The sequence below is a fragment of the Elaeis guineensis genome, chromosome 8, assembly GCF_000442705.2.
Source record: "Elaeis guineensis isolate ETL-2024a chromosome 8, EG11, whole genome shotgun sequence".
Classification (NCBI taxonomy): domain Eukaryota; kingdom Viridiplantae; phylum Streptophyta; class Magnoliopsida; order Arecales; family Arecaceae; genus Elaeis; species Elaeis guineensis.
Window position 1 is genome coordinate 62,348,595 of NC_026000.2, and position 72,089 is coordinate 62,420,683.

At 36.5% G+C, this 72,089-nt stretch overlaps 1 long non-coding RNA gene across 2 annotated transcripts; it reads right to left on the reverse strand.

Moving 5' to 3' along the window:
- Positions 1–16,095: 16,095 nt before the first annotated feature.
- Positions 16,096–18,516, reverse strand: LOC140851075 (uncharacterized). Of its 2 annotated transcripts, none has more exons than XR_012133871.1 (3): positions 18,343–18,516; positions 17,894–18,199; positions 16,096–17,674 (listed from the first exon to the last, which is right to left on the reverse strand). It is a non-coding gene; the product is annotated as an uncharacterized lncRNA (long non-coding RNA). The 2 variants fall into 2 exon arrangements; XR_012133872.1 differs by having other exon boundaries at positions 16,096–17,662; positions 18,343–18,514.
- Positions 18,517–72,089: the final 53,573 nt, after the last annotated feature.

A 72,089-nucleotide genomic window follows, 5' to 3' on the forward strand; every position in this document is an offset into this window, starting at 1 on the left:
ATTGAAGTGTCATGCTAACTAGTTATAAGTGCCCAATACAACCCATGTCCCACCAATTTTGTGTGCCACTTTTCCCCTCTTTTTGGTGTGTAAGAAAGTAGGAATATTTCCCTTCTTTGTTGTGGAAACCTGGGCATACAATATGTTATGGCGGCGTCAAAAATAATGGATGAGTCCTAGTAGTTTTGGACTCTATCTCCTACTCATCTTAGGACATCCCTTGAGCCTTTAAATACCCCACATACGGGACGGTTTTAGAAAGAGGACCAATAGGTTTTGAAGCCCAAAAGAAGGCTATTGTGTGTGGAGAAAAATAAGGGAGAAGGGGCGGTGTGCATGCTTCATGGTGCAAGGTTTGGTTGCAAACTATATCTTCTTTCTTGCAACAACTAATAGTTAGTTGTTAGGACACCTCCTTCTCTTCCTCTTGTTCATGTTTAGATATAGATGTCCCTTCCTTATTTTATCCAAAAGTTGGACAAAATTATTACATCTCTATTGTAGAGATTTAGTACATGAATTTTAGGAAAAAAAGAGAAGAAATAGGTCTTCTCATGATCTCTAGCGTAGAGATCAAGATTCTCCTAAATCTTCTTGTTCTCTAAGAGTATCTTAAGAGAAAAGAAGATTTTCAACCATCAAGATATGATCTCTGCAAGGGAGCTAGCACTCCAGTGAGATCAAAAGGCTTCCGATCAGATCAGAGTCTCGTATGGATTCCATAGAGATCGGACGCTTGTACGGCTATAAGAGACCTTCGAAAGACATCCATGATCATCTGTTCGCATTGAAAATTGATCCATATCCAGGTATATTTAATTTTTTTTTTATTTTTATATCTAAATCTTATCTCATATATGATGATTTTGGTTATGATTTGAAGAATGATCTTATGCATGCTTAGATTAAATTAAATTTAATCTGAAAAATTTTTAAATTCTGCTGCATACTCTTTTTGCAAAATCATACATGTATAAAACTATAAAACTCCAACAACTGCCTCCTTTACAACATCCGATGCAGCAACATATTCTACTTCACATACAAAATCGATCACAGTATGTTGCTTGAAACTCTTTCAGCAAATAGCTCCTCTATTCAGAGTAAATACGTAGTCCGACATACTTCTGCTATCATCACAATCTGACTGAAAACTAAAATCAGTATATCCCACAAGTTTCAGATCAGTGTCTCCATAGATAAACCATTAGTCTTTGTATTTCTCAAATACTTAAGAATTACTTTTGCAATCTTCCAATGCTTCTCACCTGGATCAGACTAGTACCTACTCACTACCCTTAGTAAATAGACCATATCCGACCCGTACATGTCATAGCGTACATGATAGATTCTACTGCCGAAGCATATGATATTCTACTCATGCACTCTCTCTCCTTAGGAGTTATTGAATAATCCTTCTTGAAAAGAGTAATTTCATGACCTATCGAAAGATAGCTTTTCTGAAAATTATCCATATTGAACTGTTTCAACAGGATGTCGATGTACATGGTTTGGGACAATCCAAGCAACCTTCTAGATCTATCCCTATAGATTTTTATCTCAAAGATATAGGATGCTTCTCCCAAGTCCTTCATAGAGAACTATGATGATAACCACAGCTTCATACTCTGCAAAGTCAGGATGTCATTTTCTAGTAACAGTATGTCATCCTCATACAATACAAAAAAGATGACTACAGAATCGGAAGTCCACTTGTAGATGCAAGGCTCTTCTCCATTCCTAATGAAGTCATACATTTTGATCACCTTATGAAAATGCATGTTCTAACTCCTAGATGCCTGCTTTAGTCCATAAATTGATCTTTTCAGCTTGCACACTTTTGACTCATCTGTGGATGTGAATCCTTCAGATTGTACATATACATCTTTTCTTCCAGCTCTCCATTAAGAAAAGCAGTTTTGACATCCATCTGTCAGATCTCATAATTTAAGTGTGCAGTGATAGCAAGCATAATCTGAATGGACTTAAGCATTGCCACAGGAGAGAACATCTCGTCATAGTCATTATCATAATGCTGATGGTAACCCTTGGCAACTAAATGGGCTTTATAGGTCTCTACCTTTCCATTCGCTCCTCTTTTTCTCTTAAAAATTTATTTACACCCTATGAATTTTATCCCTTCAGGCGGATCAATTAGTGTCCATACACCATTGATCTCTATGGACTCCATCTCAAATTTTATGGTCTCAAGCCATTTCTGAGAGTCGAGCCTTTACATGACCTCCATATAAGTGATCAGATCCTCATCGTTCTCATCAAGGTTGATGGGGTCACCATCCCGGATCAGAAAATCATAGTATCTGTCCAACTGATGTGGTACTCTACTGAATCTCCTTAATGGCGCCTCTACTGGCTCTGATTTCGATTCACTAATCAAATCCAATTCTGTGTGTGTTCATCCTTTAATCTCATAAACTTCATCAAGTTTAATTTTATAGGCATTAGCTCCTTTACCAAGAAACTCTTTTTCCAAAAAGACTGTCCGACTGCTGACAAACACCTTTTATTCTGCAGCGAGGTAGAAGTAGTACTCTTTAGTTTTCTTTGGGTACCCTACGAACAAACATCTATTGGACTTCGCTCCAAGCTTATCTATCTTTAAATGCTTGACATAAGCTGGACATCCCCAGATCCTAAGGTGTGAGAGTACCGGCTTACGCCCAATCTATATCTCATATGAAGTTTTATTGACAGACTTGCTGGGCACCTTTTGTAGATTGTAGCAGGCAGTTTCTAGAGCATATCCCTAAAAGGAGATTAGCAGACTCGTAAAATCTATCATGGATCAGATCATGTCTAATAAGATTCGATTTCTCCTCTCTGACACTCCGTTATGTTGTGATGTTCCAGAAGAGGTCCACTATGAGAGAATTTCATTCTCTTACAAATATGTCAGAAACTCACTGGTGAGGTATTCACCTCCTTGGTCTGACTGAAGAATCTTAATACTCTTCCTAGTTTGTTTCTTTACTTCAGTACAGAATCATTTAAATATTTCAAATGATTCTGACTTATGCTTCATAACATAGACATCCCCATACATCGATAGGTCATCTGTAAACGTAATGATGTAGTAGTATCTTCCTCTGGCACTTATGTTCATAGGCCTGCATACATCAGTATGTATTAGAGCTAGGACATCACTAGCTCTTTCATCTTTTCTTTTAAAAGGTGACTTAGTTATCTTACCAAGTAGATAGGACTCGCAGGTAGGTAATGATTCACAATCATCTATCTCAAGAATACGGTCCTTGATCAACCTGTCAATTCTATTCTCTAAAGGTAGGATTCACTGACATTATCTTATTTAGGATGTTTACTGGGTGTGTACATTACACTAGCAGGCCATGATATTATGTATATGTCATGTTTTAATTATCCACACATAATTGTAGTATCATTCATAATGATATTACAAAAATTATCTTTTATTATAAACTTGTAACCAAGTTTGGTCAAAAAACCTACAGATATGACATTCATCAAAAAAGAGGGACAATAATGACAATTATTTAACATGACAATACTGGACTCAAAGACAAGCTGCAAAGTTTTCAAGACTAGAACTGGAACAAGACTTCCATCTCCAATGTTAAGTAACCGCTCGTCCTCTCGTAACTTCCTACTTACCTGCAGTCCCTACAATAAATTATATATATTAATAGGACTTTCAGTATTCAATACCCAGATCGTAGTATCACAAACAGAAAAATTATAAGGTGTTACCATATAAGTACCTTGTGAAGTAACTGCTTGTTTCTTTCTCTTATTTTTAGACTTATTTGGGTCAAGGGTGGCTATGTAAGCAAGATAATTTCTTTTTCAGTGCCCCAGCTTCTTATAGAAGAAGCACTCTACCTGGCTCTTATCAATTTTTGATGGTTTTCTCTGTTTGGGATCAGTGGCATAGGATTTTTGTACCTTTTTCTTCTTTTCTCTCCTATAGAATCGACATCCTATAGATGAACCTCCCACTAAATTCACTGGCTCCTTCTGGAGCTGGTAATCTTTCTCAAAAATCTACAGTAACTCTAACAAACCATGATAGTTTATTACAGACTTCATCATTCTATAATGACTGAGAAAAGGTAGGTAGAATTTTGGTAGCAAATTGAGGATAACATCCTTGCCTAACTGTTCATTCAACGAAAAGTCAAGTTTGCTAAGGTGTTCAATCTACTCAATCATGTACAATACATGATCGATAATTGAAGCTTCCTCTCGCATACGGTCATTGAACACTACACAGGAGATTTTATGCCTCTCTACATCCTCAGGGGTGCTGAAGGACTTATTCAATATTTGAATGATCTCCTCTGGCTGTGCATCCTTGAACTTATGACTAAGTTTGTTATTCATGGCTGCCCTCATCACACAACGCATAGTTGTGCAGTCATTAAGCCACTTCATGAATATCTCTCATGGCATGAGGAGCATTGGCTATAGATTTTTTAGGTGCCTTATCCATAAGGATATATAAAATCTTTTCATGCTCCAAAATGATCTTCAACTTTCGATACCAGCTATCGAAGTTGGGTCCGGTGAGCCTGTCGCTGTCCAACAGCGTATAGAGGGATACTGTATTGGTCATAACTGAAAGAAAAAATATTAATCTATTAGTATATGAATTATTTTTTATCCTGAAGATATGGACTTGAGTCTAAAGGTCCTCTCACTATTTTTATGAATTGGTAGCCTCTACCTCTAACTCAAGGAATTACATTAATTCTTTAGTGGGTACTAGAATCCACACGGACTGCATTCAGGCCCGAGTGTAGCTCGACCAATCCTAGTGCATCTATAGGTAGGTTCATAACTAATTATTTTTTCAAACAACTTCTAGTAATAAGTTTTGCCCCAAGCTTCCCTTCAGCAGGCGTGTGGTGCCTCCACTAAAAATCTCGATTAGGTCCAACCATTAACATGACACACCAAGTGCATCCAACAAATAGATGTCTAGGTCCGAGTGTGGCTTGACCAACCTGAGCATTGATCTGAATGTAATCATGATGGTCATATGATGAATAACAATTCCAATATGTAATAGATACCAGGTGTGTGGCACCTCCAATATCTATTTGGAATATTGGACTCATTATCATGTACCTTAACAGGAGGTAATGACTAAGCTATCTCATAACTTTATCACTTTATGGACCTAATAATTTAGAAAATTTGATTTTATTGATCTGAGCATGAAAGAAGAAGTCAACCTACAAGTTGCAAATCTTTCCACTGATTTCACCAAGTTATATAAAAGATTAGACACAAGCTGGTCTAAAGGCACCTAAATCAGTCACACTGATTCACCTTAATGGCATGGGTCTACACGAATCAACTAGTGACCTAACCAAAATATAATCTACCATATTGATCAGATAAGTAAGATCAGTGGGAGGGATATGCCCTTAACTCACTATAGATGCATCTAGGTGAATAGCTCTCAATTAAAAACCATTTGATCAAATCTACCAAACTTATCTTAGATATCAACTGGTTAATTAGTTTCAATTTGATTCACTAGAAAATTCGAGCTCAACCATGGAGCCATGATCATGGTCCATTTATTAGGGTCAAATACATAGACTTGATCAAACTACAACTATTGAGATTGATTTAGAGAAATATTGACCTGATCTAATTCAACACTTAATTAGATTTAATCAATTTTTCTATATGATCCATATGTATTTCTAACCCTAGGTCTAACTCGCTAGAAGGACCTGATTCATGCTAACTCTTTGCCCATCATTTTATGTGGTGTCTTAATGATCTTCAATTCTCAAATCTAAATCATTCAAAACTTAATTCATAATTAAGTGTGTGAAATGTGTATTTCAGTCTGTAAAATTATTCTACAAGGATTTCAGGTAAAACATACTATATATTTTAATACATAAAAATAAATTTTTATAATATTTTAACAATTAAACATACATAGATATGATCTAAACTTCATACATACATCTCACGTATCATGATAACCTTTAGATCAATACCGATTACATCACATGTAATATGTAATTTAGATCTAAAATAATTTTATATCTGAATTTTATCCTATTGTAATGACTCATAAATTATTTTAGATCTGATTTAAACATATTTATGATCAAAATAATTTATAAAAATTTATTCACTTTTTTTCTTCATAAAATTAGATCACAATGACACCCCTATGCATCATAAAGGAACCCATCGAATAGACAAAAGAAAGATTAATCTCTTCAATCTCCTATAATCAGATGGTCTGGTGATCTCATCAATCTGAGTACTAAGCTACTATGATCTGAAATCTAATTTTATATATAATTATATCAACATATAATTATTGATAAAACTATTTTATGTCATGAACATATCCTTGATCTTATCAATTATGTTCTTCATCTAATCTAATTAGATTTATGTATCATATACATCATATCAAATTTGAAATATATCTTATACTAATTATAAAATATCAATTTTAAATTTATATCATATAAAAGATTAATTAGATACAAATATAAATGCATCAAGAATAAATTTTTGGTAAAATTTTTTTTTGCACAGTGCTGAATTTTGATAGGATTCTAATTAAATATCCATTAAAATATATCTAATTCAGATCTAAAATAAATTTCACTTTATAAGAAAAATAATAATATTAAAATTTTATTAAAATAAATTTTAATTCACATTGTTATTCTATCAGAAATTCAGTAGCAGCAGAATTCTATTATAACAAACTTATAACAACCTCAATCAATCATTGATTAGGCACCTCTAATCCAATCAAAATTAGATCAAAAATTTTATCTAAATAGATTTAAATTATATTTAATATTTTATAAAAAATCTCAATTATATCTTATATAATTAATCTCAAAAAATTTTATTATTCATGCATATATTTCAAGCCTGCTCTGATACCAATTGAAGGAAAAAAAACTGTTTTTCCTCGGAAGGCCCAGGTTGCATCTAAAAATTTTTTTATTCATCTAAATGATTAAAGATCAAATTCTTACCTAATTAGTAGTGGAACAAGAGATCAAATCTCAAATTATCTAATAAAATCTTCACAGAAGCCTGGATATGCTAGCCCTCTACTTCGTATGCATGTCAGATGCCGCAAAAAAATAGGATGAACTACAATCCAATTACCTTCGCAACTCAATCAATCGAGGGATAAGATGTGCTAGTGTGATACCTTATACCAGTAGGTGGGATGCCCAAGATGGATCCACGCCCAAGGGAAGAGGGGCGGTAACAAGGGGAGAGGCCAAAAGAGAAGAAGGGACCTCTCTCTCTCTCTTCTCACACCTCTCTTTTTCTTTCTCTTTTCTCTCAATCTGATTTATTTGCTATGCATCTATAGGTAGAGATCCTCTCTATTTATAAATAATTTTTATGACTCAATAAGAATAAGAGTCTTAACTCAAATCGGATTTGAATCAGTCCAATACTCATAAAAGAACGATTCCTACATGAGATAGAATTGCCATCACATATGACAACCAATTTGCACCCACCCCCTCACCCTCATGGGATGCCCCAAATGAGCAAAGCTCTAAATGTTGGTTGGCCCATAATAAGGAGAATCCCAATGCAAGTGGGAGTACTTATATCTCATCAAAAATAGATTCGATTCAAATCTAATTCGAAGCTGGTTCGAAATAATTTCGAAAGGCTGTCAATCCCAAACTCTTTAAGATTTTTATACCAAGTCTAACTTAAATTTTAGACCAATTAAGATTAATTAATTCAGATATAATCTAAAATTAATTAGTACTTAAATCTAATCTTTTATATGCTCCATGGATCATAGATCAGAAACTGTTCATCCCTAGGATCGAACCTGAATCTCATATATAGTGCTAGCTAGACATAGTCAACTCTTCAAGAGGGATCAATCCTATCTTGATTCACACATAGACTTCACAAGTACTTGACTATACCCAATAGCCTTTCGTCACTACATTAAAAATCTAGATAGTCTAACACCAAAGCACAGTGAGTTGCTTGCAAGTCACTATAATGATCTCAAGTCTGAAGGACACTTATACCTATCTATTTCGCAAGCAGCTCTTCATAGCAGAATGCTCAGCAGGTGAGTCACTTGTTCAGTGATGATGTACCCCTACATCTCACCTGTATGCCATACTAATGTCACCACACTCCTTGATTAAGAGGACAACCAATCCATATGACACATAACGACCTTTACTTGATAAACGTCATCATCCTATAATGACGTATATTTGATCACGAATATGTTTAAGAACTATACGATAAATCTTTTTTTATTGCATACTACCATAGTTCTAAAGACTTCATCACAACATAAGAGTTCAAAGAAGATATCACTTTGTAATGAAAAATATCAGAATAATTTTATTCAATAATCAATAATTCATATACAAAGATGAACTCAATCGTCACATGATTGATTTTAGGATATAATTTTCAATAGTAAAAAAACTAATTAAATAACTAAATATTAAATTAGATTAAATCAAAATTTTTCTAATATAATAGTTATAGATGGTCAAGTTTATATCTTTGATTAGACTAAATGGATCTTGATTGTGGCTCAGTGGTTGTACCCAAATCATTAAGTTGATCAAATCGAAATTGATTAACCAATTGGTGTCTAAAATAAGTTTGACATTTCTATCGATGGTTTTTAATTGGGAGTGTCTTACCTAACCATTTTGATGGTGTCTAAGGCAAGCTTAGCAGACCCTCCTACTGATCTCACTTACCTGACCAATTTGATGAATTAGGTTTTGATTAAATCACTAAGTGATTCGAATTAACCCATGTCATTAAGGTTGATCAGTGTGACTAATCTAGGTGCCAATTCGATTAGCATGACCCTAATCCGATTCAATGACTTAGTGAAGTCAGTGGGAGGATTGCGGTTTGCTGATTGATCCCTTCTCTTTTTTTTCTTAATTCATAATTAAATTTTTTAAATTATTAGGTCCCTTAAATGAGATAGCTATGGTGATAACTAAATCATAGCCTCCTATTAAGTTAGGTGATAATAGATCCATTACTATGATGATCATTGGAAGTCCAAAGACCTGGTGTTCATCTGCTATTAGAATTATCATTCATAATATGATGACTTAGTCGACTCTCTCTATCAAGTGGTCAGGTTAGCTGGTCAAAGTTTGGCTTGATCATTTGATAGTTGGATTTGTAAGTATGATCATGTTAATGGTTGGACCTAACCAAGACTTGCAGAGAAGACCAAAGTCAATTAAAAAGTTACCTGGGGCTAAATCAATTACTAAAAATTATTTGATGAAACAATTGGTTAATGAATCTACCCATGGATGCACATGAGTGAGCCAGCCAAAGTCAAGCTTGTGTGCAGTCTGTGTGGATTCTAGTATCCGCTAAAAAATTAAAGTAATTTCTCAAGTTGGAGGTAGAGGCTACCAATTCGTATAAGATAGTGAGAGAACCTTTAGACTAAAGTCTATGTCTTTAGGATTAATTAATTTATATACTGATTAGATTTTAATTTTTTTTTTTATGTAGATATAGCCTCAAACTTGTCGCTTCGATCATATTAGACAGTGAAAAGTTGATGGAATCCAATTTTGATAACTAGTATCGAAAACTTAAAATTATTCTACAACACAAGCGAATTTTGTATGTTATTACAGATCCAACACCTGAGGAGCCTGCTCCCAACACCCATGGCATAGTTCAAGACACTTATTTGAACTAGCTCAATGATCGCACCATGGCTCGTTGTATAATGCAGACTTCAATGAATGATGAGTTCAGCCGAAAGTTCGAAGAGGCTCAGCCAGAGGACATGCTCAAAGTGTTGAGAGTCCTTTGGTACTCTCGATGATGTTGAGCGATACAAGACTAGTTGTACCATTTTCAATGCTAGGATAAGAGAGGGAGTATTGATTATCGATCATGTATTTTATATGATCGAACAGATTGAGCAACTGATCAAGCTCAGCTTCCCTTTGCATGAACAATTGGGGAAGGATGCGATCCTGAACTCTCTGCTCAAATCCTACCTGTCGTTTCTCAGTCATTTTAGAATGACAAAGCCTGTAGTCAACTACCACAGTTTGTTGGAGTTGCTACAGACTTTTGAGAAGGATCACCAACTCCACAAGGAGATGATGAATGTAGTAGAAGGATCTTCTTCGGATGGACGTCATCCCTTTAAGAAAGAAAAGAAGAAGAAAAATAAGAAGGTGCAAAGTGTTGAAAATCAGACCCAAAAGCCCAAGTTCAAGGTCAATCAGAGTGCTTTTATTACAAGAAGTAGGGCCATTGGAAAAATACTATTCTCAATATTTAGCTTTCCTTGATCTGAACAAGCCAAGGAAGAAAAAGCAATTGGTTACTGATCAAGGTACTTATATGATAATATCTTGTAACCTTTTAGTTTTTGATACAATGATCTGAGTATTGGATATCGATAGCCCTATTAACATTTATAATTTATTGCAGGATCTTCACATCAGTCAAAGATTTGGAGATAGTGAGAGATTCCTAAATATTGGAGATGGAAGATCAGTTTCAGTTCTAGCTTTAGGAATTATCAAGCTTGTATTCGAGTCTCATTTTATTGTTCTTAATAAATATCATTACTGTCTCAATTTTTTTTAAAATATTATTTTTGTAGGTCTTTTGGCCAAATAAAATTATAAAATTTCAATAAAGAAAAGCTTTTATGATATCATTTTGAATGGTGTTACTATAATGCATGGACAGTTGAATAATGAGATTTATGTTATATCGTGGCCTAATGTAATGTACACTTCTAATAAATACCCTAGAATAGTCGATATCACGGATGCCTACCTTTGACATTATAGGCTAGATCATATCAATAAGAACAAGATGAACAGGTTAGCTCAAGAAAAAATTTTTGTTAACAATGATTATAAATCATAGCCTACCTATGAGTCTTGCTTACTTAGAAAGATGACCAAGTCACCTTTTACTAGAAAAGATGAACGAGCCAATGATGTTTTGGTTCTGGTATATACTGATATATGTGGATCCATGAGCACTAATACCAAAAGAGGATACCACTATTTCATTACGTTCATAGATGACCTATCTAGGTATGGATACGTCTACTTGATGAAATACAAGTCTGAATCATTTGAAATATTCAAATAGTTTTATAATGAAATAGAAAAATAAACTGAAAAAAAATATTAAAACTCTTCGATCAAATCAAGGAGGTGAATATCTTTTTGATAAATTTTTTATATATTTTAAGGAGAATGGGATTCTCTCTCAATGGACACCTCTTGGAATGCCACAACATCATGTTGTGTTGGAAAGGAGAAATCGAATTATGTTAGACATGATTTGATCCATGATGGGTTTCTCTAGTCTACCAATATCTTTTTGAGAATATCTTTTTGAGGATATACACTTTAGTCAGCTTGTTATATGCTTAATAGGGTTTCTAATAAATTTATAAGTAAAACACTATATGAGATATGGATGGAACATAAGCCAAGGCTCTCTCACCTTAAGGTTTGCGGATGTCTGGCTTATGTCAAATATTTGAAAATAGATAAACTCGAAGCCAAGTCTGACAAATATAATTTTATAGGGTATCCCAAAAAAACTAAGGGGTATTACTTCTATCTTGCTGATGAGCAAAAGGTATTTGTCAGTCTTAGGGCAGTTTTCTTAGGAAAAAAAATTTCTTGAGGAAGAGATTAATACCTCTAAGATTGAACTTGATGAAGTTTAACAAGTAGAACTGATACAGTCTAGTGAACCCATAGAATCAGATTTAACGATGTCAAATCTAAAACCTATTGTAGAGGCACCGTTAAGGAGATTCGATAGAGTATTGCATTAATCGAACAGATACTATATTTTCTTGATTCGGGATGGAGATACTATTGAACTCGATGAGAACAATGAGGACCCAATCACCTATATGGATGCAATGCAGAGGCCCAACTCTGATAAATGGCTTGAAGCCATGAAATATGAGATGAAGTCCATGAAGGTCAATGATGTATGGATATTAGTTGACCCACCTGAAGAGGTTAAACCCATAGGATTTAAGTGGATCTTCAAAAGGAAGAGGGGCACAGACAGAAAGGTGAAAACCTATAAAGCATATTTGGTTATTAAGGATTATCGTTAGCATTATGGTATTGACTATGATGAGATATTTTTTTCTATAGCAATGCTCAAATCTATTTAGATTATACTTGCGATAGCGGCATACATGGACTATGAAATCTGATAAATGGATATGAAAGTAGTTTTTCTAAATGAAAAGCTAGAAGAAGAGGTGTATATGATACAGTCTGAGGGTTTCACATCCACAGATGAGTTCAAGATATGCAAGCTTCAGAGATCCATCGATGGATTGAAGCAGACATCTAGGAGTTGGAACATGCATTTTGATAAGGTTATCAGAATGTATGGCTTCATTAGGAATGGAGAAGAATCCTACATTTATAAATGGATAAATGACTCATTAGTTGTATTCCTCATTCTGTATGTAAATGATATTTTCTTAATCGAGAATGACATCCGTACATTACAAAGAATAAAAGTCTGGTTATCATCTTAGTTCTCTATGAAGGACTTGGAAGAAGCATCCTACATCCTTAGGATGAAGATCTATAGGGACAGATTGAAAAGATTGCTTGGATTATCCCAATCCACATACATAGACATTGTGCTGAAGCAATTCAGCATGAAAAATTTTAGAAAAGGCTATCTCTCGATAGGCCATAAAATTTCTCTCTCAAAGAGGGATTGTCCAATAACTTCTTAAGAGAGAGAGTGTATTAGTAGAGTTTCATATGCTTCGACAGTGGGTTCTATAATACATGTCATAATATGTATAAGATCAAACATGACATACTCACTAGGGGTTGTGAGTAGATACCAATCTAATCAAGGAGAGAACCACTGGAAGGTCGTAAAGACCATCCTTAAGTATTTGAGAAATACTAAGGATTAGTGGCTTGTTTATGGTGAGACTGACTTGAAACTAGTGGAGTTTATCAACTCTAGCTTTCAGTCAGATCATGATGATAGCAAGAGTGTATCAGATTATATTTTTTTCCTAAATGATGGAGCAATCTGCTGAAAAAGTTTCAAGCAGCACACCATGACTGACTCTGTTTGCGAAGTAGAGTATATCGCGGCATCCGATGCTGCGAAGGAAGCTGTGTGGCTGTGAAAATTCATCAATAAACTCAGAGTGGCATCCTCTGTCGATGGCCCAGTCCTGCTATATTGTGACAGCATTGGAGATATTGCTCAAGCCAAGAAGCCCAAGTCCTATTAGTGCACCAAACATATTCTGCACTGGTACCACCTTATCTGGGAGATCGTGCATCGAGGTGACATCAATCTTTAGAAGATTGATGGAAAGAAGAATCTAACTGACCCATTTACTAAATCACTCAAAATCAAAGTGTTCGATGATCACAAGTCAAAGATGGATATACGATACTTATCGATTGACTTTTGTCCAAGTAGAAGTTGTTGAAAAATATGTCCCAAAGTCAATCATCAGTCTATTAATGATTGTGCTTACAAATTATAAATTATATATAAATTTTTATTAATAAAAATTATTTAGCTTTTTCATCATAATTTTGTCTATCTTATTTGAACTCTTGTGATTGTGATGAAGTCTTTTAGACTATAATTAATTGATAAAGAAGGATTTATCATCTAGTCCTTAAATTAGGATAATAGTAATAACAAGTATAGGTCGTTGTGTGCCATATGAGTTGATTTTTCTCTTAATCAAGGAATATGGAGACACTGGTATGACATGTAGGTGGAGTGTAGGTGTATATTTACATCAAATGTGACCATTTGTCGAGCACTCTACTATCAAGAGTAGCTCGTGAAGGATATGATTATAAGTGTCTCTCAAACTTGAGATCACCATGATGACTTGTAGGCAACTTACTGTACTTTAGTATCGGACCATCTAAATTTCTAAGTCAGTGATGGAAGGTTACTGGATGTAGTCAAGTATTTATCAAATCAGTGTGTGAGTCAAGATGAAATTAACCCCTCTGAATTAGTCGGAGATATGCATCAATATATTTTAATTTAGTAAAATTTTGGTCAGGATAATCTATGTAATGGATTTGAAAGACTGAAATATAATATGGTTGACTATATTAGGATTGACAGTCAAATCTTAAGTTACCTTGAGCATTAAGGTCAAAGGGATGAATTATACGGTAACTATACGTCAGTAGGTTCTAGAATGTTGCTTTGCAATGTTTCGACCTATCTGGATATTGGGTCTCATTACTAGATGGCTACATTGATTAGTATAAAAAATTATTCTCATACTATCAGCTTAGGTTCGAACCTATGGGGTCATACATATTAGAAGATTCGATCAGATTTGATGGCTGAAGAGTCTAATTGGATTGAGACTCTGGTGAGGAGTCTCACTAAGACTGAAACTCTGAAGGAGAGTCCCACTAGACTAAGACTCTACTATTAATAGAGAATTAATTAGTAATTAGATTGCTATTTAACTCAATTTGATTGAGCAAAGAGCTTTGGATCAAATCTAATTGAATTAGATTCAGTTTGACTTAGATTGGGTTTGATTTGAACAAGCCTGACTACAAAGAAAATTTAATCCTTATCAGGATAGAAATTTATTGAGATAATTGGGCTCCTAATTAGATTAGGATCATTTCTATCATTGGGTTCAAACTAAATTTAATTTGATTTAGAATTAATTTAAAAATGAAGAGTTCAAGCCAACAGGGACTCTATCTCTTTATCCTTGCGCTGAAAGAAGAGTGCCCTATAAGTCAATTGCAAGTATGTTGTGATGAGACTTTTCTTTATAATTTTTTAACTCATATAATGATATTTATTATTTGATAATAAAATAAGATATTGATTCATCATTTTAGCTACATCTTATTATAATTAAGATAATGATGAATCCCAAAGATTAGGATAATGATTTTGAGAGACATGAATGGGTCATGCTAGTGAGATCTAAAATCTTAAAAACTTAATCTTAAGTATTCTTGATCATAGGAGCATTAAGTCAAGGATCAATATTTCAAATAGACTGGTACATTTTATGTATGCTCGATGGAGAGGATGGTAGATCTCACTAGCCACTTATGATGGGATACTAATACAAGGATGTGAGTACTCATTTAAAAAATGAGTCTACTAAATTGACTCGATGAAAGAGAACATCTTATGAAAGTCTTACTTGAATGTCAAAGATAATTCTCTAAGCGAGAGTTGTGCAAGTGATCCTTAGACCTGAGATCATCATAGAATCTTGTGCACATAAACCCATATTTTGGTTCATACCCAGACATGGCATTAAGATATGTACGGGATGTTTTGAATATGGTGGAGTGTATATGAAGATTATGAGTAGGTCAACATAGAATCGATCACTCCTAGTAAGAGGAGATTGCATCCTATGTATTCTCAATCTTAGATGACTCAAAAAAAATCTTTTGCCCAAAAGCAGGAAGAAGATTAGAAAGAGTTTCTAATGCTTCTTCATTGGAGTCATCATTGGTTAATTAAGAATCAATATGAATATGTGTTTGAGTTTGACATAATTTTATACTCATGAATATATTCAGAATGCAGGAATGCTTGAAGGATTGAATTGTACGGTAACTTACCACTAAAGATATATTTAATATTTCTACTAAATTTCATATCTTCTGAGTAGTCATGATACGTTGCTAAATATCAATCTTAACTTGTAGATTTTTGATCGAATTAAAGAATTTTATTTGATCGTCAATTAGAAAAGATTCTAATTGTTGAGCTCAGATTAGCTCGATTGGATCTTCAATCGATTAGATTAGAATCTGATCAAATTAGATTGAACGTTAAATCGATTAGATTAGAATCTGATCAAATTGGCATGAGCAGAAGAAAAAAATCCTTCTGGCATGGGATTAAGATGTATGTGATAGTCCATATCACCATCCATCCTCTGATGCACATCTCAAAGCATGAGATGGATTTTTTCTAGAATTTTTGAGATGGAAAAAAATTACAAACAAGAAGGGTCTCTCAAATGCACATGCAAAAGTGTCGCATCTCTTTGCATTTTGGAGAGTCTTTCTCCTAATCAAATACTTTTAACTTAGAATAATTTTTGTGATAATATTTTATATTTGATAAGCTATTTTTGGTGATTTTTTTAGAATTTTTCTAGACTTATCTGATGGCCAAACAGATACCAAAACTTCTCTCGCATGCGCATGCGCGTGGTGATCAGCACTCGCTTGAAGAGGTGTGAGGATCACTTCTTTTTATAGATTTTTTGATCTCTTTATCAGGTGATCTAAGATCAAGATTGAAACCCCTATCGATTTAGATTTTTGTGAATTTTTTTGATTTAAGAAGGGATGCGAAAATATACCTGAAAGAACTCTTATTTCTGATAATCTGATCATATAAGACTTTTCTGTGGGGCATGTCCCTTTAGTGGCTATAAAAAGGCCTGGGCATTGGGTGTCTGAGGCATTCAGATCAAGTTTCTAATTTCTCTTTATTGCTCTCCTTTCTTTCTTACAACCTATCTTAGTTTTAGGACAAGGCTGTAAGATTTAAGACAAAGTATTATCTGGTCCAAAAAAGGGTTATGAGGGTCCTAAAGAAGAAAAATCAGAAGTCCAAAGGAAAGTCTAAGAGGGTCGAGTCAGGTTCTTGAAGAAACCTGATCAGTACAGGGCTAGTCGAGTTTTAGAGATTGAAACTCTTGAAGCAAGGTAAAAAAGGAGTGCTATCTTTGGTTCAATTTTTGTGTGGATCACCGTTAAAGGACGGACATATAGATGCCTTGTGAAAATTGGGATTAGCGCTACAGATATACTTCTTATCCAAGTTTAATTTATTATACTTTGATTATTATAGTTAAGAATTTTTGGGCATTAGGATTTTTGGTACATCAAGTATTTTGAATAAAAATTTTAAACACCTAACCCTTCTATTGTGCCATCGGAACCCAACGTGCACCACCCCTGGACCCATGCCCTATTCTCAACACCAAATTAGATTTGGCTTGAGATTTTGGGTGTGATAAAAGAGGGCTCAATGAGAGTGGGCAGCAATACATGATGAGTTATGATCCTATCTCCTGTCCAGTTTGAATGCGATCCAAATTAGAGATAAAGAGATAAGAAAGAAAGAGATTTTTTAAGTTCGAAAACAAGGGTGGCGTAAATTGATTTTTTTCTTATTTTCTTTGAAGAGTTTTTGGATGTGTGAGAGATCAAATTTTTCTCATCTCACCATCAGCCATTTTTGAAAAATTTGGGATGCCAAATTGGTGGTTGGCGTGGTAGATATTAGCACCCTCCCTTTGACCCAAACCCTAATCCCTTGTCTATATAAAGGGGGCTCCAATAGTGGATGCCCCATCTTGAATCATTTGCTGATTTTATTTTTCTCTAGAGCTCTCCCACATCCTCTCTTCCTCCTCCAGATCCTCTCTTCTTTTGCAACATCCAAAAATTTTAAAGAAGAAGAAAGAAATCAACCTTGAAGATCCTTGCAAGCTAGCACTTCCAAGGAGCCTAATCTGCGTCGATCTTCGTGTGGACGTTCTATAGAGGCTGGATGTTTTCATGCGACTGTAAGCAACCTGAAGGAGTATCTATCCAAGTGTTGGATCAGCAGAGTGTTGGAGTTTTATAGTTTCATGCACGTATGATTTTAAAAATAAGTATGCAGCAGAATTTTAAAAATTTTCAGATTAAATCTAATTTAACCTAAGCATACATAAGATTAAATCTTCAAATCATAAATAGGATCATCATATGTGAGATAAGATTTAAATATAAAAATTTAATAAAAAAATAAATATAAAACATACCTGAACATGGATCAATCTTCAATACGAACTGATGATCATGGATGTCTTTCGAATGTCCTTTGTAGCCGCACAAGCGTCCGACCTTTACGGATATCCACACGAGACTCTGATCTGATCAGAAATCTTTTGATCTTATCAGAGTGCTAGTTTTCTTATAGAGATCGCATCTTGATAGTTGAAAATCTTTTTTTCTCTCAAGACACTCTTAGAGAATAAGAAGATGTAGGAAGATCTTGATCTTTACGCTAGAGATCATGAGAAGAATCCTTTCTTCTCTTTTCTTTCTAAAATTCATGCACCAAATCTCTATAATAAAGATGTAAAAATTTTGTCCAACTTTTAGACAAAGAAAAGAGGAGACATCCATATCTAAACATGGACAAGAGGGAGAGAAGGAGATGTCTAAACAACCAACAATTGGTTGTGTAAGAAAGAAGAGATCAACATACCTCACGCCAAGCATCTACAAGCCATCCACTTTCCACGATTTTTCTCCACACACAATCCTCTCCTTTTGGATGTCCCAACCAGATCTCTATCTCACCTAAAACCATCCAAGGAGTGGTGTTTAAATAGGCTAAAAAAGAGTCCTAGATTGGGTAGGAGATGGAGTCCAAAACAAGTAGGACTCTATCAAACATTGGATGCCGTCCATCAAGAAATTTTGCCCAAATTTTTCATGGAACAGAGGTGATTTGTTTTCTTTCTTACACACTAATAAGGAGAGAAAATATGGCATCAAAAGCTTGTGGGCGTGGGTTGGTTTTGGGCGCACAAATCAGGTTGGTGTGGGATCCTTTTATGGCGCATGGAAAGAAGGTGGTTTAATCTTATGGGACTCTTCATTAGTTAGCTGTTTTAAATCAAATAAAACACTAATGAATCTTAATCAAATTAAGACCAGATTAGACTCAAAAAGATGAAAAACCAAATCTAATTTAGAATCTAATTTATTTAGACTAGATGTCTCCTAATTGGAGGAGGAGTCCTAGTCCAATTGGACTCTTTCTTGATGCTTGAGTCAAACTCAATTTTTAATCCTAATCCAATTAAGATTTGGTGCACCACAAAAATGAGGATTTCTAATCTAATTATAAATTTATACATCCTAGTCTAATTTAGAATTGGATCAAATTCAAATCATAATTCAACAAGGACTAATCATCCAATCCTTTTGAGATTATCCTATAATCCAATTGGGGTTGATCAAATCAAACCCATAATGAGTCAAATTAAATCCAATCAAATTGAACTTGATGCAAGTTTCATTGCTCAATCAAATTGAATCAATTAGTAATTCTATTACTAATTAATCTTCCTATAACTTACTAACTCTTTAGTAAGTTTCATAATGCAATATTTGTATTGGATCAATTATCAATCAAATTGATAATCAAATCCTGTTACGATCCATTATCGTAATTCAACCATCTAATCAGTCAAAAGTCTCTTTTATGTGTGATGTCATAGGTTCTATTCTGTCTGGAAGTGAGATATATTGTGATCCCTATCACAATATCATTGAAACTCTTTTTAATGTATTGAAACAATTCCAACTCTTCCCACCAAGGATTATTGATCATCAAGATGATCCTTATGAGTCTCACAATCCACCAGTGACACCAAGCAGTATGTAATGACAATCCAGTAAAATAAAAGATGAACATCTAGGTGCAGTTAATGTTGGAAAATATATCCCAAAAGCCAATCGTCAAGTTGTTGACGGTTGAGCAATCAAATATTGTAATTGATTTATTAATAAATAAAATATATTTTTGATATTTTCATCATAAGTCTTCATCTTCTAATGAACTCTGTTGTTATGATGAAGTTCTTAGGGCTATTTAAGTTTGATAAAGAGAGGATTTATCAATTAGTCCTTAAAATTATTCACGACCAAATGATAAGCTGTTAATAAGAACGACAGCTTCTATCAAGCATAGGTCGCTGTAGGCCATATGGGTTGGTTGTCCTCTTAATCAAAGAGTGTGGAGATACTGGTATGACATACAGGTGAGATATAAAGGTACATCATCATTGAACGTGATCAACTCCAGAGCATTCTGCTGTCGAGAATGTCTCTGATGGGATATAGGTATAAGTGTCCCTTAGACCTAAGATCGCCTCAGTGACTTGCAAGCAACTCACTGTGCTTTGGTACTGGACTAACTAAATTTTTAATTTAAAAATGGAAGGCTTCTAGGCACAGTCAAGTACTTGCAATGTCAGAGTGTAATCGAGATGGGATTGACCACTCTAAGAGTTGGAGAAGATGAGTCGTTGTATTTTAATTTAGCAAAACCTTGACCAGGGTAATCCATCAGATGGATTTGATATTTTGAAATACAATGTGGACAACCTGATCAGAGTTGACAGTTGAACTCTGAGATATCCTATGATCATTTTGGTCAAGGGGATGAATTATATAGAATCTATATCCGCATGGGTTCTAAGGATGTTGTTCTACACATTCGACCTATCCGATCGTCGGGTACCATTGCTAGATGATCACTTCAATTGATACAAAAATTTATTTCTATATTACTGACTTAGATTCAGACCTATGAGGTCACACACATTAGAGTTCATGATTCGATCGGATGATTGATCAACGATTAAGAATCGTTCTAGGGTTAAATGATCAATACGATTGACATTTAACCTAGTGCAAGTGTTGCAGGAGGATTGATTAGCAATTTGATTGCTAATTGGTTTAATTTGATTAAGCCAATGGGCTGAGATTAAGTCTAATTGAATATAATTTAATTAGATTTAGTTTGGGCTTGATTGGATCAAGTCCAATTAGTTTATTGGATAAGCCAATTGCAAGGAAAAACTAGTCCTAGTTCAATTAGGATTGGGTCAACCTAATTTCTAATTTGATTAAAAAATTAAATCTAATTTAAATCTAATTTAATCTGATTAAATTAGATTTTTAGTTGGGTTAAAAAATATTTTAATTGGGTCGATCTAATTTTGGTTTGATTTGGTTTGAGAAACCAAATTAAAACAAGTCATAAGATAGAATCCTAGTAAGACTAGGATTCCACCTTGCACCACATAAGCCCCCCCCCACTCCCTCTCTCTTATTCCATGCCAATCCCCACTTATTTTGTGCGACAAAAGCCCTCTCCCAAGTCTCTACCACATCCATAAAATGTTTTCTCTCTTCTTTCTTACATGGAAGGTGGTTTGGATCAAATCAAAAAGGAATAAGTTTGGATTTCGAATTCTATGAGATAGAGTTTTAAAAATCCAAAACTCTTTCAATTTTGCACTGAATTTATCTAATTTTTTTATAAAATTTTTATGACTTTTAGGATACACATTATGTATCCTTTTCTGATCATCCATGCATGAAAATAAGGATTTGGTGCTCAAGAGTTGGGCACCCCTTATCTTGCCATGTTTGGATAAGCCTTGACTAGGTATTTGACCTAGATAAGGACTCTATCATATCTCTCTCTATAAAATGAGTTTCTTCTTAAAATTTTTGAAAAAGATAGATATTTGAGATATCTTTGGGTCATCCAAAAATCAGAGAGAAAAACCTTTGGGTCGTAGAGATATAATAGACAAAAGATAGGGTGTTTAGAGAGAGAAATGAGAAGAAGAAGAGAGTCTTCTTCTAGGGTTGTTTGTTTTCATCTCTTCCCTTCCTCCATCTTGAGTTTTCTGAGAGTTCTCAGATCTAAAACTCCTCCTCCTACTTCTCATCTTTGGAAGAGCCCAAATCAAGAAGAAGGAGGCACCTGATCAACCATCAAAGAAGGATCAGCGCAGTACTAGCATACTGTGCTGATTTTCTGAAGCAGGACTTCTGATCGAGATTCGTGGGCTTGTGTAGATGACTCCTAGAGGCTGGACACGTGTGTGGCTTACAACATCATTCTTAAGCCCGGATCAATGAGGTTAGAACATCTAGCTTGCAAGGTAATAGATCTGATCTATTGTTTAATACATACATTAGATGTAGTATAGAAACATGTTGATATGATCAACATATAGTTCGTGCTCTATATATTTTAATTTTAGATTTAATGCTATATAATAATCATGTAATAGGATCTTAGATTTAGAAACTTTTTGATTTTATAAAATAAATTTTGATTTATTTTAGTCTTCCGCTGCATGATCTTGAAAAAGTTTCAAGATCTAACCCTGAAATCCTAGATCTGGTTCCTTCAATTGGTATCAGAGCCTAGGTTTTTCATTACATGATTATTTATACATGCTTAGATTATTTTTTAGATTATATCTAATTTATAATCTAATTATTAAATCTAAAATTAAAATTTTATATCAATCACGAACTGCAAGGTTGTCCTGCTGTAAGGTTTACCCCTTATAGTGCAAAGGTTGTCCTAGTTCGTATAGATCTGTCTTTAATCATAAATTTATTAGATATGATCTAGATTAAATTTATAATTTATTAGATTTAAAAATATTTAAATCTAAAATAAAATCTCTTTGTTAATAATTTTTGTGCAAAGAAATTGTTTACAGTTGAAATTGTTTCAATTACATGAACCTGTTTAGATTAGATCTAAAGTAGTTTCATGTTTATTTCACTTGCATCTTAATTATGAATCAAACATGCAATATGATTGGTAGAATCATATTGTAAAATTATTTTACAAATATGAAAATTATTTTTAAAAATCGAACCCAACCCTCAGCCCAAAACTTAATTAAGAATTAAGAAGTTGTTTTGATTAGGTTCTAGGATTGTGAATTGAAGAACCTAAGACACAAACCATAATACATTGGGTTAATGGGTTAGTGGAAATTAGGTCCATTAATTGGGTTAGACCTATGGTTAGATTAAAGATGGACTTAATTAGAGAATTGACTAAATCTAATCAATTGTTGTCTTAGATTAGGTCAAAGATTTTCTAGATCAATTACAATAGTTGTAGTTGGTCAAGTCCATGTCTTTAACGAGAACCAAATGGACTTGATTCTTGGCTAAGCGGTCTAGCACGAACTGTTAGGTTGATCTAATCGAAACTAACTAAACCAGTTGGTGTCTAAGATAAACCAGACTGATGGTTTTTAATTGGGAGCCCGCTTATCTGACCATTTCTGATGGTGTCTAAGATAAGCTTTGGCCGACCCTCTCACTGATCGAACTTACCTGACCTCTTGGTGAAATTATATTTTGATCGGATCACTTGACTATTCGAGTTGACCCATGTCAGTTAGGTAAATCAGTGTGACTGATTTAGGTGCTCTTAGACCAGCCCTTTTAATGGTCTCCCTTAAACTGACTTGGTGAAGCCAGTGGGAGGATCATGATACGTTGGTTCATCTGACCTCATCCTCTAAATCATTTAAATCCTCTAAAATTATTAGATCCTTAAAATGATAAAGTTATGGAGATAACTGAGTCATAGCCTCCCATTAAGGTGTTTTGATAATGAGTCCATTAACTCAATAATTATTGCAGACCCAAAGGCCTGGTGATTGTTGACTAATGAAATTATCACTCATCATATGACGACTTGGAAGGATCTCTTTAATGGTGGTTAGGTGAGCCAACCAAAGTTGGGCTTAATCATTTGTTGGTTAGATGTATCAAGTATGGTCATGTTAATGGTTGGACCTAATCAGATCCTTACAGTGGAGGCCAAAGCCTACTGATTAGGTTTCTGGGGCAAAATTAAAATTACTAGAAATTATTTAAAGAAACAATTGGTTATGAACCTATCCTTAGATGTACATGGGTTGGCCAACCAAAATTGGGCTTGTGTGCAGTCTAAGTGGATTCTAGTACCCACTAAGGAATTAGGATAATTCCTCGAATTGGAGGTAGAGGCTACCAATTCGAATAAAATAGTGAAAGAAATCTTTTGATTAAAGTCCAAATCTTTAGGTTTAATGAATCAATTACTAATTAGGTTATAGTTTTCCTTTGTGCAATAAGGCCACTTCCCTATCGCTCCGATCATTGTTGGACAATGATAAGTTGGTGGGACCCAACTTCAATAGTTGGTATCAAAAGTTGAAGATAGTCCTAGAGTATGAACGAATCCTATATGTGATAATGGATCCTGCACTTGAAGAGCCAGCTACCAATGCATGTGGAACAGTCAGAGACACTTACCAAAAGTGGCTCAATGATCGGACCACGGTGCGCTGTATGATGACTGGCTGCCATGAGCAACGAGTTCAGTCGCAGATTCAAGACGGCTCAGCCAAAGGACATGCTTCAAGTGTTGGAGGATGCCTTTGGCACACCCGATGATGTGGAGAGGCACAAGACTAGTTGTGCCATCTTCAATGCCAAAATGCGGGATGGTGCCTCTATCACTGATCATGTATTGTACATGATCGAGCTGATGGAATGATTGAGCAAGCTCGGCTTTCCCTTGCATGAGCAGCTTGGGAAAGATGCAATACTGAACTCGCTGCCCTAGTCTTATCTCCCATTCCTCACTCATTATAGAATGACAAAGCCTGAAGTAAACTACCACGGGTTACTGGGGTTACTTCAGAACTTTGAGAAGGATCACCAACTTCACAAGGAGTTGGTGAACATAGTGGGAGGTTCGTCTTCTGGTTCTCGACCTTTTAAGAAAGGAAAGAAGAACAAGAAGAAGAAAGTAAGAAGGTACAAGTTCAGGCTGGAACATCAGTGCAGAGCCAGACCAGAAAGATCAAGCCTGATAAGAGTCTATTCTACTAGCAAGCATCCTAGATTAGATAGTGTGTCAGATATCTACTTATGGCACTGTAGGCTAGGTCATATAAACAAGAACAGAATAAATAGGTTGACTCAAGAGGGAATCCTCGAAGTCAGTGATTGTGAATCACTTCCAACCTGTGAGTCCTGTTTTCTTGGTAAAATGACCAAGTCACCTTTTACTGGAAAAGGTGAGAGAGCTACTGAGCTCTTGAGCCTAGTACATACTGATGTATGCGGGCCCATGAGCACAAGTTCTAGAGATAAATATTTCTACTTCATAACTTTCACGGATGACCTATCCAGATATGGATATGTCTATCTGATGAAACATAAGTCGGATTCATTTGAAATGTTCAAACGATTCCGAAGTGAAGTAGAAAAACAAACTGAGAAGAGTATTAAAACTCTTCGATTTGATCGAGGAGGAGAATACCTTTCTAGTGAGTTTCTCACATATCTAAAGAGAATGGGATTCTCTCCCAATTGACTCCTCTAGGAACACCACAGCATAATGGTGTGTCTGAAAGGAGGAATCGAACTCTGTTAGACATGGTCCGATCCATGATGGATTTTGCTAGCTTGTTGATATCCTTATGGGGATATGCACTCGAATCCGCCTGTTATCTGTTAAATAGGGTTCCAAGTAAGTCTATAATTAAGACTTCATATGAGATATAGATAGGGCGTAAGCCAGCACTTTCACACCTTAGGATCTGGGGGTGCCCGGCCTATGTCAAACGATTAGTCACAGACAAACTTAGACCTAGGTCTGACAAATGCACATTCATTGGATACCCCAAAGAGACGAAAGGATATTTTTTCTACCATGTTGATGAACAAAAGGTGTTCGTCAGCCTTAAGGCAATCTTTTTAGAAAAAGAGTTCCTTGGTGAAGGAACCATTGCCTCTAAGGTTGAACTTGATGAAGTTCAACAGGTAGAAGGACCGACACCAATAGCTGAACCTGAGTCGGATTTGATTGGATCAGATCCGGAGCCTAATGTACCTGCACTATTAAGATGATTCGATAGAGTACCGCATCAGCCAGACAGATACTAAGTTTCTTGATCCGGGATGGTGATCCCATCGAACTAGATGAGAACGATGAGGATCCGATCACCTATATGGATGCAATACAGAGACCTGATTTCGAGAAATGGCTTGGAGCCATGAAATCCGAAATAGAGTCCATGAAGGTCAACGATGTATGGACATTGGTTGACCCACCTGAAGGGGTTAAACCCATTGGGTATAAATGGGTCTTCAAAAGGAAGAGGGGCGCAGACGGAAAGGTGGAGACCTATAAAGTCCGTCTGGTTGCCAAGGGATATCGTCAACGTTATGGTATTGACTATAATGAGATATTTTCTCCTGTGACAATGCTCAAATCCATTCGAATAATGCTTGCAATAGCTGCCCATCTGAATTATGAGATCTGGCAGATGGATGTAAAGACAGCCTTCCTGAATGGAGAGCTGACCGAAGAGGTGTATATGATACAACCTGAGGGGTTTACATCCACAGATGAGTCCAAGGTGTGCAAGCTTCAGAGATCCATTTATGGATTGAAGCAAGCTTCTCGGAGTTGGAACATGCATTTTGATAAGGTGATCAAAACATATGACTTCATTAAGAATGGAGAAGAGCCCTGCATCTATAAATGGGCAAATGGTCCAGTTGTGGTATTTCTTGTCTTGTACGTGGATGACATTCTCTTAATCGAAAATGACGTCCCTGCACTACAGGGAATAAAAGTTTGGTTGTCATCACAGTTCTCCATGAAGGACTTAGGTGAAGCATCTTACATCCTAGGATGAAGATCTATAGAGATAGATCTAAAAAGATGCTTGGGTTATCCCAATCCACGTACATAGATACCGTGCTGAAGAGGTTCAGCATGGAGAATTCCAAAAAGGGCTATCTACCGATAGGTCATGGAATTTTTCTCTCTAAGAAGGATTATCCGACAAGTCCTGAAGAGAGAGAGCGTATGAGTAGAGTCCCATATGCTTCAGCCGTGGGATCTATCATATACGCCATGACATGTACAAGACCAGATGTGGCATACTCACTAGGAGTAGTGAGTAGATACCAATCTGATCCTGGAGAAAACCATTGGAAAGTGGTTAAAGCCATCCTTAAGTATTTGAGAAATACTAAGGACCAATGGTTGGTTTATGGCGAGTCAGATCTGAAACTTGTAGGGTTCACAGACTCCAGCTTTCAATCTGACCATGATGATAGTAGAAGCGTGTTGGGTTATATCTTTACTCTGAATAGTAGAGCTATCTACTGGAAGAGTTTCAAGTAGCATAATGTGGCAGACTCTGTTTGTGAAGCGGAGTACATTGCAGCATCGGATGCCACAAAGGAAGCTGTGTAGCTGAGAAAATTCATCAACGAGCTCGGAGTAGCACCCTCCCTCGATGGTCCGGTCCTGCTCTACTGCGACAGCATTGGTGCCATAGCTCAGGCGAAGGAACCCAAAGCACACCAGTGGACGAAGCATATCTTGCACTGCTTCCACCTGGTCCGGGGGATCATGGATTGAGGTGACGTCAACCTTCAGAAGATCGACGGAAAGGAGAACCTGACTGACCCCTTCACTAAAGCCCTGGCAATAAAGGAGTTCGACAACCACAAGTCGAAGATGGGTATTAGATACTGTGCTGAGTGGCTTTAGGATAAGTGAGAGTTGTTGGAAAATATGTCCCAAAAGCCAATTGTCAAGTTGTTGATGGTTGAGCAACCAAGTATTGTAATTGATTTGTTAATAAATAAAATATATTTTTGGTATTTTCATCATAAGTCTTCATCTTCTAATGAACTCCGTTGTTATGATGAAGTCCTTCGGGCTATTTAAGTTCGATAAAGAGAGGATTTATCGATTAGTCCTTAAAACTGTTCACGACCAAATGATAAGTTGTTAATAAGGACGACAGCTTCTATCAAGCATAGGTCGCTGTAGGCCATATGGGTTGGTTGTCCTCTTAACCAAGGAGTGTAGAGACACTGGTATGGCATATAGGTGAGATGTAAAGGTACATCATCATGGAACGTGACCAACTCCAAAGCATTTTACTGTCGAGAATGTCTCTGATGGGATATAGGTATAAGTGTCCCTTAGACCTGAGATCACCTCAGTGACTTGCAAGCAACTCACTGTGCTTTGGAACTGGACTAACTGAATTTTTAATTCAGGGATTAAAGGCTTCTTGGCACAGTCAAACACTTGCGAAGTCAGAGTGTGATCGAGATGGGATTGACCACTCCAAGAGTTGGAGAAGAATGAGTCGCTGTATTTCAATTTAGCAAAACCTTGGCCAGGGTAATCCATCAGATGGATTTGAATTTTGAAATACAATGTGGACAACCTGATCAAAGTTGATAGTTGAACTCTGAGATGTCCTATGATCATTTTGGTTAAAGGGATGAATTATATAGAAACTATATCCGCATGGGTTCTAAGGATGTTGTTCTACACATTCGACCTATCCGATCATCGGGTACCATTGCTAGATGGTCACTTCGATTGGTACAAAAATTTATTTTTATACTATCGACTTAAGTTCGGACCTATGAGGTCACACACATTATAGTTCATGATCCAATCGGATGGTTGATCAACGATTAAAAATCGTTCTAGGGTTAAATGATCAATACGATTGACATTTAACCTAGTGCAAGTATTGCAGGAGGATCGATTAGCAATTTGATTGCTAATTAGCTTAATTTGATTAAACCAATGGCCTAAAATTAAGTCTAATTGAATATGATTTAATTAGATTTAGTTTGGGCTTGATTGGATCAAGTCCAATTGGTTTATTGGATAAGCCAATTGCAAGGAAAAACTAGTCCTAGTTCAATTAAGATTGGGTCAACCTAATTCTAATTTGATTAAAAAATTAAATAAGATTTAAATCTAATTTAATCTGATTAAATTAGTTTTTAATTGGGTTAAGACCTATTTTAATTGGGTTTATCTAATTTTGATTTGATTTGGTTTGAGAAACCAAATTAAAACAAGTCATAAGATAGAATCCTAGTAAGACTAGGATTCCACCTTGCGCCACATAAGCCCCCCCCCATGCCCTCTCTCTTATTCCATGCCAATTCCCTCTTATTTTGTGCAACAAAAGCCCTCTCCCAGGTCTCTCCCATGTCCACAAAAGGTTTTCTCTCTTTTTTCTTACATGGAAGGTGATTTGGATCAAATCAAAGAAGAATAAGTTTGGATTTCGAATTCTATGAGATATAATTTTAAAAATCCAAAACTCTTTCAATTTTGCACCGAATTTATTCAATTTTTTTTTGGAATTTTTATGGCTTTTAGGGTATACATTGTGCACCTTTTTTTGATAGTCCATGCATGAAAATAAGGATTGGTGCTCCAGAGTTGGGCACCCCTTATCTTGCCATGTTTGGATAAGCCTTGACTAGGTATTTGACCTAGAGAAGGACTCTATCATATCTCTCTCTATAAAGTGAGTTTCTTTATGAAATTTTCGAAAAAGATAGAGATTTGAGATACCTTTTGGTCATCCAAAAATCAAGAGAAAGACCTTTGGGTCATAAATATATAATAGACACAAGATAGGATATTTAGAGAGAGAAATGAGAAGAAGAAGAGGGTCTTCTTCTAGGGTTGTTTGTTTTCATCTCTTCCCTTCTCCATCTTGAGTTTTCTAAGAGTGTCTCAGATCTGAAACTCCTTCTACTACTTCTCATCTTTAGAAGAGCCCAAATCAAGAAGAAGGAGGCACCTGATCAACCATCAAAGAAGGATCAGTGCAGTACTAGCACACTGTGCTGATTTCCTGAAGCAGAACTTCTGGTCGAGATTCGTGAGCTCGTGTGGATGACTCTTAGAGGCCGGACGCATATGCGGCTTGCAACATCATCCTTAAGCCCGGATCAGTAAGGTTAGAACGTCTAACTTGCAAGGTAATAGATCTGATCTATTGTTTAATACATACATTAGATGTAGTATAGAAACATGTTGAAATGATCAACATGTAGTTCATACTCTATATATTTTAATTTTTGATTTAATGCTATATAATAATCATATAATAAAATCTTAGATCTAAAAATTTTCTGATTTTATAAAATAAATTTTGATTTATTTTAATCTTCCACTGCATGATCTTGAAAAAGTTTCTAGATCTAACCCTGAAACTCTAGATCTGGTTCCTTCAGTTAACATATGATACAGTCCCTCTATTGTAAGTCCCGACCAGATGGAAGGTCATGGATGAATCATCAAATCTCAACATCAGTCATATGATAGATTCAATCAGCTCAAGTCTACATGTGATTCTATAAAGACTTTTTTCCATCAATCACACTACTATGGCCATAGACTTAAGGACTCAGCCTCTTAAATTTAATAAGACTACTCCCTTCTACTCGAGTCGATAGATCTCATCTTGATGCACATCCTACTCCTATAGTGGACCAACTATCACCAACATCCACTACAAAGGCTCATTGAAATCCATGTTGATGTGTCAGTCAAACTCTAACAGCCTTACTGCGAGCAATAGTGCCATCTCAGGTTAAAGGACTAGTCATACAACTGCAACATTGAGAAAGTCACTAATGAATAAGCAGACATCTATGTGACTTCTCATGTTAATCATGCTCAGTGCTAGTTGTTCTCTAAAAACCATCTGCACTCTCGCTCCAATGTCTCTACACTGCAAACTCGAGACCCATCTGCTCGAAGAAAGTGATCCATGCACTAATCTATCCGAATCAATTACCATCCCCATGATGATCCTATGATCAGGAGTAATTTAGGAGCTAATCATCAATGACACATGTCTCAAATTCTCAACTCTTTGAGAATATATGTCATTATCTTGTTAATTCCTTGAATGATTCATGGATATATAAACATGAATGATAATATAAATATCCAATAAGTACAAAATTATATCCTAAAAATATAATATATGTCATTCAAGATTGACTTCTAGGACATACATCCAACAATCTCCTACTTGCACTAAAGCCAATCTGTCATGTATCAAGCCTTATCTTCAGAAGATGGGCTTTAGTCTTAGACTAGCTAAGTGACTTACCAGTGAGTCATCCACATCACATATGAAGTTTGCTCTCTACACCTCTATGTATTTCTACTTGTGGCAGTCACGTATTCTACTGCTCTATATACTTGGATATCTGGTGAGATCTAGGCTCCTTAGCACGAGCTACGATGCCATTATCTTTGTAGTATAGTGTCATGGCATCTGATGACATGATAACTAGTTCTGTAACTAACATTAAAATCAGAATGCATCCTACACATCTACATTGTATTCAGCTTTTATTGATCGATTATTTAGAATGCTTTCAAGATATCGACATAGGAACACACCTCATGATGTAGATATTCTACCATCAATATCAGACATAAAATTTAAATTAGTATATCCTCCCACTCCTAGCTTTGATCTTTCTCTAAATTAAGAACATATCCTCAGTTCTTCTTAAAAGCTTAAGAATATTTTTACAGTAATCCAGCACTCACAGCCTGGATATAACTAATATCTACTTGTGACATTCATAGTATAATCAGTTTAAGTACTATATGGCATACGACTATATCCAAGAGGGTAGCAGACCCCTCTTCGAGATTTTTATGCGAAACCCTTTCAACATCTACTCTCTGTACTTTATCTGTGAAAACATAAGCATCCAATTGCATCTATCTCTATAGATTTTTAGGACACTCACTTTATATCTTTTATGAAGAAATCTATATACAACCATATTTTAACCAATATAAGTATTGGACACTCCCACTGACCCTTTTAAAATATATAATTTTTCATATCTGATCAAATAATTTGATCATATCATTGAAATGAATATTCTAATTCCAAGGAGATTACAATCTTTGTGATCACCTATCACAAGAAGTAAAATCCATAGGCTATTCCATATAAAAATCTTCAAAAGATTTCTTCTCAAAAAGCTATTTCACATCTTTTTCTTGGAGTCGATATCTCACATTGCCTCGTTGTAGGCTTTGAAATCATCTCTATGCTCCCATCTCCCATGAAAAATGATTTTCTCTACATCCTCTGTCAAGCATACCCGATTACCTTTCAAGAGGATTGGAGATCCTACCATGTGTATGAGATGGAGGAGAAATTTACGTCTACTGGTTCATCATGATAAATAGATTCTTAAGGTTCCAAAGCTCGCTGCTCTTCAGAGACGTTCTCTTTGAGCATAACTTTCCTCCCACTGCTTCATCCTAGTCAAATATTTTTTCAAGAAGATAGCATGTCAGATCATAATCATATTGTAATCCCATCAGAAAGTAGTATCTCAAACTCTTTTAAGATGAGCTTTATAGACCTATCCTCTAACATATCCACCTGCTGTTCTAGACACAGGCTGGACATCTTTGTATCTCAGAATAATCAAGATTCAGTTCTCACCATACCATATCTCATATGGTGTGGTAGGAATAGGTTTAGAGAGAATCCAATTTCATAGAAATAAAGCATGCCCCTAAAGAAATAAAATAAATTAGTGAATTTCATTATGGACTAGACCATATCTCATATAGTCCCATGACTCTTCTTATCTCGTTGAGCTGAGATGTTCTAAGAGCAGTCCAATATGAAACTATGTCATTTTATGAGATAATCAAAAAAAAATTATTAGTATTGCATCCTCGATCCGATCGAAGTACCTTTAAAAATTTTTGATTTATTTCTCTACTTACATCTGAATTTTTTGAACTTTTAAAAAATTTTAGATTTGTATCTCATATACAAAGTAGAGACAACTCCTTGGTTAGCACATCATATGGGCTACACACATCAAATATATACAAAGATAAGTATCTCAATGATCCTTTTCTTCTTATCCCATGAGAGTAGCTTGGTCATATTTCTTCAAAGAGATCATGCACAAACTAGATTTGACTCAACAGTCAATGAGCCCAAGCCCATATTTCTCTAGTTTGTTAATCATTTCTTCTCCAATATGACTTAGCCATAGGTTCCACATATACTTTAAATTTTATCTCTATTCTGGATCTCTCAGATCTGATGGCATTTGCTGCTTGCTCAATTAAGTTCATATATGCAACACCATACAAATGATAGAGACCGTCTCTAAGAACTAAATCCATATGATAATCGCGAAGGATAGATACCCATGGCTGCAGCGGCAACTATTGCCCTATAGCCAATTCAAGGGTAACTTCCTTAGCCCTCTATCTTTCCATCGACTCTACACTAGAGTCCACGACTCAACTAAGAGAAGAAGAAATCGTAAGGATAACATTAAGTAATTTTGACATACCTACTCTAGATGTGTTTTTATTTTTTTAAGCTCTTTAGGTATTTTCCTCTGAATTCTTTCAAGATTTCTTTATTATTAACACTTTGATTAATTTAGATAAGGTGGCATGATGGTCTTTTATATGATAGTTTTATTAGATGTGTGCCCTAGATGCCAGATTGGTTGACACATTCCTGTACAAATATAAGGGCAAATTTATAATTTTGACTATAAATGAATAAAAGGGTTATTCTACTATCACATTGTGTACATTATGTCTGTGATAGATCTTTTGAGTTAGTAGAAATGTTAATTTATATTTTTAAGAGTTAAAAATTTAAGGCATGAATTTACATAACTAACTCATAAACAACTCCTGACCATAGATCATCATGAGGATGGTGATCGATCCGAAAGGTTAGTGTATGATCGCTTCCTTAGGATAGATGAGTCTTGAGTCTACGGTGTGGAGACACGAGAGTGAGAGTACAGGTATTCATTGAGAATGAGAGTACTGAGTGTGACCACCTCGAGCAGTCATAAAGAAGTCTACCTTCCCGTCGATGACTAGCTCGATGCTGCAGCTGTGTGTCTAGTTCTTTGACCTGAGGTACATCGACAGTTCACCATGAGTGTGTTATAGTTTGACCACACCATAACTTGATCTCCTAGCCATTCAGAATTCTGACGTGTATGTTGGCTGTAGCATATTCATTGTAGGAACTAGATTGCACCAAGATGAAATCTATCAACCTCGGTAGATAAGAGGAGTAGTCCCATGATGATCGAAAGATCGAGTTCTTAAGCCCATGGCCATGGTAGAGTGAAATAATAGAAAAGAGTTTTTCATTGAGGTTTCACATCAGACTTGGATTGATCGATTGATTCATATGACTGATGTTGAGTTTGACGAGTTCACCTTAACCCTAATTCAGTCAGACTCATGATAGAAGAACTCAATCACACAGATAGCTGCACCAAGAGGTTCATCTTTATTTTTGAAGGGTTACCACCATATACTGTTAGGTGTCACTGGTAAATTTTGGAAGCAATTAGAATGATCTTGATGATCGATCATTCTAATTGTCTGAATCAGAAGAGTTCTAGTCCATCGAAAGGAGTTTTGATGATGTCGATGATGAGATCACGACATGTCTCATTACCATATGAAAATGAACTTAACTGGATCATACAAATAAGAGTTAGGGTCTAGATGTCATCAATTGAGCTAGCCCAGTTTGATTGATTTGGATTAGATCCAATTAGGTTCAAGGAAATCATGCTAGCACACGATTGAGCCTAACTTTCTCTTCGTACAATCTTTTTCATCTCGACTGAGCCACATGTGATTTGACTCACCCAGAGAACTTTGAGAAAGTTTCTCATAGTCTGACTAGAGCTAGTCCAGCCCAAAAAATACTTGTCTTAATTCATGAGATGAATTTAAGACAACACCTGCCAATTTCTGTCACCTGCCATTTCCATTTTAGGACATCGGTCAAACGTTGACTTATGGATCTTGAACTGAAGGTCACTTGGCAAGAGGTCATTGGAGAGTTTTTGTAGAGTGTCCACCTGCTAAATTAGGCCTCAAAGTGGGTGCCAAGATCAGATTAGGCGTGCACCCCAAGTGGATAAGGATAGAGTCCCATGAGATGAAGACTCTATGCCTTGATCGACTCAAACTATTGGGCGCCAATCTCACTATGTTTATCCAGTGTTGGCACCAACAGTAGGAGGGTTTGGTGGAGTTTTTATTTGATACGATCAGATAATATCACTCCATCAATCAAAATTTTTTCAGAATTAATTAAAATTTTTTGATTGGTCGAATGATGTGGCACTGCATGGTGCAGCAGGGTCTATTTAAACCCTATCTGCGCCTAAGGTTAAAAGAATCTGCTCAATACCCAGCAAAAATATGAAATCCCTCCACTTCTCTATGCCTCCTCTGCTCCTCTCCCTCCCCTCTTCATGTCCAAGAGGTTGGGCATCCATCTAGTGCTTGTCCAAGGTGTGGTAGCTCCCTGATCAGAAGGCTGCAGGGATTTGTCGAGAAGCTGCTGCTCCAGCTTCAGAAGATCTTGTAGATCAGATCTAGATCTGATTTTTGGATCAAAAATTTATGAGGAGAAGATGATCTAGATCCTACTCAAGTAGATACAGGTAGAGGCCAGATGACTGTGTGGCTATTTTTGAACCTCGGGCATTGCTGCGATCATCTACAGGGTAATTTAGTTACCCTAGAGGTATTTCTCTAATCCTCCAGTTTTAGATTTAATTTTTGATTAAATATTAGATAATAAGAATTAAATTTAATAGATCTTAGATCTAAAATAAAGTAAGATAATTTTTTTTAAAAAAATATTCCACTCCAGATCTCATTAAATCTGGAAGATCCTACAAGGAAAAAGATAATTTTTCCTTCAACTTGTATCAGAGCCAGGTTGATGGCTCTATTTCAGATCTAATTTAGATCTAATTTTTATTTTTATTTATCTAATATTAATATATTTTAGATATCACATCAGATATGATTGAATCTGAAATAAAAAAATTTAAAATTAAATATAAGTAAATCTAACATGTATGAGATGCATGACTAGACTAGGAATAGTTTAAACTATGAATAGTCTTGAAGCTTTATGTTTTAATGTGATTAAAATATAAATTAGATCTAATTTATTCTCTGAATTTTTGATATTATAAATATTATATTCAGATCAAAAAATAAAAAATAAAATTTAATTAATTCATAAGATTGATCTGCTGCATGCCTAAACTAGTTGTAGAATTATTCTAGTAACTGTCTAGAATAGATTTTATATTGAATAGTTTAATTTAAATCTTATTTTTTAGATATTACATGTGATGTATCATATCTGAAAGTATACTAATTAGATCATATTTTAATACATGAGATGTATGCAAAGCATGTATAAGTTAGATCTGAAATTATATATGTGATATGTAACTTAGATCTAACTAGTTTTGTAGTTAAATTAATATTTCTGATTAAGGTGTTCCTCATGGCCATCCGGTCATAAGAATAAAGTAGGATTTAAGACCCTCTCTTCCCATTCAATGGGATGTTCTTATGGCATGTAGGGGTGCTGCGCGTTCATCCTTAATCAGAAATCAAACTTACTTTTCTGTAAAACTCTAGATCCTGAAATCCTAGAATTTATTTTACATATTCTGTTTATGAACCCAAGACTTAATTAATGAATTAAGCTTATAAAATTAAATTAGATATAAAATTGAGAATTTCAGATCTAAGTTATTTTCATAAAATTGGGTTCGGACTTGGGTAGCTCAATTAGGTCTAGCGATTGATCAAATCGAATCAAAAGTTGGTTAGGTGGGATCATAAAAGCTAATAATTGACCAGCCTAATAGGATTAAGTCTAGATCAAGGTCGAATCACATTTAGATGTGACTCGAACAAGTTAAGACCTAATTTGGCTCAGTGGTTAGAGCTTGGATTGTAGACTAACCCAATTGGTTCTGGTTCGACAATTTGGTGTCTAAGGTAAGTTGGGCAGATGCGACCGATTGATTTTTAATTGAGAGCTACTCGACTCGAATGCGTTCTTGTCAAGTTAATGGCATATCCCTCCCACCGATTTCACTTACCTGGCCATATGTGTCGACCCAGTTCTGATTTGAGGTGGCTAACAATTCGAGCTAACCCATGCCTCGAGGTTAGTCATAATTGTTATGACTATGTCAAGTCAAATTTAATGAGACCTAAATCAAATCTTCTTAAGAAAATATTAAGTCCAAGGTCTTCCACCATTGTGGATGTGCGGCCCTTCCCGGGGTTGATTATTCTCGACTGGTTACAGTGGCTCAATTGCATCGAAAAGATGCAACCATGTCCATTAGGCATTAGATGCTACGGATTAGAGGATCGGTTGTACTCAATATTTTGGATACGGTGAGGGACTCAATCAGGAATCTAGTTCATGCAAATGGTGGGTCTGACTTAACTAAGGATTGGAGCAATATTTCGGGCACGATGAGCTTCATAAATTAGAGACCAAATTTTAGGTGCACCATGATTAAAAAATCATTGGACAAGAGTTGTCCACTCATCGATTGATCCATCACCAATAACTGTTAGGTGAGGTGGTGAGCCAGTCGGTGAGACCGCACCACCCACTAGAAATCACTAATCACAGAGATTTTCACATCTCTATCTAGGGAGTGTAGGGATCTGAGAAAATAGTGGGAGCCTAATTTGTTTAAAAATGAAACTTTTAAACAAATTGATTAAGTCTGATTACAAAATCTAACTAGAAACTTTTGACTCTCTACAGGAAACATGTCTACATCCAACCCTCTGACCAAAATACTAGACATCCACAGATTGACTGGACCTAATTTCAAAGACTGGTTGAGAAACTATAGAATTATTCTAGATTTCAAGAAACTGACTCATGTCTTGGACTAGGACCCACCTGCCATACCAGCACGTCCGACTGCTGAACAGAGAGCATCTCTGAAAAAGTAGATGGATGACGATAACAAAGCCAGGTACTACATGTTGGGTGCCATGTCTGATGACTTGCAGTGCCAATATAAGAATATTATGACTACCCGCCAAATATTGGCTCACCTACAAGAGTTGTTTGGTGAACAAAATCGCGCAGCCAAGTATCAAGTCTGCCAAAGGCTTTTTAAGGCTAAAATGCATGATTGGCAGTCAGTCCAAGATCATTGTTTGGCAATGATCAAGGACCTTGAGGAGCTTGAGAAGCTCGATGTCATCTTAAACAGAGATTTTCAGATTGATCCTTCAGTCCTTGTCTGATGCATATGGTCAGTTCATCATGAACTTCCATATGCATAAGATGCAGTGTACCTTGGCTGAGTTAATGAACATGTTGGTTATGACTGAGCTTTTTTTGAAGGGTTCAAAAGGCTCAGTCCTTACTGTGGAGCGGACTTCTTCTAAGAGAAAGTCTTTTGGAAAAAAGAAAAAGTCTGCAAAGAAGTAGAAGGTGGATGGGAAAAGGAAGAAGACGGAACCGAAGAAGAAGGCTGCTGAAAAAGAAAAATGTTTCCACTGCAATTTAGATGGCTATTGAAAATGGAACTATCCTTAGTACCTGGCCACCCTAAAGAACAAGAAGGATGGTCCTTCTGGAGGTATGCTCGTTATAGAATCTAATCTTATGATTTTCTCTGCATCCAGTTGGGTACTTGACTTAATTTTAGTGCTTATTTGTGCACTTCTATGCAGGATCTTGAGGAGAGCAGGAGGCTGAGGATGGAGATATGATCCTACGCATCAGGAACAGAGCAAGAGTTGCTGCTGTGGCCGTGAAAACCTATCCTCTGCGATTACTATTAGGATTAGATTTAGTTCTTAGAGACTGTTATTATGTGCCTGCAGTAAGCAGAAATTTGATTTTGTTTCATGTTTAACACAAGAAGGCTATGTGATTAGCTTTCATAAAAACCATTGTAACATATTTTATGCAAATAATAAAATTAAAAATTGTTTTCTTATTAATGGTCTCTATCAGCTACATATTGTTGTATCTGTGTTTAATATCGAGCAAAATATGAATGCCATAAGAATTAAAAGGCCTAGAGATAGTCTAAATGATAGGTATCTGTGGCACCTAAGACTAGGTCATATAGCGGAAGACAGGGTTAACAAATTGGAGAAATTCGGACTATTGAGTCCGTTGACTTTTGAGTCATATCCAGTTTGTGAATCATACTTTCAAGGCAAAATGACCAAGCTCCCTTTTACATGACATGGGGAAAGGGCCATAGACCTACTTGCCCTAGTACATACGGATGTGTGCGGTCCATTTGATGTGCCGGCTAAAGGCAACTATGTCTACTTCATTACCTTTACCGATGATATGTCTAGGTATGAGTATGTGTTTCTAATGAAACACAAGTCTGAAGTCTTTGAAAAGTTCAAAGAATTCAGGCATGAGGTAGAAAAACAAACAGGAAAGCCCATTAAGGTTCTTCGATCATATCAAGGAGGTGAATATCTTAGTCGGGAGTTTCTAGACTATCTTAAGGACAAAGGCATAGTCTCTCAATGGACTCCACTTGGAACGCCACAACTCAATGGGGTTTCAGAACGGAGGAACCAGACCCTATTAGATATGGTCCATTCCATGATGAGCTTCATGGACCTCCCTGAGTTTCTTTGGGGATATTGTCTCATGACAGCAATATATGTATTGAATAGGGTTCTCTTTAAAACCGTTCCTACCACACCGTATAAGATATGGCATGATAAAAAGCCAAGTCTGAGTCATCTCAGAATTTAGGGTTATCCGGCTCATATCAAGAGATAGCAGGCGGATAAGTTAGAGTTCAGGTCTTTTAGAGCTCGATTCATAGGATATCCTAAAGAGTCATTGGGATACTATTTCTATATTCTGGAAGATCACAATGTGATTATGAATCGATATGCTATTTTTCTTAAAAAATAGTTTATTCAAGATAGTGGTATCGGAAGAATAATTAAGCTCAAGGAGAATATCTCCCAAGAGCAACGAGCTAAGGAACCTGAGGAATCCAATCAAGTAGAACCAATCCTAACACAACCTCTTCCACCTCGTAGATCGACTAAATTTTTTGTCCTCCTGAAAGGTACTTAGGTACTATACAAGAGGAAGTAGAGAAAATATTTCTCATGAGAAATGGGGCTCATGGTGATGACCCCAAGATCTATGATGAGACGATATCAGATATCGACTCTGAGAAATGGTTAGAGGCAATGAGATCAGAAATTGACTCGATGCACTCAAACCAAGTCTGGACCTTGGTAGATCCACTTGAAGGTATTGTACCTATTAGGTGTAAATGGATCTTCAAGAGAAAGATAGGTATAGATGGGAATGTGGAGACATTCAAGGCTAGGCTCGTAGCGAAAGATTATAGTCAGTGCGAAGGCATTGACTATCAGGATACCTTCTCGCCCGTAGCCATGCTAAAATCCATCTGCATATTGCTTGCTGTTGCAGCCTATTTTGATTATGAAATATGGCAGATGGATGTGAAAACGGCGTTCTTAAACGGATATCTTGAGGAAGATATCTATATGGAACAACCACTTGATTTCACATCCAGTGATGATGATCACAAGATCTGCAAGCTGCAAAGGTCCATTTATAGACTTAAGCAAGCATCTCGGAGTTGGAATACTCATTTCAATGATGTGATCAAAATATCTGGTTTCATCAAGAACGAGGAGGAACCATGTGTATTCAAGATGATCAGTGGGAGCGTAGTTGTCTTCCTCGTACTGTAGGTAGATGACATCCTCCTAATTGAGAATGATATTTTCATATTGACCTCAGTCAAAATATGGTTGTCTAAAAAGTTCTCTATGAAATATCTAGGAGAGGCATCCTTTATACTGGGTATTAAGATCTATAGAGATAGACCAAATAGGATGCTAGGACTTTCACAGAAGATATACATAGAGGAGGTGTGTTGCCCAGCTATGCAACCCAAGAGGGGGGGGTGAATTGGGTTTCTAAAAAATTTAAGCTTAACTAATTACTTATGAAAAGTATTTGTTAAAAGCTTGATGAATGAGGAGAAAGACTTTAGTTCAAGATTAATTACCTAAAGCAAGAATGCAAGGATATAATAAAGAAATAAAGAGAAACAATAAAGCACACCACAAACACAAGGATTTATAGTGGTTCGGTCCAACCTTGCACCTACATCCACTCCCCAAGCTCCTACTTGAGAATTTCAATCCACTATACTTGTATTCAACCTGAATACAAACGTCGAACCTCCGACACTAGCTATCCCAAGCTAGTCCACTTGTTTCTCGGGTACAAGCCAACACAATACACTCCGATTTCAGGTTCGGATCAACCTTCCCTTATTTTGAAAACCCTCCAAAAAAAGAACAATTACTCACAAAGAGTAAGACAGTTTAGATCATAAATAAGTACAAGAATAGCTCCTTAAATGAGCGAATATAACATTAAATGCACTTTACTCAAATGAAGAATCCCTTTTTTGATTTCCTCAAGGTGGATGAAGAGTTGAATGAACGCTTGAGGAATAGGTGAGCTTTGATTGAAGGCTTCTTGAAGGCTTTGAAAGAGCTCTTGATCAAGGTTGAAAAGTTGGCTTGAAAACCCTCTCTTTGAATGCTCTTGAATGCCCTTTTGAACGCTCTTGCTTTTCTCTTTCAAAATCTCTTGTATCTCTCGTGTATATTGTAGATCCCCTTTTTGTTTTTCACCTTTTGAAACCTTTTATAGCTTTAAGAAACAAGAAAAAATATTTTAGGCAGAAAAAGAGCCGTTAGAGCATTTAACGTGAGCATTAAAGGCAACTAAAACGGGCAAAAAACTAGCCGTTGTGGACAATTTCCGTCGCAGGGGTCGACTCATGAGTCGACTCATGCTTCAGGGGTCGACTCATGAGTCGACCTCTGTTGCAAAAACCAGAGATTTGGGTTTCTGGATATTTTGGCCCAAAACAGCAGAAGTCGACTCATGAGTCGACTCATGCCTTGTGGGTCGACTCATGAGTCGACTCACAGGTCGTGCCAAGCCAAAAAACTAGCGTGCCAAGGGAAATTTTAGCGTGCCAAGCAGCTCATTGTGCCATGAGTTGACTCATGAGTCGACTCATGCACTTCAAACATTCATAACTTCAAAAATATAAGTCCAAAAATAATAAATTTTCACCAATAGATTATAAATCATTTGTTCTACCAAATGATACTATCAAATCAAGATTTTAGTAAAATTATGATTTTGCCCCTGAAGAGCATAAAGACTTTTTCAAATAAAAATATTTGTATCCCTTCAATCTGCTTTGTAATCATCAAAATCAATCTAGGAGCAACAATCTCCCCCTTTTTGATGATGACAAAACATTTGAACAAAAGCATTTATGTGAATCAAGAATTTCAAAAGAATGCATTATAGGTGTATATGCTTGAAAAGAGTATGATTCTTTTGGCATCTAATACGAATGGTCATATGCAAAAATAGTTTGCCCATTTGCTTAAAGATTTGAAGATATGCTCATTGGATTATGTGATTTTGGTGTTAGAGCAGAAAATTGTTTTTGTTATCAGATCAAGCTGTATTTTGAAAATTTGCTCATTCTCATTTGATTTTAGTTTTAGCATCAGAGCAAAAAATAATTATGTGTGCCAAAGCATGTTTAAGAGTTGATTTGGAAAGTGTATTAGATTATTTTGAGTTTAAGATGTATCAGAGCAAGAGAAAAATAAATTTTGCAATGTATCAGAGCAAGAAAAAAATAAATTTTGCAATGTATCAGAGCAAGAAAAAAATTTTACAATGTTATCAGAAAAAATTTTACAATGTATCAGAGCAAGTTAAAAATTTTAAGATGTATCAGAGTAAGTTAAATTTCTTAAGATGTATCAAGGTAAATAAAATTTCAAAAGATGTATCAGAGCAAGTTGGAATTTTAAAGTATATCAGAGCATATTTAAATTTTTAAAGCAAATCAGAGCATATGTAAAGAAGTAATTTAAAAGTTACTTATTTGCATTGTACTTAGCATTGTACTTTTGATATTGTTCTTTAAATTCTCCAATTCATTCATTAATTTCTCATAATTTGTAATTTTGCTTTTGATGGGTTGCTTTTTCTTTAATTGCTCATAATTTATGGTTTTCTTTTGATGGATTGCTTTTTCTTTAATTGCTCATAATTTATGGTTTTGCTTTTGATGGATTGCTTTTTCTTTAATTGCTCATAATTTATGGTTTTGCTTTTGATGGATTTTTTTTTTTTGTTTAATTTCTCTCCCTTTTTGACATCATCAAACATGGTTAACTCCTCCTTTTTCTGAAATATTCTTTAATTTCTCCCCCTTTAGAGTTTATCACAGATGTTTGCTCCCCCTTAATACAGCAATTATTAACAACAAACAACAACAAAGAGAAGACAATATTTCAACAAGGAGAATATATATAACCAAAATATGATCGACATCATTACAAAAGGTAGAAATATAAGTAAAAGATGATACCATAAAACCATAATTGTTTCAATACATAGTTCATAATAGAAAAGTCAACCAGCTAATTGTCAATACATGGCCCCAAAATACAGATCCTAGAACAAGACACTAACACCTAGGATCTAGTAATGATCATGAGAAGTCATGGATCAGAGTCATCAGATATGGGATGAGAAGCTGATGGATCTCGATCAGAAGTGCGTCCTCTACCCCGTCTGCCTCTGGCATGAGCAGGAGAGCGAGATGAACTGGGTGGCTGAGAACGCTGAGAGGCTAAGGACTGAACAGAAAGGGTGAGTCTGATGGAATCAAGTACGTTCAGTGCTCTGGAAATAGACTGAAGTAGAGCAGTGAACTGAGTGGATGCATGCTCACTCGATCCTCGGATCTCTTTCCTCAGTAACTCATATCCACCCTCCAGTGCTCCTCTGAGCCTGCCAGCCTCTGCAGTGAGGTCTGTGACCTCAATAGTGGACTCCTGTGGCTGAGGATGGGCCAAAGCAAGGACTTGCCCCTGCAAGTCAAGAACTCTGCCAGTCAGTCTCCAGACAGTGTCCTCAAGCTGCTGAATCCGGATGGACTGATCTGATATCATCTGTAACACAGTGGAGATGTGGGGAGTCATGGTCTGATCAGAAGAAGTGGCTCCTGGTGCAAAAGTAGTACTGCTCCACTGACTAGATAGCAAAGAGGCCACACGCTGTGATATCTGCTCGATCTGATCATCAGCCAGTCTGAACTCTGATTGAGGTGCTCTGGTCTCTAGCTGATACACTGGTGTGGGCATCCTAGTAAACTCTGAAGGGCCAGCCTCTGTATCAGGAATGAACTGGATATTTGGTGATGCTGCCCTGAGGTCATGGATAGGAGATGATGGACCTTCTTCTTCTACTCTGTCTTCAACTCTGTCTTCAGCTCTATCTTCAGTTCTCTCCCCAGCTCTCTCCTCAGCTCTCTCCTCAGATCTCTTGATCCAACCACATCAGTCTTTGTAAATCCATTCGGTGCAGGGTGTGTTGGTTGAAGGTGTCCACATGAGAGAGCTTAGTAGATGCCTCCCCCTCACAGCTAACTCCAAACCTCCTAAATACTCGAGTAAGGGCCATACCAAAAGGTAAGTGTGCCTTGGATCTGTTCAAAGTCTCTCTCATAGCCTCTATCATAAGTGCAGGGAGGTTCAGGGGGGTCTGAGTGATGATATGAAACATGATACAAATATCTCTGCTGGAAAGTAAATCATGCCTACCACTCCTAGGAAAGAAGAGCTTCGTTACCATCTGATGTAGGATCCTCATCTCAATGGACAAAATCTTTGCTTCCAATTTATTTAAACTCCCTGAATAAGTTCCCCCTAGTATAACACTGATCCCCTCTTCTTTTACTGGGAGTTCCATATAAGAGTAACCCTCACTAGGCAAATGAAGTATTTCTCCCAATATACTAGAATCCAAGCAAATATCAATACCCTTGACTGTTGAAGTCACTGACCCATTTCCATAATGTAGATTCTGGTAGAATTCTCTAACTAGGTGAACATAGGTGACTTCCTTAAGGGAGCAGTAGAAACCCCATCCTTGGTTTTTAATCTTGGTTGCAAATGTAAAACCCTCTTTTTCAAAGAACCAAAAATCTATATTCTTCCCGGTTTCAACTTTTCTATCAGATAGAGGATTCTTACTGGGGCTTAGGGAGGATTGAGGGGGACCTTGAGCAGATACTGAAGCTGGAGTGGGAGCAGTGGAAGACTGAGCAGCTTGCCTTTTCTTTCGGACATTTTCTTCAAGCTCACGGACTGACTTTCTTCTTTGCGGAAGCTTCATCTTCGGAGCCATATTCACTACAGTAGCAAGCAAGGAGACTTGGAGGAACAAGTGAATGAGTGGAGGAGGGATCACAAGAGAGTGAAGAGGGATTTTGGTGGAGAAAAGAGGTGGATTTGGAAAGAACGGTGGAGTGCTAGGGCACGCTCCAACCGTGCCAAACAATGGGAGAAAGCACAAAAATCCCTTTCCAAGGTGGCGATTTTTGGTGGAGAGGAGGAGGGAGAAGTGCCTCAGCTAGATCCTTGGATTTGGAGCAAAAGGAAATGGAGAAGTCGGCTCTTGGAAGGAGGAAGATGAAAGGATGAGTCGGCTCACGAACAGGATCCCATATAAAAACAATGAGCCCGTGGGAAGTTTGAGGAAATAACAAGTTTGCCATTGAGTCGACTCATGGGGGTCGACTCATGAAGTTCAGAAATTCAGAAAAAAATATGAATAAATTCCAGAAAAATTTGAAATTTTGGGAGAAGGAGTTTTGCTCAAAGATAAGTTTTTAGAATGATAAACTTGAGCTTTTGGGACCAGGATAGATGTTGGAAATTGAGCTCTAAGAATTTTTGACATCAATTCTTGGAAATTGAGAAAAATTTAGGCATATGGATCTAGAATTCCTAGATTATCCTAATTTCATAGAATCTATCCTCACTAAGGGCCTTTGTAAAGATATCAGCTAATTGATTTTCAGTGCAAACATATTCAAGAATTATATTTTTGTTTTGAACATGTTCTCTTATAAAATGATGTCTTATTTCAATATGTTTGGATCTTGAGTGTTGAATTGGATTTTTAGATAGATTTATGGCACTTGTGTTGTCACATATTATTGGTGTTTCATTAAGTTTGATTCCAAAGTCTTCGAGTTGTTGCTTAATCCATAAGATTTGAGCACAACAACTTTCGGCTGCAATGTATTCGGTCTCAGCCGTAGACAGTGCCACCGAATTTTGTTTCTTGCTAAACCATGAGATTAGGTTAACTCCAAGAAATTGGCAAGTTCTACTTGTGCTTTTTCTATCTAATTTACATCCAGCAAAATCAGCATCTGAATATCCTAATAAATCAATTTTAAGTCCTTAGAGTACCATAACCCTAGAGTTTGAGTACCATTTAAATATCTAAGGATTCTTTTAACAGCATTCAAATGAGATTGTTTAGGATTAGATTGATATCTAGCACATAAACAAATACTAAACATGATATCAGGCCTACTTGCAGTTAAATATAATAATGAGCCAATCATACCTCTATAGTATTTTAAGTCTACACATTTACCTTCATCATCCTTGTCAAGCTTACATGAGGGACTCATTGGTGTGCCAATTGGTTTGCAGTTCTCCATTCCAAATCTTTTGAGTAGTTCCTTGGTGTACTTGCTTTGGGTGATGGAGATTCCCTCTTTTGATTGTTTGATTTGAAGTCCGAGGAAGAAGGTGAGTTCTCCCATCATGCTCATCTCGAACTCCCCCTGCATAAGCTTAGCAAAGTCTTGACAAAGGGATTCATTAGTAGACCCAAAAATTATGTCATCAACATAAATTTTTATAACTAGCATATCATTTTGATTTCTTTTAATAAAGAGGGTTGTATCTACATTACCTCTTGAAAAACCATTATTTAGTAGAAATTTGCTTAGCCTATCATACCATGCTCTAGGTGCTTGTTTTAATCCATATAAAGCTTTATTTAATCTAAAGACATGATTAGGAAAAGCATGATTTTCAAATCCAGGGGGTTGTTCTACATATACTTCTTCAGCAATATATCTATTTAAAAATATACTTTTAACATCCATTTGAAATAATTTAAATTTCATAAAGCAAGCATATGCAAGTAGAAGTCTAATAGCTTCTAATCTAGCAACAGGTGCAAAAGTTTCATCAAAATTAATTCCTTCTTCTTGATTATATCCCTTAGCAACCAGTCTTGCTTTATTTCTAATTACATTTCCATGCTCATCTAATTTGTTTCTAAAGACCCATTTTGTGCCAATTATTGAATAATTTTTAGGTCTTGATACTAAGGTCCAAACATTATTTCTTTCAAATTGATTAAGTTCCTCTTGCATTGCATTAATCTAATTATGATCATTTTCAGCTTCTTCAAAAGTTTTAGGTTCAAGATGAGATACAAAAGCACAATGATTAACTACATCTCTAAGTGAAGAACGGGTTTTTACCCCATGCATAGGATCACCAATAATTAGCTCCTTAGGGTGGTTGTGAACATACCTCCATTCCTTGGGTAGGTCATTTGTACCTTGAGGTTGTTCTTGAATTTCTTCACCTCTCTCATCTTGTTTGTCTTCTTGATCCTTATCTTCTGGAGTTGCTGAATTTTTCAGAGTGATCTCCTTCATACCTTCTATTAGTGGATCTGCATCATCAACACCCTCATTCTTCCTTGAAGGAAGATCGTTAGATTCATCAAAAACAACATGTATGGACTCCTCAACTACTAAAGTTCTTTTGTTGAAAACTCTAAATGCTTTACTAGTGGAGAAGTAACCTAGAAAGATTGCTTCATCTGATTTTGCATCAAATTTATCAAGTCTTTCAAAACATCGGCAACCAAAAATATGAAAATATGCAATATTTGATTTTTTTCCTTTCCAAAGTTCATAGGGGGTTTTCTTTAAAAATTATCTAATCAAAGCACAATTTAAAATGTAACATGCTGTGTTAATTGCTTCCACCCAAAAATATCTTGGAAGGTTGCTTTCACAAAGCATGGTACGGGCATTTCTTCTAAGGTTCTATTTTTTCTTTCAACTACCCCATTCTGTTGGGGTGTCCTAGGAGCAGAGAAGTTATGGCCAATTCCATTTTCATCACAAAAATTTTCAAAGTCTTGATTTTCAAATTCAGTTCCATGATCACTTCTAATATTTTGAATTGAAAACCTTTTTTCATTAGTGACTTTTCGGTGAAATTTAGTGAAAATATGAAAAGTTTTATCTTTGTGTGCCAAAAAGAAAACCCAAGTAAAACGAGAGTAATCATCTATAATTACAAAATCATATCGTTTTCCTCCTAGACTAGTGGTTCTAGTTTGTCCAAATAAGTCCATATGCAAAAGCTCTAAAGGTCTAGAAGTTGAAACAATGTTTTTGGATTTAAATGAAACTCTAGTTTGTTTACCTAATTGACATGCATCACAAATTCTATCCTTTTCAAAATTCAGTTTTGGCAAACCAAGAACTAATTCTTTCTTAATTAATTTTGAAAGAGAATACATGCTAATATGTGCAAGTCTACGATGCCACAGCCAACTAGTCTCATTAACTTTAGCATTCAAGGATACTAGGCATTGCATGTCTAATTTGGCTAAATCATTCAAATCTACATATAAACATTGCCATGCCTATGTCCTATAAATTTAATGCCATCGTTAATAGGACTAGTCACAATGCAAACAGATGATTCAAAAACAACTTTATACCCTTTATCACAAAATTGACTAATGCTAAGTAAGTTATGCTTTAAACCTTTAACTAACAAAACATTTTTAATGTATTTGGAGGGAGTGATACCAATGTTACCTATCCCGATGATCTTTCTTTTGCTTTATCTCCAAAGGTGACCATCCCTCCATCCTTAGCATCAAGCGTGATGAATTGTGATTCATCACCAGTCATGTGTCTCGAGCATCCACTGTCAAGATACCATTTCCTGTTTCCTCCTTGGATGCTAGACACACCTGCAAGCAAAAGTCAAGTTTCTGTCTTAGGTACCCAAGCTTTCTTGGATCCTTTTAGGTTAGTCAAAATGGTTCCTTTTGGAACCCATATTTTCTTTATAGTTGTGTTTGCAGATTTGTTAATAAGGCATGTGTATGATTTATGTCCTATTCTACCACATTTGAAACAAGTAATATTTATAGACTTGTTACTTGAATAATTTACATAAATATTCTTCAGAAATTTTTATTTCTTCAAGGGGTTATAGCCAAGTCCAGCCTTATCATATACAGCTTTTTGATTATCAAGAATCATATTTAGTTTGTTTGAACTTAAGGTGAACTTATCTACTATAGGTTTAAGCTTGTTAATTTCATTCTTTAAGCTTTGATTTTCTTGAATCAAGGTGGATTTTTCAATTGAAAGGTTTTCAGCTTGTTTCACTAAGGACTGATTTTCCAATTTCAGTTCTTTATTTTTCATCCCTAGTTTCTTTAATTCATCAATTAAATCATAGAATGCTTTATGCAATTCTTCAAAAGTAAATTCACTAGGGGATTCAGAAGTTACCTCATTTTCGTGTGCCATAAGGCACAGGTTGGCTTGTTCTGTTGAGATTTCTCATCGGAGCTTGAGTCATCACTCGCACTCCAAGTCGCCATCATTGCTTTCTTTTTGAACTTTTTGGGACCTTTCTTCAGTTGTGGACATTCGGATTTGAAATGTCCCGACTTCTTGCACTCGTAGCATATAAGGGGTTGATCTTTCTCTTTCTCTTTGCTTTGTTCCCCTTTTGTGAATGACTTCTTTCTCATCCCCTGTTTCCTTTTTCTTAGAAACTTCTTAAATCTTCGGGTGATGAGTGCCATCTCTTCATCCTGTTCTTCATCTTCAGTGTCATCCGTTTCATCATCAGGCGAAGCTGTGGATTTGAGGGCAATGGTTCTTTTCTTTTTGACTTCATCCTCTTGATGTTGCTTCATGCTAAGTTCATGAGTCATCAAGGATCCAAGAAGCTCTTCTAGAGGTAGAGTGTTCAAGTCCTTTGCTTCTTGGATGGCAGTCACCTTGGCTTCCCAAGTTCTTGGCAATGACCTGAGAATCTTCCTTACAAGCTCACTGTTAGTATAAGATTTGCCAAGACTCTTCAAACCATTAATTATATCAGTAAAATGAGTAAACATAGCAGTTATGGACTCATCATGCTCTATTTTAAACAATTCATATTTATGCACAAGCATGTTTATTTTAGACTCTTTTACTTGATTTGTTCCCTCATGGGTTACTTCTAACCTATCCCATATTTCTTTAGCAGATACACAAGTAGAAATGCGATTAAATTCATTTGCATCAAGTGTATAATAAAGAACATTCATAGCTTTAGCATTTAATTGTGCCAATTTCTTATCAACCTCATCCCATTCTTTCTCGGGTTTGGTTGACTCCTCACCATCTATAATCTTGGTAGGTGTGTGAGGACCGTTCACTATGATACTCCACATATCATAGTCGATTGCTTGTATGAATATCTTCATCCGAGCTTTCCAATAGGTTAATTAGACCCATTGAAAAGTGGAGGTCGGTTGGTAGATTGCCCCTCAGCTAGAGAAGTACCGACATGGGTTGCCATAGATCTTTGGCTCTTTGATTGTTAGATCAAAGAAGGGCTAGAGCACCGGGCTCTGATACCACTTGTTGCCCAGCTATGCAACCCAAGAGGGGGGGGTGAATTGGGTTTCTAAAAAATTTAAGCTTAACTAATTACTTATGAAAAGTATTTGTTAAAAGCTTGATGAATGAGGAAAAGATTTTAGTTCAAGATTAATTACCTAAAGCAAGAATGCAAGGATATAATAAAGAAATAAAGAGAAACAATAAAGCACACCACAAACACAAGGATTTATAGTGGTTCGGTGCCAACCTTGCACCTACATCCACTCTCCAAGCTCCTACTTGGGAATTCCAATCCACTATACTTGTATTCAACCCGAATACAAACGTCGGAACCTCCGACACTAGCTATCCCAAGCTAGTCCACTTGTTTTCCGGGTACAAGCCAACCCAATACACTCCGATTTCAGGTTCGGATCAACCTTCCCTTGTTTTGAAAATCATCCAAAAATAAGAACAATTACTCACAAAGAGTAAGACAGTTTAGAGAATAAATAAGTACAAGAATAGCTCCTTAAATGAGCGAATATAACATTAAATGCACTTTACTCAAATGAAGAATCCCCTTTTTTGATTTCCTCAAGGTGGATGAAGAGTTGAATGAACGCTTGAGGAATAGGTGAGCTTTGATTGAAGGCTTCTTGAAGGCTTTGAAAGAGCTCTTGATCAAGGTTGAAAAGTTGGCTTGAAAAACCCTCTCTTTGAATGCTCTTGAATGCCCTTTTGAACGCTCTTGCTTTTCTCTTTCAAAATCTCTTGTATCTCTCATGTATATTGTAGATCCCTTTTTATTTTTCACCTTTTGAAACTTTTATAGCTTTAAGAAACAAGGAAAAATATTTTAGGCAGAAAAAGAGCCGTTAGAGCATTTAACGTGAGCATTAAAGGCAACTAAAACAGGCAAAAAACTAGCCGTTGCGGATAATTTCCGTTGCAGGGGTCGACTCATGAGTCGACTCATGCTTCAGGGGTCGACTCATGAGTCGACCTCTGTTGCAAAAACCAGAGATTTGGGTTTCTGGATATTTTGGCCCAAAATAGCAGAAGTCGACTCATGAGTCGACTCATGCCTTGTGGGTCGACTCATGAGTCGACTCACAGGTCGTGCCAAGCCAAAAAACCAGCGTGCCAAGGGAAATTTTAGCATGCCAAGCAGCTCATTGTGCCATGAGTTGACTCATGAGTTGACTCATGCACTTCAAACATTCATAACTTCAAAAATATAAGTCCAAAAATAATGAAATTTTCACCAATAGATTACAAATCATTTGTTCTACCAAATGATACTATCAAATCAGGATTTTAGTAAAATTATGATTTTGCCCCTGAATAGCATAAAGACTTTTTCAAATAAAAATATTTGTATCCCTTCAATCTACTTTGTAATCATCAAAATCAATCTAGGAGCAACAAGGTGCTAAAAAGATTTAGTATGAAAAACTCCAAAAGTGGTTTAGTACCTTTTAGACATGGCATTCATCTCTCCAAGAAGATGTGCCCTAGCACACCTAAGGAGAATGAACGCATGAGCAAGATCCCTTATGCTTCGGCAATAGGAAGCCTCATGTATGCCATGCTATGTACACGACCTGATATAGCCCTGCTGTGAGTGTCACAAGCAGATATCAGTCGAATCCAACCGAAGAGCACTGGATTTCTGTGAAATGTATCCTTAAGTACTTGAGAAGGAGTAAAGATATGTTTCTAGTCTTTGGAATGGAGAACTCCAGGTTCAGGGATTTACAGACTCAGACTTTATGTCTGATATAGATGATCGAAAGTTGACATCTGGGAGTCTGTTCATTTGCAATGGTGGTGCAGTTAGCTGGAAGAGTTTCAAGCAGATAGTGATTGCTGATTCTACCATAGAGGCAGAGTATATTGCTGCATCGAAAGCTGTAAAGGAGACATTCTGGTACAAGAAGTTTGCCGTAGAGCTTGGAGTGATGTCATCGGATGCCATCCCTCTTTACTATGACAATAATGGTGCCATGCCCTAGCTAAGGAGCCAAGGTCTCACCAGAAGTCCAAGCATATCGAGCGGCGATTCTATCTGATCCGTGATTACCTCGAAAAAGGTTATGTCGAGGTTAAGAGAGTCGACTCTACAAACAATATGGCAGACCCACTGACAAAGCCATTAGGCCAGCAGAAGATCGAAGCCCACCTTGAGAAGATGGGACTTAGATATATAGTCAATTGGCATTAGGTCAAGTGGGAGTTTGTTAGATGTGTGCCCTAGATGTCGGATTGGCTGACACATTCCTATACAAATGTAAGGGCAAATTTATAATTTTGACTATAAATGAATATAAGAATTATTCTACTATCACATTGTGTATATTATGTCTGTGATACATCCTTTGAGTTAGTAGGAATGTTAATTCATATTTTCAAGAGTTGGAAATTTAAAGTATGAATTTACATAACTAACTCATAAACAGCTCCTGACCATAGGATCATCATGAGGATGGTGATCGATTCGAAAGGTTAGTGTATGATCGCTTTCTTAGGGTAGATGAGTCTTGAGTCTATAGTGTGGAGACACCAGAGCGAGAGTACAGGTATTCATTGAGAATGAGAGTACTGAGCTTGACCACCTCGAGCAGTCATAAGAAAATCTACCTTCTCGTCGATGACTAGCTCGATGCTGTAGCTGTGTGTCTAGTTCTTTGACCTGAGGTACATCGACAGTTCATCTTGAGTGTGTTATTGTTTGACTATACCATAACTTGATCTCCTAGCCATTCGGAACCCTGAGGTGTATGTTGGCTGTAGCATATTCATTGTAGGAACCAGATTGCATCAAGATGGGATCTATCAACCTCGGTAGATAAGAGGAGTAATCCTATGATGATCGAAAGATCGAGTCCTTAAGCCCATGGCCATGGTAGAGTGAAATAATGAAAAAGAATTTTTCATTAAGGTTTCACATCATATTTGGATTGATCCATTGATTATATGACTGATGTTGGGTTTGACGAGTTTACCTTAATCCTAATTCAGTCAGGACTCATAATAGAAGAACTCAATCACACAAGTAGCTGCACCGAGAGGTTCATCTTCATTTTTGATAGGTTGCCATCATATACTGCTAGGTGTCACTAATGGATTTTGAGAGCAATTAGAATGATCTTGATGATCGATCATTCTAATTGTTTGAATCAAAAGAGTTCTGGTCCAACGAAAGGAGTTTCGATGATGTCGATGATGAGATCATGACATGTTCATTACTATATAGAAATGAACCAATTGGGTCACACAAACAAGAGTTAGGATCTGGATGTCATCAATTGAGCTAGTCCAGTTCGATTGATTTGGATTAGATCCAATTAGGTTCAAGAAAATCGTGCTAGCACATGATTGAGCCTAACTTTCTCTTCGTGTAATATTTTTCATCTCGACTGAGCCAAATGTGATTTGACTCACTCAGAGAATCTTGAGAAGTTTTCTCACAGTCCGACTAGAGCTAGTCCAGCTCAAAAGGACTTGTCTTAATTCATGAGATGAATTTAAGACAACACCTGCCAATTCCTGTCACCTGCCATTTTCATTTTAGGACATCGGTCAAACATTGACTGATGGATCTTGAACTGAAGGCCACTTGGCAAGAGGTCATTGGAGAGTTTTTGTGGAGTGTCCACCTACTAAATTAGGCCTCAAAGTGGGCACCAAGATCAGATTGGGTGTGTGCCCCAAGTGGATAAGGATAGAGTCCCATGAGATGAGGACTCTATGCCTTGATTGACTCAAACTGTTGGGCACCAATCTCACTGTGTTTATCCAGTGTTGGTGCCAACAGTAGAAGGGTTTGATGGGATTCTTATATGATATGATCAGATGATATCACTCCATCAATCAAAATTTTTTCAAAATTAATTAGAATTTTTTGATTGGTCGAATGATGTGGCACTGCATGGCGCTGCAGGGTCTATTTAAACCCTGTCTGCATCTAGGGTTAAGAGAATCTGCTCAATACCCAGCAAAAATATGAAACCCCTCCACTTATCCATGCCTCCTCTACTCCTCTCCCTCCCCTCTTCACATCCAAGAGGTTGGGCATCCATCTGGTGCTTGTCCAAGGTGTGGTGGCTCCCTGATCAGAAGACTGCAGGGATTTATCGAGAAGCTGCTGCTCCAGCTTCAGAAGATCTTTTGAAGATCTTGTAGATTAGATCTAGATCTGATTTTTGGAACAAAAATTTATGAGGAGAAGATAATCTAGATCCTGCTTGAGTGGATATTGGCAGAGGCTAGGTGACTGCGTGGCTATTTTTGAACCTCGGGCATTGCTGCAATCATCTACAGGGTAATCTAGTTACCCTAGAGGTATTTCTCTAATCCTCAAGTTTTAGATTTAATTTTATATTAAATATTAGATAATAAGAATCAAATCTAATAGATCTTAGATCTGAAATAAAGTAAGATAATTTTTTTTAAAAAAATATTCCGCCCCAGATCTCATTAGATTTGGAAGATCCTACAAGGAAAAAGGTGATTTTTCTTTCAAATTTTTTATAAACTATCCATATAAACTAATCAAATATCGTAGGATCAAATCCATAAGCAATTTCTTGTGCATGATCATGTCGAGTCTTTCAAGCTCCTTAATTTTCTTGATCATTATCAAATAATGATCATAGACTGACTGTCCATCATGCATCACATGCACTGTACGACTCTGATCATCTCACAATACTTGTAGGTGAATCAACATGTCGTAGGCAATAAATATGTGCTTATGCATAGCACCTATCTTAATTATTATTATCAATCCACTCATCAAGTATAGCTCGTTGACTATAGGTTGGATAAGTTGTTAACAATAGAATAACTTGATAGAGAATATTGCTTAATCTTCTAAATTAAGAATAATTCTTAAATTTGTGAGTCAGTCTATGTAATAAATTTTGGTTAATCGATTGATATCTAAGATTTGAGCTAGAGGGTTAGAAGCTAACATAATGAACAGCAGAGAGTAAAGATTCTAATCGAATGTTTGTACTTATTTTTATAATTTACTCTAAAAACTTTTGGATGCAAAAAGAAACTCTCACTATTTTATCAGATCTCCCACACTCTCCGGGTAGAGAAACAAAAACTCTGACGCGATAATTAGATTTCTAGTGGGTGCTACGATCCCACCAATGCCATGCACCTTATCTAACAGTTATTGGTAACACAAATGAACACCGATGTATGGACAACTTTTTGTCTAGATATTTCTCTAAACATGTTGCAGCCACTTAGTCTTTAAGTCATGTGAGCTCACCTAACAGTTATTGCCCACACTCCTTAATTAAGTCAGACTCATCATTCACAAGCAGGTGCAAAGCCATCATTGGGTCCCTCACCTAATAGTTATTAGGCCCAACCCCATCTTTACCCTGGAGCAACCCTTTACTAATAGAGTGGTTATGTATTTTCGATGCAACTAAACCATTGTGACCAGTCGAGAATAATCAACGTCGGTAGCACACCCGCACGTCTACAATGATGGAAGATCTTGGACTTAATATTTGATGGAGAGATTTAGGTTTAGGTCTCATCTAATCAGTCATCACATAACTGATGTAATTGGCATGGGCTAAATCAAACCATCAAGCAACCATATTTGAGATTCAATCTTCCAAATTGGTCAGGTAAGTTAAGATTGGTGGGGGTCCCCTCGTTGCTTTTCTTAGACACCAATAGATTAGCCAGATAAACAAACAAAACTAATTAAATAATCACTTTTCAATTACTTGCCTTAGACACCAATTGGATAATTGATCCGAATAGGTTGGCTTAAGTGAATCAGACTTGAGCCACAGAGCCAAATTAGGTCCTTAGGTTTAATTAATTCTACATATGAGTGTCAATCAGTTCGATCAATAATAATTGTATGATCTTAAGCTCTATTGACCTCATCTTAATTAATACTTGACTTAGTTTGATCAACTACTAAATCGATTTAGACCCAATATGATCAAATCAAAAATCTTTTAACGTAATCAAATTACAAGATCTAACTTGATCTACCCATGACCAATCCCTCATACACAAACACTAATTTTAGATCTTAAATCAAAATTTTTAGATTTAAATTCTTTGCATGAAGAGTAAATTTTGATCTTAAAATAATTTTAGATCATACGTACAAATATGTATCACATACATAAATAAGTTCAGGTCATTAAAATAAATTTCAGTCCTAAACATACTTTCATATATTATATATACGAATCAAAATAAATCTCAAAACTCTTTTGAGATCTAAATAATAAAACATATATCATATATATGTTGAAAAAAATTAGATCTAAAAATTCAATCTAATTAAAAATTTTAATATCATTCTAGGATAATCATTCAGCATAACAAGTTATGCTAGGACAATCTTATGCCAGAACGCATCAAAAACTTTTAAATCTAAATTTTTTTTATATAAATTTTAAACCTAAATCTTAATCTCATGTATATAACATGGCTCTGATACCACTATTGGTTTTTTATAGTTTCATGCAAGTATAATTTTGAAAACAAGTATGCAATAAAATTTTAAAAATTTTTAAATTAAATCTAATTTAATCTAAGCATGCATAAGATCAAATCTTCAAACCATAAACAAGATCATCACATGTGATATAAGATTCAGATACAGAAATCTAATAAAAAAATAAATATAAAATATACCTGGATATGGATCAATTTTCAATGCAAACTGATGATCATGGATGTCTTTCGAAGGTTTCTTGTAGCCGCATAAGCATCTGACCTCTATGGGTATCCACACAAGACTCTAATCTGATCAGAAGCTTTTTGATCTCACCAGAGTGCTAGCTCCTTTGCAAAGATCGCATCTTGATGGTTAAAAATCTTCTTTTTTCTCAAGACACTCTTAAAGAATAAGAAGATGTAGGAGGATTTTAATCTCTATGCTAGAGATAATGAGAAGAACCATTTCTTTCTTTTCTTCCTAAAATTCATACATTAAATCTCTACAATAGAGATGTAAAAATTTTGTCCAACTTTTAGACAAAAATAAGAGAAGACATCCATGTCTAAACATGGATAAAAGGGAGAGAAGGAGATGTTTAAACAACTAACAATTGGTTGTGTGAGAAAGAAGAGATCAACATACCTCACGCCAAGCATCTACACACCATCCCCTTTCCATAATTTTTCTCCATGCACAAATCTTCTCCTTTTGGATGTCCCAACCTGGTCTCTATCTCACCTAAAACTGTCCAAGGGGTGGTGTTTAAATAGGCTAAAAGAGAGTCTTAGAATGGGTAGGAGATAGAGTCCAAAACAAGTAGGACTCTATCAAACATTGGGCACCGCCCATCAAGGAATTTTGCCTAGATTTTGAAGTATTTTCAGTGCAGGGGTAAAATGATAATTTTAAAACTTTTTCAAAATTATAATTTTACAGAAAAAATAATTAATTAATCTAATAAATTAATATGTATGAACCCTACACAAAGATCTAAATATGATATATATAGCATACATTTAAATTTAAAATTTTAAATTCTCTACGGTAAACATTTTACTGTTATGTGTTCAAAACACATTACCTTCGTGCAGGTAGTCGATCGCTGCAGTCTGATCACCATCAAAAAGATTTGATCATTATAATGCAGCCACACAGTATGTCTGGCCTCTGTGGATCATCTATACAAAGCTCCCGATCTGATTGGCTCCTCACGAATGCTAGTTCGTTGCAGAACCCTTTCGATGGCTGATGCTGATCGAACTCCTTCAATTTTGATCTGTTGACTTCTCAGATACTCCAGATCATCAACAGATGTACTTGAGAGGTTGATGAAGCTCTCCCTAAAATTTAGTGGGCTCACGAAACTCGTAGCTCACTTTCTCACTTTTCGAACCCTAGGTAGAAATCCTAGGGTACACAAGAAAAACCTTACGCCCACTGTTTCTTTTTTTTTCTCTCCTTTTCTTTTCTTTTCTCATGCAGAAAAGCTTTCTCATCCCACCCTATCTTTCTAGGATTAGATGTCGCACACTCTATCTTTTTTCTTTTTAAAATGGTGCAAGACCGCATCTTTGCAGCATTTTTACTGCGTGAGAGGATAAAGATAAGTGGTTGCTCACTTGAATTCAAATTGAATTTGAATTCAAATGCCAACCAACCAATTTTTATCCACTCTTGGCATGAGAATGGAAGGGCGTGGGCTTCTTTGTGCGTGGAGTGTTTACACGAGAAACCTTTTCTCGTGTGGAAGAAGTGGCGCACAAATTAAAGGGGTGGCGCAGGGATTTGTTAACCATTCAAATTCAAACATCCTTTGAATTTGAATGGCCAACCAATCCTATCATTATCCATTCAAAATGGCACACAAAGAAGGGGCGTGGGAAGGCTTCTACATGGGAGAAAATTTATGAGAATTCATTTCTCATGAATTCAAATGGACACAGGTGAAGTGAGGTGGCGCAGGGAGATAAGTCAAGGTGGTTTCAAATCTAATTGAACCAACCTTATTAAAATAGGTTAGGCATAATTAGACTAAATTAAATCTAATATAATTAGGTTTAATTAGATCAATAAATTCTTAATCAAATCAAGAATTAACTAAGTCCAACCCCTGATAAAATCAGGGATCAAACCACCTCGCGATTAGGTCAACTCTTAACCTAATCGAGTCAAACCCAACTGAATCCAATTCAATTGGACTTGATCCAAAAATAATTACTCAATCAATTAAGTTAATTAGTGATCAAATCACTAATTAAACCTCTCATAAATACGGAGTCCAAATTCAATGGGCAATCGGGCATCAAGTCCATCGATATGAAACCTTGATCGAAGAGTCCCAAACTAGTGGGACTCTTGACCCGGGTACCCAAAATGTGTGAAACTCATGATCTGAGAATCTTGATTCTCAATCACAGAGTCTTCAAGCATTTGGACTCTCGATTGAAGAGTCCCAGTCCAGTGGGACTCTTCATCAGCCATCAGATCAGATAGGAACCTCAAATGTGTGTGACCCCGCAGGTTCGAACATAAGCTGGTAGCACAGGAACCAATTCTTGTACTAATCGAAGTGACCATCTAGCAATGATACCCAACATCCGGATAGGTCAAATAGTCACAATCATAATATTCAGAACCTACGTGAATATGGTTACTGTATAATTCATCCCTTTTGACCCCTGTGTATAGGATGACTCAGAGTTAAACTGTCAGCCCTAATTAGATCATCTGAATCGTGCTCAACTCAAACATCCTGTGACTCCTCACTAGAACTACCCTGGCCAAGGTTTTGCTAAATTGAAATACGATTGTATACAGCTCCTGAACTAGAGTGGTCAATCCCATCTTGACACATGTACCAACAAGTCAAGTATTTGACTACACCCAGCAGTCTTCCGTCACTGAATTAGAAATTCAGGTAGTCCAGTGCCTAAGTAAAGTGAGTTGCCTGCAAGTCACCATGGCGGTCTCAGGTCGGAGGGACAGTTATATCCATATCCCATCGGAGTAAATCTTGACAGCAAAAAAAGCTCCGGAGTCGGTCATGTTCAGTACAGATGTACCCTTATATCTCACCTGTATGCCATATCAGTGTCTCCACACTCCTTGGTTAAGAGGGCAACCAACCCATATGGCACACAATAACTTATGCTTGATAAACATTATTGTCCTTGGTAACAACGTATCATTTGGTCGCGAACAGGTTTAAGGACTAAATGACAAATCCTTCTTTGTCGAGTCTAAATAGTCCTAAGGACTTCACCACAACACAGGAGTTCATTAGAAGATGAAATAATTTATGATGAAAAATATCAAAATAACTTTTATTTAATTTATAATTTATATACTAATACAAGAAAGAGCACAACCATCAACAGGCTGACGATTGACTTTGGGATACTATTCCCGACAATCTCCCACTTGGCCTAAAGCCAATCGGTGGAGTATCTAATACCCATCTTCGACTTGAAGTTGTCGAACTCCTTCACTGCAATGGCTTTAGTGAATGGGTCGGCCAAGTTCTCCTTCCCGTCGATCTTCTGAAGATCGACGTCACCTCTATCCACAATTTTCAGGATAAGATGGTAGAGGCGTAGAATATGTTTCGTCCGCTAGTGTGCCTTCGGTTCCTTCACCTGAGCAATGGCTCCAGAGCTGTCACAGTAAAGCAGAACTGGACCAACAAGGGAGGGTGCTACTCCGAGCTCGGTGATGAATTTTTCAGCCACACTGCTTCTTTAGCAGCATCTGATGCAGCGACATACTCTGCCTCGCAAACTGAATCCACCACAGTGTGCTGCTTGGAACTCTTCCAGTAGACAGCTCCACCATTAAGGGTAAAAATAAATCTTGATACACTCTTGCTGTCATCATGATCAGACTAAAAATTGGAGTCTGTAAATCCTATAAGTCTCAAATCCGATTCACCATAAACAAGCCACTGGTCCTGTATTTCTTAAATACTTCAGGATGGTTTTAACAACCTTCCAGTGATTTTTTTCTGGATCAGATTGGTATCTACTCACTACCCCTAATGAGTATGCCACATCTGGTCGTGTACATATCATGGCATACATGACAGATCCCACTGTCGAAGCATATAAAATTCTACCCATATGCTCTCTCTCTTGAGGTGTTGTCGGACAATCTCTCTTCGAGAGAGAAATTCTATGGCCTATCGGTAGATAGCCTTTCTTGGAATTCTCCATGCTGAACCTCTTCAGCATAGTATCAATGTACATGGACTGGGATAAGCCAAATAATCTTTTAGATCTATCCCTATAGATCCTCATCCTTAGGATGTAGGAAGCTTCTCCCAGATCCTTCATGGAGAACTGTGACGACAGCCAAATCTTTATTCTCTGTAATACATGGACATCATTTTCGATTAAGAGAATGTCATCCACATACAATATAAAAAATACTACTACTGGACCATTAGCCCACTTATAAATGCAGGACTCTTCTCCATTCTTAACGAAGCCATACGTTTGATCGTCCTATCAAAATGTATGTTCCAACTCCGGGATGCCTACTTAAGTCCATAAATGGACCTCTGTAGCCTGCACACCTTAGACTCATCTGTGGATATGAACCCTTTAGGTTGTATCATATACACCTCTTTATCTAGCTCTCCGTTTAGGAAAGCTGTCTTCACATCCATCTGCCAGATTTCATAGTCTAGATGGGCAGCTATCGCAAGCATAATCCGAATGGATTTGAGCATTGTCACAGGAGAAAATATCTCATCATTGTCTACACCATAATGTTGACGATATTCATTGGCAACCAGACGGGCTTTATAGGTCTTCACCTTTCCGTCTGCGCCCCTCTTCCTCTTGAAGACCCACTTACACCCTATGGGTTTTACTCCTTCAGGTGGGTCAACCAATGTCCACACATCGTTGACCTTCATAGACTCCATTTCCAATTTCATGGCCTCTAGCCATTTCTCAGAGTCAGGTCTCTGCATTGCATCCATGTAGGTGATCAGATCCTCATCATTTTCATCAAGTTCGATAGGATCGCAATCTCAGACCAAGAAACCATAGTATCTGTCCGGTTGATGTGGTACTCTATCAGACCGCCTTAAGGGTGCAGGAACAATTGGCTCCGGATCTGATCTAACCAAATCCGGTTCAGGTTCAGCAACTTGTGTCAGTTTTTCCACCTGTCGAACTTCCTCAAGTTCGACCTTAGAGGCAACAGTCCCTTCACCAAGGAACTCCTTTTCCAAAAAGATTGCCTTAAGGCTGACAAACACCTTTTACTCATCAGCTAGGTAGAAATAATACCCTTTGATCTCTTTTGGGTACCCAATGAAATAACACTTGTCAGACCTAGGTCCAAGCTTGTCCGTAATTAAATATTTAACATAAGCTGGACACCCCCAAATCCTAAGGTGCGAGAGTACTGGCTTACGTCCTATCCATATCTCATATGGTATTTTGGTTACAGACTTACTCAGAACCCTATTTAGAAGGTAACAAGCCGATTCGAGCGCATATCTCCAGAAGAAAATCGACAGACCAGCAAACCCCATCATGGATCGAACCATGTCCAACAAGGTCCGATTCTTCCTTTCAGACACACCATTATGCTGTGGTGTTTCAGGAGGAGTTCACTGAGAGAGAATCTCATTCTCTCCAAGATATGTCAGAAACTCATTGGAAAGGTATTCACCTCCTCGATCAGATCAAAGAGTTTTAATACACTTCTCAGTTTATTTTTCTACCTCATTTTGAAATAATTTGAACATTTCAAATGACTCTGACTTATGCTTCATTAAGTAGATATACCCATACCTCGATAGGCCATCTGTGAAGGTTATGAAGTAGAAATATCCACCTCTTGCACTTGAGCTCATGGGTCCACATACATCAGAATGTACCAAACCCAAGAGTTCACTGGCTCACTCACCTTTTTCAGTAAAAGGTGACTTGGTCATCTTCCCAAGAAGATAGAACTCACAGGTTGGATGTGATTCACAATCACCAACTTCAAGAATTTCTTCTTGAGCCAACTTGTTTATCTTATTCTCATTGATATGACCTAGCCTACAGTGCCAAAGATAGACTTCTAATATATTTTTCATTCTAGGGTATTTACCGGAGGTTTGAACCGCATTAACAAGCTGTGATAGTAAGTAAATTTCATTATTTAGTTGTCCAACAAACATTGTAACACCATTCAAAATGAAATTGCAAATATTTTTTTTATTAAAAATTCATAACTATACATGATCAAAAGGCCTACAGAAATAATATTTAACAAAAAACTTGGATAATAGTGACATTCACTCAAAATTACATTACGAGAATTGATTACAAGGTTCATGATTCCTAAAGCTAGAACTGGAACTTTGCTTCCATCTCCAACGTTCAGGAACCTCTCATCTTCATCAAATCTCCTACTAACCTACAGACCCTGCATCGAATTACAAATATGATAAGGGCTTTCGGTATCCAATACCCAGGCAGTAGTATCATAAATGAAAAAGTTACAAGGTGTTATCATATAATTACCTTGCTTTTTCTTCGGCCTGTTCGGGTCAAGGGAGGCAATGTATAGAGGACAGTTCCTCTTCCAGTGCCCCTACTTCTTGCAAAAGAAGCACTCCGCCTGGCTCTGATCGGGCTTGCGCTTCTTGGTCTGACCCTGTGCAGACGTCCCAGCATGCGGCTGCACCTTCTTATTCTTCTTCTTCTTGTTCTTCTTCCCTTTCTTAAAGGGTCGACGACCAGAAGAAGACCCTCCCACAACATTCACCGACTCCTTATGGAGCTGGTGGTCCTTCTCAAAGTTCTGCAACAACCCCAACAAGCCGTGGTAGTTTACTGCATGCTTTGTCATTCAAAAATGAGTCAGGAAGGGGAGGAAGGACTTGGGCAAAGAATTAAGGATCGCATCCTTACCGAGCTGCCCGTATAAGGAAAAGCCCAGTTTACTTAGGCACTCAATCATTTCGATCATGTACAGTATATGATCGATGACTGAGGCCCCATCCCTCATCCGAGCATTAAAAATGGCACAACTAGTTTTGTGCCTTTCAACATCGTCAGACGTGCCAAAGGAGTCGTTCAACATTTGAAGCATCTCCTGCGGTTGGGCATTCTCGAACCTACGGCTGAACTCATCATTCATTGCCGTCAGCATTATGCATCGAACGATGGTGCGATCATTGAGCCATTTCTGATAAGTGTCTCGAACCATCCCTCTAGCGTTCGGGGCTGGTTCCTCAGGTGCCGGATCCGTTACTACATAAAGGATCCATTCATGCTCAAGGATGATTTTCAATTTTCAATACTAGCTATCGAAATTAGGTCTCATGAGCTTGTCATTATCTAATAATGACCGGAGTGACAGGGTAGTGGCCATAGCTGCATAAAGAAAAACCAGATCTTTATTAGTATATAAATTATTCATACTAAAGGCTTGGACTTTAGTCTAAAGTTTCTCTCAGTATTTTTATGAACTGATAGCCTCAACCTCCAATTCGAGGAATTACTTTAATTCCTTAGTGGGTACTAGAATCCACACAGACTACACACGAGTCCAACTTTGGTTGGTCAACCTATGTGCATCTATGGGTAGGTTCATAACTAGTTATTTTTCTAAATAATTTCTAGTAATTAGTTTTTCCCCAGAACCTAATCAGTAGGCTTTGGCCTCCACTGAAAAGATCTGGTTAGGTCCAACCATTAACATGACTTGATTTGGTGAATCTGATCAATAAATGATCAGGCCCGACTTTGGCCGGCCAACCTGACCACCATTAGAGAGACTCAACCAAATGATCATATTATGAATGATAATTCTATTAGTCAATAAGCACCAGGCCTTTGGGCCTCCAGTGATTATTAAACTAATGGACTCATTATCACTCACTTAATGGGAGGTTATGACTTAGTTATCACTATAACTTAATCATTTTTAGAGACCTAATAATTTTTTAAGATTTTATTAAAGGATAGAAGAGAAGAAATTAATCGGTCAGTTTCAATCCTCCCACTGACTTCACCAAGTCAGATTAAAAAGGATTTAATTAAAGCCGGCATTAGGAGCACCTAAATCAATCACACTGATTTACTTAATGACATGGGTGAGCTCTAATCACCAAGTGATCTAATCAAAATCTAACTCACCAGGTTGGCTAGGTAAGTGAGATCAGTGGTGGGGATATGCCATCAACTCATCAGAGATCGAATCAATGCGAGTAGCTCCCACTTAAAAACCACTAGTCAAACTGCCGAGCTTACCTTAGACACCAACCGGTTTATTAATTTTAATTTGATCAACTTAGTAAATAGGGTTCCACCATGTAGCCATGAATTAAGTCCATCTTGGTCTAGTTAAAGACATGAACCCATTCAACTACAACTATTGGAGTTGAGTCTAGAGTATCCTTGATCTAATCTAATTCAACTTTTGATTAGATTTGACCAATTACTCTAATTTAGTCCATTTCTTTAAACTAACCTTAGGTCTAACCCAATTATGGACCTAATCCATCTAACCCATTGACCCACAAGTTTATGCAATTGTCTTAGGTCTTAATTCACAATTCTAGACCAACTAGACAACACTTAATTCTTTTAATTAAGTCTTTGGACTGATGGGTCAGGGTTTGGCATTTCAAAAATAATTTTTAAATTTGAAAAGTTTTATTTTCTATTCACCAAATGTGTTGACTCATTTCACAAACAGATCAGCATATTTCATAAACAGCAATCCTATTGTTAATTACATAACAGAAAATAACTCAATCAAAATAAATCATGAATATTCCTTTAGATCTAATCTAACATATTTATGATAAATTTTATAATTGAATCTTTACAATTAAGTCCTTTCGCTGCTTCGTCTGCATGGGATATAATCGCATCGGCACCCCTACCACCATAGGAGAACCTTATCGAATGGAAGGAGAGGACCTTTAAACCCTACTTTTCTCCTATGACTGGACGACCATGGCAACCAACCTAATTAGACTACTTGCTACTTGGATCAAGTATATCTAAATATACCAATTTTAAATTTTAAATTTTAAATTTTAAATTTTAAATTTCAAATTTTGAATTTTAAATTTCAAACAAATTTCAAATTTCAAATTTTAAAATTTTGAATTTCAAATTTTAAATTTTAAATTTTAAATTTCAAATTTGAAATTTCAACCAAATTTTAAATTTTAAATTTCAAATTTCAAATTTTTTAAATTTTGAATTTCAAATTTGAAAATTTAAAATTTGAATTTTAAAATTTAAATTTCAAATTTAAACTTTTAGATTACTACTTAATCTATGCATGCAAATGTATATCATATTTTAGAACCTGCTTTGATACCATTTGAAGTATTTTCAGTGTAGGGGTAAAATGGTAATTTTAAAATTTTTTCAAAATTATAATTTTACAGTGAAAATATTTAATTAATCTAATTAATTAATATGTATGAATCCTACACAAAGATCTAAATATGATATATATAGTATGTATTTAAATTTAAATTTTAAATTCTCTACAGTAAATATTTTACTGTTATGTATTCAAAACACATTAACTTCATGCAGGTAGTCGATCGCTGCAGTCTGATCACCATCAAAAGGTCTGATCATTGTAATGTAGCCACATAGTATGTCTAGCCTCTGCGGATCATCCACACGAAGCTCCCGATCTGATCGACTCCTCACGAATGCTAGTTCATTGCAGAACCCTTTCGACGGCTGATGCTGATCGAACTTCTTCGATCTTGATTTGCTGACTCCTCAGATACTTCAGATCATCAGCAAATGTACTTGAGAGGTTGATGAAGCTCTTTCTAAAATCTGGTGGGCTCACGATACTCGTAGCTCACTTTCTCACTTCCCGAACCCTAGGCAAAACCTTAGGGTACACAAGAAAAATCTTGCGCCCATTGTTTCTTTTCTTTTTTCTCCTTTTCTTTTCTTTTCTCATGCAGAAAAGCTTTCTCATGCCACCCTATCTTTCTAGGATTAGATGTCGCATGCCCTATCTTCTCTTCTTTTTAAAACAGTGCAAGACCGCATCTTTGCAGTGTTTTTACCGCGTGAGAGGATAAAGATAAGTGGTTGCTCACTTGAATTCAAATCGAATTTGAATTCAAATGCCAACCAACCAATTTTTATCCACTCTTGGCATGAGAAGGGAAGGGCATGGGCTTCTTTGTGCGTGGAGTGTTTACACGAGAAACCTTTTCTCGTGTGGATGAAGTGGCGCACAAATTAAAGGGGTGGCGCAAGGATTTGTTAACCATTCAAATTCAAACATCCTTTGAATTTGAATGGCCAACCAATCCTATCATTATCCATTCAAAATGGTGCACAAAGAAGGGGCGTGGGAAGGCTTCTGTGTGGGAGAAAATTCATGAGAACTCATTTCTCATGAATTCAAATGGATGCAGGTGAAGTGAGGTGGCGTTGGGAGATAAGTCAAGGTGGTTTCAAATCTAATTGAACCAACCTTATTAAAATAGGTTAGGTACAATTAGACTAAATTAAATCCAACATAATTAGACTTAATTAGGCTCAATAAAATTCTAATCAAATCAAAATTGACTAAGTCCAACCCCTGATTAAATCAGGGACCAAACCACCTCAGCGATTAGGTCAACTCTTAACCTAATCGAGTCAAACCCAACTGAATCCAATTCAATTGGACTTGATCCAAAATAAATTACTCAATCAAATTGAGTTAATTAATGATCAAATCACTAATTAAACCTCTCATAAATACTGAGTCTAAATTTGATGGGCAATCGGACATCAAAGTCCATCGATATGAAACCTTGATCGAAGAGTCCCAAACCAGTGGGACTCTTGACCCCGGTACCCAAAATGTATAGAACTCATGATCTGAGAATCCTGATTCTCAATCACAGAGTTTTTGAGTATTTGGACTCTCGATCGAAGAGTCTCAGTCTAGTGGGACTCTTCACCAGCCATCAGATCAGATAGGAACCTCTAATGTGTGTGACCTCGCAGGTTCTAACCTAAGCCGGTAGCACAGGAACCAATTCCTGTACTAATCGAAGTGATCATCTAGCAATGGTACCCGACATTCGGATAGGTTGAATAGTCATAATTGCAACATTTAGAACCTACGTGAATATGGTTACTGTATAATTCATCCCTTTTGACCCCTGTGTATAGGACGACTCAGGGTTAAATTATCAATCCTGATTAGATCATCCGAATCATGCTCAACTCAAACAGTCCTGTGACTCCTCACTAGAACTACCCTGGCCAAGATTTTGCTAAATTGAAATACGACTGTACACAGCTCCTGAACTGGAGTGGTCAATCCCATCTTGACAACGCACCGACAAGTCAAGTACTTGACTACACCCAGCAGCCTTCCGTCACTGAATTAGAAATTTAGGTAGTCCAGTGCCTAAGTGCAGTGAGTTGCTTGCAAGTCACCATGGCAGTCTCAAGTCGGAAGGATGGTTATACCCATATCCCATCGGAGTAAATCTTGACAGCAGAAAAAGCTCCGGAGTCAGTCATATTCAATGCAGATGTATCCTTATATCTCACCTATATATCATACCAGTGTCTCTACACTCCTTGGTTAAGAGGACAACCAACCCATATGGCACACAACGACCTATGCTTGATAAACATTGTTGTCCTTGATAACAACGTATCATTTGGTCGCAAACAGGTTTAAGGACTAAACGACAAATCCTCCTTTATCGAGTCTAAATAGTCTTAAAGACTTTACCACAACACAAGATTTCATTAGAAGATGAAATAATTTATGATGAAAAATATCAAAATAACTTTTATTTAATTTATAATTTATATACTAATATAAGAAAGAGTACAACCATCAACAGACTGATGATTGGCTTTGGGACACTATTTCCAACAGATTTTTCACATAACATAGGTGATTTGTTTTCTTTCTTACACGCTAATAAGGAGGAAAAATATGGCATCAAAAGCTTATGAATGTGGGTTGGTTTTGGGCGCACAAATCAGGTTGGTGTGGGATCCTTTTATGGCACATGGAAAGAAGGTGGTTTAATCTTCTGGACTCTTCATTAGTTGGCTGTTTTAAATCAAATAAAATATCAATAAATTTTAATCAAATTAAAACTAGATTAGACTCAAAAAGATGAGAAACTAAATCTAATTTGGAGCCCAATTTATTTAGATTAGATATCTCTTAATTGGAGGAGTCCTAGTCCAATGGGACTCTTTCTTGGTGCTTGAGTCAAACTCAATTTTTAATCCTAGTCTAATTAAGATTTGGTGCACCTATGAAAATAAAAATTTTTAATTCGATTAAAAATTCATACATCCTAGTCTAATTAGAAATTGGATCAAATCCAAATCCTAATTTAACTGGGACTAATCATCCAATTCTTTTGGGGTTATCCTATAACCCAATTGGGGTTATCCTATAACCCAATTGGGGTTGATCAAATCAAACCCATAATAAGTAAGTTAAATCCAATCAAATTGGACTTGATGTAAGCCCCATTACTCAATCAAATTTAGCTAATTAGCAATCTTATTGCTAATTAATCATCCTGTAACTTACAAACTCTTTAATAAGTTTCATAATATAATATTTGCATTGGATCAATTATCAATCAAATTGATAATCAAATCCTGTTATAATTCATAATTGTAATTCAACCATCTGATCAGTCAAAAGTCTCTTTTGTGTGTGATCCCATAGGTTCTATTCTATCTGGTAGTGAGATATATTATGATCCCTATCATAATATCATTGAAATTTTTTTCAATGGACTGGAACAATTTCAACTCTTTCCACCAAGGATCATGATCATCAAGATGATCCTCATGAGTCTCACAATCTACCAGTGACACCTAGCAATATGTAGTGACAATCCAGCAGAATAAAAGATGAACATCTAGGTGCAGTTAACATATAATATAGTCCTTCTATCACGAGTCCCGACCAAATAGCAGGTCATGGATGAATCATCAAACCTCAACATCGATCATATAATAGATTCAATCAGCTCAAGTCCACTTGTGATTTTATGAAAACTCCTTTCCATCAATCACACTGCTATGGCCATAGACTTAAAGACTTAGTCTCTTAAATTTTATAGGACTACTTTCTTCTACTATGATCGATAGATCCCATCTTGATGCACACTTTACTCCTACAGTAGACCAACTGTCACCAACATCTACTATAAGGGCTCATTGAGATCCATGATGATATGTCAGTCAAACTCCAGCAGCCTCACTGCGAGCAGTAGTACCATATCAGATCAAAAGATCAGTCATACAACTGCAGCATCGAGAAAGTTACTAACGAATGAGTAGACATCCATGTGACTTTTCATGTTGGTCACGCTCAGTGCTAGTTATTTTTTAACAACCACCTGCACTCTCGCTCCAGTATCTCTACACTGCAAACTCAAGACCCATATGTCCGAAGGAAGCGATCCATACACTAGTCTATCCAGATCAATCACCATCTTCATAATAATCATATGACCAAGAGCAATTTAGGAGCTAACCATCAATGACACATGTCACAAATTCTCAATTCTTTGAGAATATGTGTCATTATTTTGTTAATCCTTTGGATGATCATGGATACATAAATAGGAATGATAATATAAATGCCCAATAAGTATAAAATTATATCCTAAAAATATAATATGTGTCAGTCAAGATTGACTTCTAGGTATACATCCAATATAGAGATCATCAGCTTACAGTTCGATAATGGTTTCTAAACTTGTTTTATTATTTGTGATAGATTTAAGGATTAGATCTAGATTGAAGCATCGATCAGATCGATGTAGTTTTTATTTTTAAATTTTAAAATACATATTAAATCATATTTTAGGTCTGGGTATGGTAGTCTAGATTAGATCTTTGCATATAAAATAGATTAAATTATTTAATCTAATAGTTTCGCTGTATAAAACTTTTGAAATTACATGCATAGCACTATCTAGCTTTCCTTCATAGATTATATGGCCGTAGCTTGATGTTGAGTTTAGTATCACTATATATGAAAATAATTATTTTTAAAAAAATATATGTTATTTGAGATTTGTTTTTCCAATTAATATTATATAATTTATTTGCTCAGCATGCTTAGACCTCACTTTGATACGTTATGTTGTTTATTGGGCTAGTGTAGCTTATTATTATTATTATTATTATTCAGATCATGAATCATGATTGCTCGAAACTTGAAAAGTGTACTACATTGGTTGGAGTTGTTTGAGTTATTCAGATTCCTAGCTCAGTTTATTTAGCTTAGTATAATTTAGCTTGGATATTTAATTTAGATGAAATATTATGATTTATATTACATAATGATATTTATTATGGAGAATGATTTAATTAGTTTTTATTAAATTAATTTTTGAGAATTGAAGGCTTATTATTATTATAATGATTTTGAAATTTTCATGATATGATATGTAGCCTTGCATGCTTGTAGGGCTTGCCTTTCAAGTATGCGGTATCTGTCATGTGCTCGATTCAGGGCGTGACATGCCATCCCCAATATCCTTTAGTGAGGGTCGGTGATTGTTAGAAGATGGTTTCTCTTTGTACGCATCATCAAAGATGGCATCAAGCAGCATTCAGTTCTTTATCCTAGGATGCTTGTTGAGCCTGAGCTTTATGTTTTTTCTTTCATTGTTGTAACGATCTTACTAGAATATGATTGATTTGTAATAATTTTTTTTTAAAATATATACAAACCTTTTAAATAAAGTGTTCCTCTATCGATATTTTTTTCGTGTGTCTTCCAAAGTTCCTTCCTCTTTGAGGCGGGGTCCCTACAGAATTAGCCTCTTTGTTATTTATTGGTGCAAAAATCCGCCTGCGCCGGAGAAGCTGGAGTTGAGGAAGCCGCGGTCGCCGCCGGGACAATCCTGTTGGTGCAAAAATCCGCCTGCGCCGGAGAAGCTGGAGTTGAGGAAGCCGCGGTCGCCGCGGGACCTGCAAGGGAAGTCTAAACCGGAGGTGGGGTTGCTCCGGCAAGACCCTCCGACGCTCAAGTCAGTTCTCTGCCTCAACAAGAATGGAGTGCTCGAACGGAGAATTTAGCAGAGTTTTGAGATAAGGAAAAGAGCTTAAAAAATAACGTATCTGAGTCCCCCCTTTTATAGGCGGGGGAGGCAACGGACTGATGGCGACGTGTGTAACTCCTGGTAGTGGGCCGCCCATGGTCAGGGAAATTGATTACGAAAAATAATGGAGCAGACACGTGGATATCACCTCGACTTGCCACGTGGAATCCGTTATGAGGGGTGGAGCAGCGTCCGTCGTCAGGAGAATGCATGGTATCCGTCGCAGGAGGTGGAGCAGGTTCGTGGCTGTTACTGTGGCCTGCCAGGGGGATAATGGAGCTGTGCGGAGTCCGCCACAGGAAGTGGAGCAGGGCGGCTATGGCTGCTGCGGCTTGTCAGGGAATGATGATACTGCGTGGAGTCCGCCACAGGAGGTGGAGAGGGTCGCGCCGTTTTGAGGGCCTGTCAGGGGGCGTGGATCTGTCGATTGAAGCTC